Source organism: Petaurus breviceps, unplaced genomic scaffold (genome assembly GCF_028583685.1).
Source record: "Petaurus breviceps papuanus isolate PSGF00001 unplaced genomic scaffold, PetGlider_PUasm1.0 90702, whole genome shotgun sequence".
Taxonomy (NCBI): domain Eukaryota; kingdom Metazoa; phylum Chordata; class Mammalia; order Diprotodontia; family Petauridae; genus Petaurus; species Petaurus breviceps.
Window position 1 is genome coordinate 3227734 of NW_027187317.1, and position 72089 is coordinate 3299822.

Consider the following 72089-nt stretch of genomic DNA (forward strand, 5'->3'; position numbering starts at 1 on the left):
ATGTGTATTATTTAAGCAATATGTAGTTATAACATCAAGAAAAATAAGGCAGAGATGGACCCAAGGTACTAAAAGGAATACTAAATAATATTGAATCTTTGTCTGAAATACTGGAGAAACATGTTAAGTGAATCTGGGGGAATATAACTTTCCTTTTTTCTTTCTTTCCTACTTTAAACATTTTTATTGACATCTTTTGACTTTATATCATCCATATATCTCAATATTTCCTTCTGGACCTGGAGAATGATTCCTAATGACAAAAAAATTAATCAGGTGAACAGAACTAACCAATGTATATGCATAGGAACCTGGTTCTTAGAGAGGATTGTAAGAATAAAAAACAAACAAAAATAACAACAAAAAAAGTTGCCTAATTCAATAGAACTATGTTACAATAGTGTGTTTGAGTAGCAAGTATTAATTCCCACTAGGAACTGTCTAGGTTACAGTGGGAGACACTGAGCCTGATTGAACAATGTAAATAAATCTGTGGCATAACAGAGTACTTCATAATGGGGTTTTGTTTTACCATCTTTCATTTTAGCAAGTTATTTTGTTGTCTGCATTATTCAAACTTATATGATCCCTCACAAACACACAGCTCACATTATTATAGACTTGGTCAAGCCTTCTACTAAAATATTTATTGAATCTCTTTCTTCCTGTATATTCACAAAGCTATCCCAAAATCTGCAAGTATAGGTCATCATCATGACTTTCCAGGAAAATTGCAACAGCCTCTTAATAAGCCTTTCTACTTTTATTCTCTTTGTTCTTGAAACCATACTTCATATAGTAGTCTGAATAATCTTTTTCATGCATTTATTTGGTCAAGGGATCATTGTATATTGTAGCTAGAAGGGACATGACAGGCAGGAGGGTGCTGGAGCCCACTAAACATTGTTCGTGAGTGCCAATTGTTAAATTGTCAGCATGAGCATTTGCATCTCAGAATTTGGGGAAAATGTTAATAATGCAGATTAAACCTAAAAGTGTGTCATGCATACAATTTTTTTTGGTTCTCAATTACTAAACATTTACCAATACATCTCTGCCTCGATAAGGGAAAATTAGAAGGGAATAAGCATTTATATGGCACCTACTATGTGCTAGGTACTATGCTAAACACTTTACAAATATTTTCTCATTTGATCCTTACAACAATTCTTTGAAGTATGATGCTATTATTATCCCCATTTTACCCTTGATGAAACTAAAGCAAACAGATATTCAGTGGTCACATAGGGTCATATAGCTGATAAGTGTCTGAGGCTCATAGAGTGACAGATGAGGAGTAAGAAGAGAATTTAAAATCCAACTTAGTTCAACTTCATTTTTATAGATGAAGAAACTAAGACACAGGAAAGTCAAATGAACTCCTCAGGGGTCACATAGCTAACAAGTGTCTGAGGCAGGATTTCAACACAGTTCTTCCCCCAGTATGGTATTTTACACACTATATTGTGCTGCCTCAGTATACCTTAGGCTTCCTCTCCAGCATTCTATAAAATTTTGTTCAGAGTCAAGGCTCTGCTAGTAGGTATTTATACATCAATTGTTCAACAGTCAGTGATTATACTGGTAGGATTGGGGATGGGGTAATTCCACCACCAATATAGACTATAACCCCTTTCTGAATTAATATTGGAGAACTACTATGGTAAAAAAAAATTCATCTATGTGTGACTGACTCAGTGAGTCTCTCCAAATTCAATTATACTTGGATAATAGTTGTTGCTGTTGTTCAGTTGTTTTGTTGTGTCCAACTCTTTGTGACCCCTGCCAGACTTTTCTATCCTCTACTATCTCCTAAAGTCTGTATAAAATTGTGTTCATTGTTTCCATGACATTATTTGTCTATCTCATCCTCGGCCATTCCCTTTTCTTTTTGCCTTCAATCTTTCCCAGCATCAGGGTCTTTTCCGATGAATCCTATCTTCTCATTATGTGACCAAACTATTTAAACTTCAGCTTTAGTCTTTGACCTTCCAGTGAATAGCCTTATTTAGTTCCTTTAAGTATTGACTGATTTGATCTCTCTGCTATCCAAGGGACTCTCAAAAATCTTCTCTAGCACCACAATTTGAAAATGTTGATCTGTGGTGCTCAGCTTTCCTTATAATCCAACTCTCACAGTTATACATTGCTATTAGAAATAACATGGCTTTCACTATATGGTCCTTTGTCAACAAGGCATTATCTCTGCTTTTTAGTATGCTGTCCAGATTACTGTAGCTTTCATTCAGATGTCCTTGAGAGTGACTTGCACAGGTTTTTATTACATTAGACAAATTTATTCCTTAAGCAATTTTCTTATATTAGTGTCACTAGATATTTTTCTTGTTGTTGTTCAGTTGATTTTGTAATGCCCAACTCTTCATGACCCCATGGACCATACTGTCCATGAGGTTTTCTTGGCAAAGACCTGGAGTGGTTTGCCACCTCCTTCTCCAGTGGATTAAGGCAAACAAAAGTTAAGTGATTTACCCAGGATCAATCAGCTCTTAAATGTTTGAGGCTGAATTTAAACTCAGGTCTTCCTGACTCCAAACCCAGAACTCTAATCACTGAGCCACCAAATTTTCTCTCTATCTCTCAGACTAGAATTTCTATTCATACTCTTGATTTCTTACCCATTCATCTAAAACCCTGTAATTATTTGGTTCCCCAAAGTTATAAATTTTCAGATTTCCATATATTAAGTCCTCAGAGCTCAATCAAAGCAACACGATGTCTTCTCAGGATTTTACCAGTAAATGTTGCCTATTGACAACAAGTGAAGTGATTAGTGTCATACAGTTGAGAAGGTATTAGGTTTGGAGTCTGAGGACCTGGATTCAAACATTAGCTCTGCTGCTTCATACCAAATATGACCTAGGACAAATCATTTAAACTCTGTATTTGTTTCTTTCACCTATGAAATAAGGATACACCTCTTCCAAATCTAGTGAAAGGATCCATAAGCGAACTTTAAAATGACATTATTTTTCTCTAATTGCCAAGGAGATCAAAGAACTCAAAATTAAAAAAAAAAACAAGAAATAATGAAGAGGTGATATTTGGTAAACAAGAATAAGATGTCACTCTTTTCTATAAGTTTATTATCACAAAATATTTATAGAAGTTTTGAAACAGTATAACAAATGCTTCTATCTCACAATCCCCTCCTCACTCCTCCCCCCCCCCCCCCCCCCCCCAGGCTCTACTTCTCTGGACTTTTCCATCATACCAGAGAAACCTCATCCTGAAAAGTCACTTCAACCCTGTATCTCATATCTTGGACATATTCTCTGTCCTTTGGGCCCCTCCCTCTGATTGGAGGGCTTCTGCAAGAACCTTCATTTAAAGAGAGCACCCAGACTGGCCATCTCTTTATTTTTCACTAGGCTGCATTCTGTACTCCTTCATCATGCCCCTGTGTCTTCTCTCCTCCCACCTCCCCACCTCTTTGAAATGTGTATATATACATATACACACAATAATATGTACACATACAAATTTTTTGTAATCATCTTATACATATGAATATGTATATTATATACATGCATAAAATTTCTCTATTAAAGAACTACTTGTTAAGGATGTTTTTTCTAGCTGGAATGGGTGTCTTTTTATATCCAGAGTCATAACTAACAATTTTTGTGCCTAGAGTGTGACAAGCATACATACATGTAATGGGAATGTAAAGGGAATATAAATTTAAGATCTTCCCTGCCCCTAGGTCCTTTGATAGGCTTAAGTGTACCTGGAGCCTGTGGGAGGAGGCTTGTTTTTCAGGAGATACTTTTTGATTGGGCAGTGGGTCAAGAGGGTTGTGACATTCTCTGAGCCAGGAGAAGGCTACACAAACCCTCTTGTAAGGCTTTGTTTTGGGGGCTCACTTTGAGAAGTGTTGTGTGACCAGACAAGACTCTAGGCAGCTGCTGAGCGCCCCCCGGCTTTGAAAAACCCAGATTTTGATACTTCCCTCTCTGGTAACTAACTAGGTATAGATGTAATGGTTGGACAGTTGGAGGCCTGTCTGCTTGATCTGTTTGTTTCTCTGTCTTCTTGTAATTTCTGCTTGTAACCTGTCTGTATATTCTAAAGTTCAGGGTGCTGACTTTTCCTCCTGAACTAGGTAAATGTTATGTTTGATTGAGTAAATCAAGATTGTTAACCCATTTTGAGTTGCTTTCCTTTAGAAAAGCAGATCTAAGAACCTGTGTTGGCAGCCACCCTGGGTATGCTGGGGTGCTTGCTGCTATAATACAACATCCTCAGGGTGTATGGTTGGACACTCTAGGACACTATGAGTATACTTCTGAGAAGCTGGGAGGTGATATGAGAAAGACCCCACTTAAGAAAGAAGTAAGCCATCCCAAATTTTATTAATTAGTTTTCATGGTTAGGTGCTAATTTTAGTTGTTTCAAATAAGGATGACGTCAGTATTTTGGGACAATTTCAGCACTCTGATACAATTCCCTAGTTACCTCACTCTAACTATGTATATTCATGTGTACTAATATAAACATATAAACTGGACAGGCTCCACCCATAGGTGAGACAGCTGATTAATTGTGTGATTTTAGGGTCACTGGAAGGCCTGCCTATGCAAATATGTCTCCCTTATTTGCCCTGCCTCACTGTTGGAAATTCCTCTCCATAGAATTATTCTTTGGTGGTTAAATGATTACCTTAAGTAAATACCAAGTATAGAGCAAATATGGAAAGGAGAGGAAAGTGCCCCATTGTGGTTGCAGGGATTTGTTCATTAGATCAGCTAACTAGCCTGCTGTAGCATTTTAAGCAAGAAGTTTAGTGCTCTGAAAAGAACTTTAGCTGTGATGTCAGAAGACCTAGGTCCTAACTTAGATGCTTACTACCTTCTTGACCTGGGGCAAATCATGAAGCCTCTCTAGGTTTCAGTTTTTCCATTTATGAAATGAAAGGGAAGGACTAAATTAGCCTCTGATATATTTTTCAGCTCTAGATTTATGTCCCTGTATATGAGGGACATAATTTTCAATAGTGGAGTGAAGATAGGAAGGGAATTCTGGGCCATAAGTATAGGCCACTGCCATATATTACAGAAATATTCAAAGCTCACTGTATGTAAGCATAGGGGGGTTTCAAAAGGAAGAGGAAGGTTATGACAAAAACCAGAAGTATTGGGCTCATGGAGGGGGGGAAATGGGGGTAGGCTACTCAACAGAGAGATGGAGTGTACTGAAGCTGTTTTTTTTATTCGTTAGTCTAAGAGTAGCTCTCTCTCTCCTCTCTCTCTCTCTCTCTCTCTCTCTCTCTCTCTCTCTCTCTCTCTCTTTCTCTCTCTCTCTCTGTAAATCCATTCATTTGGAGTGGAAAAAAGTTGTCAGGAAGAAATCATCCAGTCTACCTTTTCATAGCTTCATTTATAAGTAAAGAAAAACATGCCAATGAATACTGTGTTTGTTTATTTGGATAGGTGATATCAGTGATAATATTTCAATGGTCAAAAGTTATTGCCTGGTCTAGAAATCTCAATGTAATTATTTAGAAGTCATATTTACCTATATTTTTTTTTAAAAAAGAAATGACTATATCTGTTTTATCCACAGTCTATTTTGAAAATGTAAATTAGTCTATTGATTCATGAATTGTTTCCCATGATATTACTTTTGATGGATGTGAGAACTGTAAACCAACTCTTAGCATTGGGTAAGAAATAATTTCTCATTCTTAAAATTATTCCTCTCAATTTTGAACACCAAAGCGACATTTTTGAAACATCTAAATCCTTAAAATGAAATAAACTTCAGAAGTGTTTTAATGTGAGTAATATAAACTAAAAAAAACCCTTTGAGTCTTTAAAATAATATTAGTTTTGCATGTCAGTTTTTTTTAAAGATCAACTTTTTTTCCCACTATTTTATTGAAACTTCAACAGACAGTAGCTTACTTTTCCATGGTCTTAAGCACCTGAGACTTTTGGCTGATGGATATAAGACCAATAAAATTGCCTATAAAGTGTAACTTTATACTATAACTTGCACAATGTTTATAGAATAAAGTCCAACATTTACTTTTTCAAAAGCAAACTCTTGCATATTTGCATGTAGAAATTCAGATGTGTTATAGTGGAAAACTAAAGATGGTCCACTGATTTGGACCAAGGCTAACACTTTTCTGTATCCACCTTGCTGGAAAAGGCTTCTGAGTAGAGTAGCCCGAAGAAAATACAGTAGCACTCTGTTACAATATAGTTTACTGCTTTCTGGATCTATAAATACCATGGGCATAAATAGGAATATATAGTAAAAGAAATTTATAATTCGAGCTAGAAGGGAATCTTAAAGGCAATTCAGTTCCACACTTTCATTTTACAAATGAGAAAACTGAGGCCTTGTGAAGTTAAATAATTTGCCTAGGGTCACACAGGGAATAAACAGTTGAGGCAGGATTTGAATCCTGGTCTTCTGACTCTAGGTTCAGCAGATTTTTCATTGCACCATGTTGCTTTAAAAAGGGGCGGGAGATAAACATGGATCTTAAATCCTAGAACCATACAGCAAAGATCTCATATGGCCATCCAAGGACACCAGATCACGTTTTTCCAGTCCCTTAAAAACAGGGTTAATAAATTGTTTCCATTGTAACTACAAACATGAAATTGTCATCAGCCTTCATCTTGCAATAGTTTAGAGAAACACCTGTGGAGATGGGAGCCATGAATGTTGCAGCCCTGGTTTGCTGAAGACTAGAGTGTGCTTCTTGACTTAAATACAATGAATAAGGTCAGTGTTATGCTGCCAAGTATGACTGAATCAAAGATTTGTAGGTATGCAACTTATCCACCATAAGGAAATAGAAATGGATAATAAAAATACCATGCTCTGACAGATATGTGATCTATTAATTAGCCACCAATATCACTTGGATGAGGTGTCTGCTCCCCAAATGTTCTACAGTTATATGTAGGAAAGTGCTTTGGTTCCTGGCAGGCTTCCACAACATAAGAATTGAAACAGAAAATGTTCACAGCTGAGCACAACATTCTGTCTCCCAGCTTGGTGCAAGGCACAGACATATTTATAATGCATATCTTCCTCAGTTCTACCTTGTAGAATCCCTAACTACTGCCATAGCTCAGCACAAAAAAAAAACACCTCTTTTAAGAAGTCTGTTTTGCTATTCTGCCTTCCCCCTCAGTTATTGTCCTCTCCCTAAATTATTTTCCAATTACTTTCTACATACTTTATATTTACTTGTCTATCTACATATTATTTCCTAACAATAGAATGTAAACTTTTTGAAGGCAGAGACTAATTGTTTTTATCTTTATATTTCCAATGCTTGCCGCATTGGGTGACATATAGTAGTAAATGGTTAATGGATGAATGAGCACAATGGTGATGTAGCCAAATCACATAGTTGACTTTTGGAGTAATTCTGAGTTACTTTCCTACAAGAATAAAGTCATATGATAGATAGTAAGCTGTGAATTCTCTGGGCAGCTTATACCAAAATGTTCACACTCCAAGGTATTAAAGATATGAGAAGTTTACAAATTAGCTTTCATCAAATACTGCAATACCTGCCATTCCAAAAGGCATAAGAACAAAAGGTTTTCTTGGAAAGTCAAAGAGCTAGAGAAAATTCTGGTTTGGCACCAAGGAAATGAGAGGCACAAGACTTTGGAATGCTACCAATGATCTGCTCTCTTCCTAAGACTTTATGTGTTTTCTTTTACCAGCCCTTTTTTTTCTGAGAAAATGGAGCTAGTGAGATGTTCTTACATTTATTTTAGACTCTGAGAGACTAGAAAAATTTTTCAGAGATATTTGTTCTTGGAGAAAGGGCAGTTTTTGCATACTACACCAGAGTGTAGTTGGAGTCATTCTAACCACAAATGGCTTTCCAAGTTGGAAGCACAAAAAGTGGGTCCCTTAGAAATGTAGTTATTATATAGTTATGTAGGCATTGTATTATCTCCATCAGGGATAGAGTTGAAGTTGATTAAAGTATCTCTTCAAATATCCGACATACTGTTTTACACATACTAAGTGCTTAAAAATAGTTTTTGGATGAGTAAATGATTGAAGGAATGAATACTAACCTTTATATATCACCTTACATGAATATTACCATGTAATTACCAACCCATTAGCCAGATTTCTTATGACTACAATTTCTCATCAAGAAGGATCCATGCATGCATTGTGGGCATCCTTGAGGAAAACATAAAAACATGCAGGCTTTCACAGATAATTTTCTATAGCAGACCACATCATTATAGTTACACAATTGACATGTATAAAGAATACATGATTACACTGAGTGTTCTGCTGATTTTTTTTAAAAAAGCATTTGACTGAGCAGAGCCTGAATGATATTCCTCAAACAAGGAATCACTGATGCATAGATTCTGATACCTGCAGCCACAGTGGTTAACTTGTGAAGCATAACACAGATATTCTAATGAGGTGGGCTAGAAATACAGCAAGAGCAAAAGATCACAGCAAGAAAGGGCATTGCACAGGTTGTTGTTCAGTTGTTTCATTTTGCCCAACTTTTCATGACAGCTTTTGGGATTTTCTTGGCAAAGATATGGAGTGCTTTGCCATTACCTTCTCCAATTCATTTTACAGTCAAGGAAACCAAAGCAAAATTAAGTGACTTGCTCAGGGTCACACAGCTAGTAAGTGTCTGAGATCAGATTTGAACTTAGGTTTTTTTAATTTCAGGCCTGGCACTTTATCCATTGTGCCATCTAGCCACTCTATTTTTTTAAATCAAATGCTTTATTAACTTCTAGTTTACATCATTCATTTCCTCAAGATTTTGAGTTACAAATTTTCTCCCTGTTTTTTACCTACCTAACACCCCAAAATAGTGATCACACTGGATATCCCCTCCTACAATCTGCTTTCTCCCATATCTTCTCCCAAACCCCCTCAGACTTTCCAGTAGGGCACAGTAGATCTCTATGCCCCAGTGCCCGTATATCTTATTTCCCAGTTACATGTCAAATAATATTGATAGTAGTATGTGTGTGTGTGTGTGTGTATATTAAAATTTGATTTTAAAACCTTGAATTCCAGATTCATTCCCTTCCTCCCTTGTCACCCACGCTTATGGGAAGATAAGCAATTCAATATATGTTGAACATGTGTAGCTATGCAAAATGTTTCCATAGTGGATATATTATAAAAGGCTGACTATATTGCCACCTTCTTATCCCACCTCCCACTTGTTCTACTTTGATCCTGTCCCTTTTAAAAAATGGGTGCTTCCAACTTCTCTTCCCGCCAGCCTGCCCTCCCTTCCATCATCCCCCCTCTCATCCCCTTCCCCTCTACTCTCCTATAGGGTGAGATACACTATTTAGTGTGTATGTCATTTCCTCCCTAAGCCAAATTCAATGAGAATAAGGTTGACCCATTCCCTTTTGACTTCTTGTTCTTCCCCTCCATTGTAACCATTTTCCCTTGCCTCTTCTATATGAGATAGTTTACGCCATTCTGTCTCTCCCCATCTCCTCTCATTATATTCCTCTCTCACTTCTTAATTTCATTTCTCAGTATCATTCCTTCCAATTAAATTGGTCCTTTGCCCTCTATGTATACCTGTACACATACATACAGGCATTCATATATATATTCATATGCCCATGTACCCTACTATAGACATATATATGTATACATTTCTATTCCCTTCAATTATTCTCATACTGAGAAAAGTTTCATAAGTTACAATTATTTTCCATGTAGGAATGTAAATAGTTTAACTTTGAGAAGTTCCTTATGATTTCTTTTCCCTGTTTACCTTCTCATGCTTCTCTTGCTTCTTGTATCTGAATGTCAAATTTTCAATTCAACTATGTTTTTTTTTCATCAAAAATGCTTGAAAGTCCTCTGTTCCACTGAATGACCATATTTTCCCCTGAAACATGATACTCACTTTTGCTGGGTAGGTGATTCTTGGTTTTAATCCCAGCTCCTTTGCCCTCCAGAATATCATATTCCAAGCCCTTTGATCCCTGAGTGTAGAAGCTGCCAGATCCTGTGTTATCCTGATTGTGTTTCCACAATATTCAAATTGTTTCTTCCTGGCTGCTTGTGATATTTTCTCCTTGATCTGGGAATTCTGGAACCTGGCTACAACATTCCTAGGAGTTTTCTTTTTGGGATCTTTTTCAGGAGTTAATGGGTGGATTCTTTAAACCTCTATTTTACCCTGTGGTTCTAAAACATCAGGGCAATTTTCCTTGAGAATTTCTTGAAGGATGATTTCTAGGTTCTTTTTTTAATTATGGCTTTCAGGTAGTCCAATAATTTTTGAGTTATCTCTCCTGGATCTGTTTTCCAGGTCAGTGGTTTTCCCAGTGATATATTTCACATTGCCTTCTATTTTTTCTTTTGTTTGGATCTGTTCAATAGTATCTTGATTTCTCAAAAAGTCACTAGCTTCCATTTGCTCCAATCTAATTCTAAAGGAATGATTCTCTTCAGTGAGCTTTTGAGATTCTTTTACCATTTGGAAAATTTGGCTTTTTAAGGCATTCTTCTTCTCATTGCCTTTTTGAGCCTCTTTTGCCATTTGAGTTAGTCTATTTTTTAAGGTGTTATTTTCTTCAGTCAGGTTGTTGACTCTCATTTCACAATTTTCTTGCATCGTTCTCATTTCTCTTCCCAATTTTTCCTCCACTTCTCTTATTTGGTTTACAAAATCCTTCTTGAGGTCCTCTATGGCCTGTAACCAGCTCATATATTTCTTGGAAGCTTTTGGTTCAGTTATGACTTTGCTGTATTCCTCCTGATCCATGCTTTGATCCTTTTTTTGTCCCCAAAACAGGAGTGTAAAGTTGGATTGTTCTGCTGGGTTTGCGTCCTTTGCCTGCTCATGTTGCCATACAATTACTTGACTTTTGAGCTTTTTGCCACAGTAGGACTCTGCTACCAGACAGGGGAGCTTCATCCCAATCACAGGGGTTTTCTCAGCTGCTGAAAGTATTAGTTGAGTGCCCTCTCTGAGCCTCCACATGCTCTGACAAGCTGGTCACACACCCAGGACCCCCACCCTAGAACACAATCCAGATCCAAGCAGGTTAAAGCAAGAGCAATTACCCCTCAGACTGGTTGCTTGGTCCCCCTACACTCTGCAGGCCAGGAGCTGAAGCTGCCATGTGGTGGTGGCTGCCTGGCCTCTGCACCTCAGCAGCTACTCCCTCCAGGGGATAAAGTTTGAACCACACTCCCGAACTCCCAATTCACAAAGTCCACACTGCATTGACCCTCCCTGAAGCTAAAACCTTGGCTCCCAGAGGGCTGTGCTGGCTGCTTGCTGCCGGCCTGCTGGGCTGTCTGCAGTGGGAGGTTAGATTCTCTGTGTCATTTTGTGGGTTCTGTAACTCCCAAGTTTGTTCAGAGTCACCTTTTACATGAATTGGAGTTGGTGGGAGCTGGAGCCTAGTGGCAGTCCTGTTTCTACTCTGCCATCTTGCCTCCAGACCATAGCCACTCTATTACACTGCTATTTGAATAATATTAAAAGATGTAGAGAACTATAGTGCATTGAGTAGATCTTTTAAGGCTAAATTATGGAAAATCAGAGATAAGAACAGCATAAGATATGACAGCATGGAGAGACTTTCTTTACTCACCAGTAGATAAAGTATTTAAGTGACTGAACTCACAGATCCATTAAGATATGTAAGTTCCTAGTTTACAAAATGATTTTTTCCACAATGATCCTCTTAGGTAGTACAAATATTATTATTTCTATTTTCAGAGGAGACTGAAGTTAAGAGAGATAAAACGATTCAGCCAAAGTCATATAATTCAATTTATCAAGCATTTATTAAGCATATACAAGATGTTATGCTTTGAAGACAAAGACAAAGACAAACTGGAAAGAAAAAATTGTCCCTGGCCTTAAAAAAAAAACTGGCAAGTGTTGAAACTGATTGAATTCCAAGTTCCATTATGGAATCTCTATCAAGTATCTTGCACAGATGGATGAATGAAAGAAATTCTTAACATTTCCAGAGTTTAGTTAAGTCAATGGTTTAGAAAATATAAGATACATGGTAATTTACTTCCTAAAAAGGAGCTAAGCTAAGAGTAAGCAGGATCCCATTCAAGCCCCAAGGAATATTAGGCAAACAACCTACAATAACATAGTGGGCTATGTCCTCTGATTTTACTTCCAACTCTGAGACCCCATCAATCTAGTGGCCTGCCTCCTGTTTTCTGTGCTGGAGGCATTCAATGATCATTTCTCCCTCCTCAGATACATGTGAACTTGAATCTATGCATCTTCTGCTCAACTTTAATATGCTCCTTTGAGGAATAGTAAAAAAAAGTGTCTTAGGTCCTATAAACATCTATAGTAGCAAGAGAGATGGAAGAGGCCATTTTCCTGGCATCTCAGGACTTTCCATTTGTAACCAAACATAGAAAGCTGTCATGTGAATATTTCAGAACCTCAAAAACAATTTTGGTCTCAGCCTGTGTGGGGGGTGGCGGCTCCTATTTCATCCATACCAATCCACCCATCTCTTATTAGAACATGTAATTCCCACAGTGCTGAGTCTCCAAAAATTTTGTGAACAGACTGTCCTTTGAACATCCTTCATTTGAAAGCATAGGCTTCATATCCTGAAGCAATCCACTTATTTTTAAATAAAAAGGGCCAGCAGCTCCTGTCAAAAAGATTGATAGGTATGAAAGACAGATAGATGATAGATATAGATAGATCATAGATAGATATAGCTAATAGATGATAGAGAGATAGAGAGGTTAGGTAGATAGATAGATAGATAGATAGATAGATAGATAGATAGATAGATAGATAGATAGATAGATAGATAGATAGATGATAGATAGATAGAGCAATCTGTAAATCATGTTTTCAAATTCCCAGGAAACAGTTGTGTTATAATCACTTTTGTAAGGAGCCTTAAATACTTCCTGTGGAGTTGTTTACCTTATTTTTGAATCACTCCCATGACTTTTATACCTCCATCCTGCTGATGCTTGAGAGGCTTCAACCTCTATAGTACCCTCCTCAGATTAGGGAGATCCTGCCCAGAATTTCCATCTGAGGAAGTGTCCAGGATAGCCATGCTTATATCTTCATCTGACTTCGCTCCTCACTCCTGAAACTCTAACTTTTTTGCCTTGGCTTTTTTGACTTTTCATGTCCCTTTTATGTATTATCTTCCTCCATTAGATTTTAAGCTCCTTGCGCATAGGGACTAGCTTTCCTTTTGCTTATATTTGTATTCCAAGGGCTTTACATAGTGCCTGGCACATAGTAAGTGCTTAATAAATGCTTCATCTAATCTAATTTAATCACTGTTTTTACCTCCAGTCATTCATGCACTTCTTTTGTTCTTGCAAAGTGTGGAAGAGTATCATCCCTTTAAATAGATGAATGCAACACAAGAAAAATAGATCTTTGAGATGAAAAGTTTTAACTCTGGATTGGCAAGCAGAGTTTTGAAGTATAATCAAATTATTGGGCTGCTCCCACTGGCTTAGTTTACTACAGAAAGTAATGGAATTTAAACCCCAGAAGACAAGGATACTGTTTTCCATCTTGTTACTTTCCCTAGTACAGAACATCCCATATATTAGGTACTCTGTTATTACTATTAACATACTTACTGACACACTGAGTTCAATTTATAATCCAGAACATCTCTCTCTTTTTTAAAAAAAACATACATCTTGATCAATAACCTAGTACCTACACAGCTCAATTAATGATTAGTAGAGTTGATATACTACTCAACCCCCAAAAGGGGTGTGCAGTATTCAAAGATTTTAGAAACTTGGGGTGATTACTGATGTTAAATACTTTACATATATGTTCTCATTTGAACCTTATATAACTCTGAGCTGGCATTTATTAAGAACCTACTGACATTTATTAGTCAATTGGTATTTATTAAATAACTACTTTTTGCCAGGTACTACCATAAGGGCAGGTATTACCAGTATTATTATTTATTTCTTCTAGATGATGGAACTGAGGATCCAAGGTTAGTGACTTGCCCAGGGTCATATGACTTTTGAGTATCAAAGAGGGGCATTTGAATTGAGATCTTCCTGATTTCACATCTAATGCTCTACTACTTCATGATGCCCTTGAAAATTACCCAGTAGATATAATGTATTAAGTAATGGCTGCCCTATAATATGATTAAAGAAATCCAATAAATCAGGTTATGTCCAATTAATTTGAATCACATAGACATAGAAAAGGTGGAGAATTGTGGCATCAGTCTAATAATTCAAACAAATTTCCAGTACAAGTTGATATTCAATTTTTGTAGCTTCCTAATGGTTCATCTAGGTTCATGAAGGCTAAAAATCATGAAACCAAAAAGATAACAGGAAAATAAAACTTGATGCCTGAGAACCAAGAAATTCATTCCCTTGAGTGACACTGTGCTCTGTATGATCTAACTGTTCTTTTGATACTTTTCCTGGGAGGTAATAGTTTCAGAGGGGGTAGAATCACAGGAGTCTGACTACAGAGCAGAAGTTCAAATTGCACCAAATGAAGTCCCAGCCAAGTTTGGGCTATTTGATTGCTTAACACATTAGTGGACTCCCTCCAGTTCCCAGTGGTCAGGGATCCACATTACAAAGTCCCTATCCCATCTGGTACTAATTGGAACCCTTGTTGGTAGTTTCCAAAGGCAGAACAGGGAAAACAGGAATTGTCTCTTCTTAGGAACAAAGACCCTGACACTAAAATGACAAGCATTAGACTGTCCTTTCCTTGTCATATCCTTATTTTGGTAGTAATAATAATAGTAATTATAACAATCCCTAATAATAATAATACCTGGCATTAAGGTAACACTTTAAGATTTCAAAGTGCCTTACTAATATTATCTCATTTCATTCTCACAACAACTCAGGAAGGTAGGTGTTATTATTATTCACATTTTATAGATGAGGAAACTGAGGGACATTGTCATTTGCCCAGGGTCTCACAGCTAGTGTCTAAGGCAGGATTTGAACTGAGGTTTTCCTGAATCCATATCTAACACTTTTATCCACTATACCATATAGCTGTTTCAATGTGATATGGTAGAAAGGCTGCTAGTGTTTAATTGAGGGTATACCTGGATTCAAAGGGCACCTAGGTGGTGCAGTGGATAGAGGGCGCTGGAATCAGGAAGACTCACCCTCATGAGTGCAGACTCAGATATTTCCTAGGTGTGTAACCCTGGACAAATCATCTGACCCCATTTGCCTCAGTTCTCCATCTGTAAAATGAGTTGGAGAAGAAAATGGCAAGCATCTCCAGTATCTTTTCCAAGAAAACCCCAAATGGGGTTGAAACAACTGAAAAACAACAACAAGAACTGGATTAAAATCCTAGTTGTGACACTTGACTGTGTGACCTAGTTATTTTAACTCTCTGAGGCTCATTCTTCTCCTATCTAAAGTGGGGGTGGTTATGATCGTGCCATTGTCCTCTTAGATGACCTCAAAGATCCCTTGGGTCAGACCACATCCAGAATATTGTGCCATTTTTTTTGGGGAAGGACCCAGATAAGTTGGAGAGCATCTAGAAGAAAGCAGTAAGTGTCATAACTAACCATCTTTAAGCTGAATAGACTGCCTCAGGAAGTAATGGGTTCCCCCTCAGGGGAGATTCTCAAGCAAAAGTTAGAAAATCACCTGCTACACATGTTGAAGTGGAGATTATTTTTAGATATAGGTTGCATTAAATAGCCATCAATTTCCTCTAAAAAAAAACTGTGATTGAACAAATTAAAAGGCATTTATAATACACTTGTTATATGCAAAACACTGAACTAAGTACTGGGGACATAAACTGAAGAGCAGAGACATTCCCGTTTCCATCGAACCCACATCTAATGGGACAAAAATGTTTTAAACTTCAGAGTGCTACATAAATTTGAATTGTCAATATTACCTCAACATTTTTCTGTATCAGTCTCCTATTATAATGTGTTCTTCACCATAGCATTCCAGTAATCCACCACCCCAACCATATCTTATCCCAATCTTATCAAACACTTACTAACTCCCACTCCCCCCTCCAACTATAAGTCTTTCCTTCTGGCTTCTCCATTGACCATATGCCATTTGAAAAGATAATAATATAAATAATCATTACTACAAAATGATGTATCTGTGATCTCTAATATCCTTCCCAGCTCTAAATATGATGACCCTACATAATTAATCTCCTGCTAGTCCTTGAACCATAGATTTCAAGCTGAAAGAGATCTTTGAGGCAATTCAATTCAATATTATCCACTTTTACAGGTGAAAAAATTTGAGGCACAGAGAAGTAATTGGCCTAGGGTCACCTAAGTAGAAGGTGAGAGGCAGGATTTGAATCCAGGTCTTTCGATTCTAAATCCAGTACCTTTTCATGGGAACATAGTATGTCTCAACTTCCCGAACCCTGCACATTAACCACACTGGTCTAATCATTGTCTTCCAATTATGTCATTCATTCCAATACTAGTACCTCTGTTATTTCCATTTCCCTAATTTTCTCTCTTTTGTCTCTCTGAATTATAAGCTTCCCTTCAGATGTGGGTTTAAATCCTACCTCTTCTATGAAACTTTCTGTGTTAAAATTGTTTCTTGTTTTGTTCTCTGACCTCCTCCCCCTTTGTAGTTAGTATAATAAATATAGTATTAAAAAAAAAGCTTCTAAGTAGCTAGTGTAAGGTAACAATAGATTGCAAAGGGAAACCTAGAAGTCATTTACAGGCTGTTCCATAAATTAAGGCAATATGTTTCCTTACTTGCAACTTCCTTATTTGCAATTACTTGAAAATTATCTTATAAATGAGGATAGCATTGGAGCCACTGGAAACTGTTTCATAAATTAGCTAAGGTCACATCTTGAGACCACATGCTAAATTAGGGGGAGCCTTATGTAAGGTTCCCTCAGTCCTGCTAACTGCCCTGATCTGTATATCTTAGACAAGTCCAGGAATGGACAGTAAGACTGGCAGAACACCAGTAAGTGATATGCTAATGAGTTAACCCTAAGGCATTACTGATAACTTTTTGATAATGTGGATATGTTAATGAATTAACTCCAGGTGTTAGGGATAAGAATTAGTCTGTGTGTCCCCAATACAGAAACCCTATGAAAATAAGACCCCAAACTTCTTTCCCCACCTCCACCCTAATACTCATCTATCTGCTGTGGGTCCATGCTGCCCAAGTGCTCCCAACTCTAATGAACAGTTACATAAGTGACTATCCTCCTCCCCATTTTTCCCCATGCTGCCTACTTCCCTTTACTACCCCAGACCCATGCCATCTGCCTCCATAGTCTGACCATTTATTTTTATACTCTCTGTGCCATACTAAAGTGTGACTGATACACACATTACTCCCTACTTGCTGCCATCATGGTCTTTCTTGGGGAATATGAAAAAACAGGTGTCACTGCCCCCTACTCAAACCAGAGGGATCCCCTTGCAGTCCCATTCCCTTAGTCATAAACTGGGAGCATTGTAAGCTATTTGTAGCTGCCCCTATTCCAGAAGAAGCTAGATATAGTCAATTCATGAGTGGAAAGCAAGTGTGGAGAGCTGAACTTTGTGTCCCCTCCCAGGTTTTTCCTTTTTTCTGGGTAGTAGTAAATTAACTAATAATTTCATAAATTAATTGGCAATTCACCTTCCATGACCATCATGTCCTTCCTCCTTTGAACTCTTATAGTAGTAATTGTCTGCAGCTCTCTGAAGTACTGCCTTCATTTCTAAATTTATGCACACATGAACATATGCTATACTGAGCATTGAGGAAATCTATATTCAGATGCATGTGTGAATGTGATATGGATACATAGCAGAATGTATTGTACATAATAGTCTTATTAAGCATGGATTTCTGATGATGGAATCTTTAAGGGCAATTAGCCTATTGAAGTCATCTGGGGCAGTGGAAAGTATACTGACTTCAGTATCGGAAGATTCAGAAGTTCTGAGTGGCAACCTGTGTAATTATGAAAAAGTCACTTAACCCTTAGGTCTCAGTTTCCTCATCTATAAAATGGGAATAATAATGTGTACATTTAACTCATTCTATTTGGTTACAAATCGTAGAATACCATATTCTCTGAAGAATAAAAATTGCATACTACCCAAGGGGCAATGGAAGGACTACTAAGGGAAATAATCAGACTTCAGCATATTCCCATTGATGATTTGTTCCCACAAAGAATTTTAAGAATAGTGGATTCCCTAAGGGATCTTACTAGGGAAATTAGCTGGCACAGTGGAAACAGTCCTAGACTCACAGAGTCAGAAAGACCTGAGTTTATATCCATTTTCAGGCATTTACTATGTGATCCTGGGCAAGTCACTTAACTTGTTTGCCTCAGTTTCCTCACTTGTAAAATAGGGATAGTAATAGCACCCACTTACCAGTCAAGATCAAATGAGACAATTATAAAGTGCTTAGTACAGTGCCTGGTACATAGTAGGTGCTATATAAATATTAGCTTTTCTTAAGGGAGGTTTGGAAGACTTGAAAAAGAAATGCAGAGGATGAAATTTTGAGATGGGTTGCCATCTATATTAGGTCACAGATCTACTGAGATGTAATACAGGTATGAATTACCTGTCTTAATCTGCTTGGAAGAAACAGTTTGTACTCATCAAAAGCATTTAATGAACATTCATTATATGCAGAGTTCTATCAGGTATATTAGACAGAGAGGGGAAGATTCAATAGAAATAGAAATCATAGTTCCTCTCCTTGATGAGATTTCTTTTGAGTATAGATGACTACTCAAAAAGAAACAATTTAAGAACACATACAAAGGCAAATTCTCAAATATTCAAATAGATCTGGAATCTTTTGGATATGAGTATTCCCTTAAAAGATATTGATTGCAACCTCCCCATGCCTCGTCCTTATATGTGACTCTTGTCTATGTATCCTCATAAATTCATCATGGGTGGGAGGAGAGGGGAGTTCATCAATTGTGCTGGGAGTGTTATTTGCTTTAAAACAAACAAACAAACAATTTCTGATGATACCAGTAGAGTACATGGCAAGTCCCTACCCTTGCTTACATGACCAACCCGTCTTTTGGAATATAAATTTCTTCAATGGCATTCTTTGATATATTCCTTTATACTCTTCCACAATTCTTTGACACAAACAATACAAAACCAATACTGAGTGCAGGAAGGAGAGACTAGAGCAGATTTAATTAAGGAAGCCTTCCTGGAGGAGGTAAAATTTGAGCTAGGTTTTAAAGAAACAAACCAGCACTCAAAAATATACTAGTGCATTTATATTTATATTTAACATATTTAATGGCCTGAGTCTATTTTGAGAGTGAAACTTCACTACTATGATAATAGAACATGGTATTTGCATGATTTTCCTCCCCTGATTTGTGGAAGAATCCTATAAATTCTACTATAAATAACCAAGAAAAGGGATAAACTTTTCCTGTAACTTAGCAGTCTAAAACCAGTAACCTCTAATAACAGACTGAGCGTCTGTTGAATCAGCAGGATGGCGCAGTTCCTCACAGTAAGCAGGCAGCTCAGCTCTGCCATTGAGAATGGACATAAGCTTCTTCATTTTCATTCTTTTCTTAAACCCTTTCTGGTAGTACATTTAGAGATCGAATAAACATATGAAATTCTTCCTATGGCAATTTTAAAGCTTTTTGGTAAATGTATCTAGCAGAGACCCCAAGCCTAGGGAAAATAGTATCTAGTTCTTCTAGAAGAATATTTAAAATATGATAATTGAGACCTATATGGGATATAATATCCAAATGTCCAGCTGTTCATACACATAAGCAGTGGAAGAGATGACCACAAAACCATTGCTTTCATCTTTGAAAAGTGCAAGCTTTTGGCTCCTGAAATTCATGGGAGCTTTAGGGTAAATGGATATGAAGCTATTTTATCCCAAGATGGGCTGTAGGTGGGCTTTGGAGGGAGCTGAACAGGAAACTGGATCACCCAGAAAAGAGGACACTTCTTCAGTTTTGTCTTTCCTTTATTTTAGAAATAAGGTACAGCAGTCAACTTTCCATGACCTATTGGTGAGTAACTAACTATCTTAATTTCCTCACTTTCTCTATCTACTACCTAGGTGGATCCCAGGAAGCAAGTGAAAAAGAACAGGGTGTTAGGATTGAGAGCTGGTCACAGAAGGAATGTCCACGTATGATTTTGAATACTTTCTAATTTTTAGATTATTCGTGTTTTTTGTTTGTTTTAATTATTCGAGCTTCTCTCCTTTAGAATCATGAGTTGAATGCTCATGATAAGAGAAGATTTAAAAGAAGAGTCCAGCATAGCCTAAATTATTTATTCTACAGTAAATGTAGATCACCAGAGAGAAAGTCTAAGTATAAAATGTGAATCCTTCACCTCTTCCTGAAGTCCCCTCATTTTGGCCATTTGAATAACTGTAAACTGGGGTTTGGGGGAAGGGAATAGGAGGAGAGCAGTGCCACATTTCCCTCATTCAGACTAGGAAAGCTTGAGCCTGCAGGCTGAGTATTTCCATGGTCTGTCACACCCATTGATCCAGGAATAGTCCATCCCCACCCCTTCCCCCCCCACCCCAAAAGTGGTCCAGTCTTCACCATTCTGTGGAAAGACTGACTAATAGTTTCAAATGGAAACTTGTCAATAAAACTCGCATGTTCAGGGAATAGTCTTCCCAAGGATCAAAAATAATGCAGCCAGTGAGTCAGGAATATAGTCATTTTAAATCCAGCTCTAAAAATAAAGTGAAAACCCTTGTTTCACTCTTAATCCACAGGAGCAGTATCACAGGTTAGAGTCTAAAAAAAGCACATTCAGACTGGAGCAAGCAGTATTTTCCCATTTGGTCTCTATAAAAGTTCTTGGTCTGGGTGCCAAACCAGGAAATTTTATTTGATCCATAATGAAAACCAGTTAAAAGCAATATCAGGGAGAGTTGATAATGTGGCGTAAGTTTTTCTATCACTTATGACTCCATTTAAAGAACAAGGAAATCTTGGAGAGATGCTTCACTTGGAAGTGAGGGAGAGGGTCAGTGGTGGTGGTGGGGAGAATTGTTTTCAGAGGCCTATGTTAGCAGAACCTTGTTCTGCTGGCATGGGACAATCTCTGTTTTATTAAAGAGAGGAAAATTTATCACCCAGGATTTGGGGGAGATGTTTATAGCATCCTTAGGCACAATGCTGTTGGCTTTCTGAAATGTCAATTAACCTCTCCTGCAGATGAAAGGCTGCAGCTGCTTAGACTAGGGGGCTGGATGAAAATTTCAAAACAGGATTGATGTGTTTAAAATGTGTTATAGAGCAACATTTTCTCTCTTTTGTTCTTTTTTCTTTCTTTCTTTCTTTCTCTCTCTCTCTTTTTACATTATGAACAGGTGTAGGAGTAGAGTCAGAAAGTCTCTGCAGTAAAGGGTTGACGATAAACCTTTTTGAAGTAGACACTTACAAACTCCCTGTCAGGGGAAAATGTTGCCTATCAATTTATCTGACTTATTAAAATAATAATAATAGCCATTAAAATATTTATTTTATTTCTAATTTATGGGATAAAACAAGCATTTCCATATCATAGTATAATTTGAAAAACACACACAACTGCAAATCTGTCATGTACAACTTGCTATTCTTTTACAACTATCATGTAAAATTTTTTCCTGTTTTTTACTTTTTTTCTGCCCCTCCCATGATACCTTTGAGTGAATAAGTCATTTTGATTTTTTTTTGCTTTTTAATAATTTTGATTATTATAATAGCCACTTTATTGTTTTAAGTTTTAAAATATTTACAAAAAATATTGAACTAAAGGAGGAAAATTAGAAGAACTTTGTTTTATGAAAATCATCAGCATTTGTCTTTTATATCTGTTATGATTGTAGCAATAAAATCAGAGAATTGAGAAGGGAAAGGTACCTTAAAGAACACCAAGTTCAATCCCTTCCTTTTAGAGAGAAGCAGTCAACTAGAGAAACTAAGGTCGTAGGTTAAAGGTTGTAGAGGAGGTAAATGACAGAGCTAAGACTAGCATCCAGATCTCCTGACTCCCAGGCCAGTACTTCATGAATGCCAACTCACTAAAACCACACAGTGTCATTTTCAATGACTCTTCTTGGCAGCCTGTTGAGTTGGCTCTCCAGCTGTCAAGCCAGATGTTTTTGACAGCTGGTGGGCATTTAGCTCTTTAAATCCCTAACTCAAGCAAAGAGATGGTGAGACATGGAGCATCTGACCTGCAGATTGCTCATTCTTTAGTTGTGTCAGAACTTTGAAGTTCAAAGATAAAAATCTGAGTCAATCATAACACTTTTCTTTGGCCATGAGGCAAGACACCTACTCCTCACCCCATCCCTGCAACCATGAGACCAAGAGACAGTGAAAGAGACTGACCCTGTCTGTGGTTATAGTCATGACACATGAATTCTTTCATATCATTGGTTCTTGTGCTGTGTACTTGGGATAGGGGGAGAGAGGGAGAAGGAAAGTCAAATGATAGTCCCTTCATTTAACCAGATAATTAGTTTTGAATAAGTCTCATCTCTCCCATGTCCCACCTCCTCCTCATCTTTCTTTGGTTCTATGCATGCAAGGAGAGGTGATTTTTTCTTGTTATGATATTTTCCCTCTTTAGGAGGGAGCAAAGTCTAAAATTTTGAGAGAGAGGGGTTCTAGAAGCTTTATCCAGTGGAGTGAATGCCTATCATGATGATCAAAGGCTGGAGATCTTGGTACATGTGGGAATGCTTGTATACCTCCTCGTGTCTGTGGCAGATGTGCATTTCCAGAGGGTAATTTCTTCTCCAGCTTAACCAGGTGCACAAGGAGAGCCAAGGGGGTATGGAAACATTTTGGCTATAAAACTTGCAAACTCTATGCCAGTTTCTAGGTACCTTCAGAAAAATGGGTGTCTTTATGAGAACTGGCCCAGTTCCATAAAGCAGGCTAAGCAAATCCCCATAGTATGGGGTGGCTATCACTGAAGTTTTCCTTTGCTTGGAAAATTTGTAGAATAATCCATTTAGAGGTAGAAGAGATCTTAAAGACCTTTGAATCTAACCTTGTTTTACTGATGAGAAAACCAAGGCACAGGACTGACTTAAGACAGAGGAAAATATTGAAAGCAGGTTTTAAACCTGCATCTTCCTCCATTCAAGTCTAGTCCCCTAAACATCAGGCCATGCTGCTTCTCTTTTCAATTCACTCTACTTAGCTCAATTCCTTTTAATTTAATCCAATAATAATTTAGGCCTTTGTGTCACACTGATTAAAGGCTCCAATTTGGTGCCTCATCTCTCAATTTTGGCATTTTTTACTGTCTGTACCCTATGCCTAGAATGTTCCCCCTCCTTATCTCTACCTTTCTGGCTTCAAGACTCAGCTGAAATGCTTTCTGCAAGAAACCTTTCTGATCTCCCTCCACCCTCCAGCACAGCCCCCTCCACTTCCCAGTACTGGTTCTTTCCCTCTGAGATTATCTTCCATGTATATGATATCCCTCTATCTCTATTTAGACAGAGATAGAGAGATGTGTCCTATATGTGTTGTTCCCCTAATAAATATTAATAATAAAAATAATTTAAAATTGTAATACATAATACATCATATATTTATATGATATAATAGCAAAAAAATTAAATTTATAAAACTATGAATAATAAATATGAATTCCTTGTCAGGGACTACATTTTTGCCTTTATTTCTGTCTCAGTTATTTGTCCTTCATTCTAGAAGAGGACCAGTGGAGATTAGGAGAGTGATGTCTTGCATTGTAAGTGAATTGGATTTAAGTGAGGCAGAGTTGTACAAAGTTATCAGCCTCTCTTCTCCATAGGCATTGGATTCCAGTGGCAAGACATAGTTCAGGATGACTGGTGATTGACCTGGAAGCAGTGGGAGACTTTGACCTGTTTAAGCTAAGGTTTTCCCCAGACTTCAATTTGTCTGAGATGATACCTATTCAACCTTTAAAGGCTAGGTAAGAATTGAGGCAAAATGGCCTAGTTTGCCTTCATAAAAGAATGAGTCTGGGAGGAGAAGACCCTCAGAGTTTCTGGTCAGAATAGAAACAATTGATTTATACTATGAGCCATCAAAACCCAAACTGGGGTTGGGACCTCTTATTGGCCAATCAATGAAAGCCTGAGTGATTTGGGTTTAATAGCATTGTCAAGCAGTTCTATTTGAATTACAATGGACTTTAACAGAGCCTGGTTTTTCAGAGCTATATATGTAGTAATGATAAATGAAAACTACAAGAGACAAAAGAGTTAATTGTCCCAGTTTATAAATTTTTTTTTGGAATAGTGCCTGGCACTTAATAATTACCTAAGCTAGTCACGGCATTAGATATGAAAAAAAAATGGCATAAGGCAGTACTCCTGTCTTCAACAAGCTAATAATTTTGTTGAGGAAACAAGATTAAAACTCAGAAAGTGATCATAGAACTATGTAATGGTTGTATAAGGTTATGTGTTGCTGCTGTAGGTTATGTCCTCCTGGGTTTGTCAAAATGAAGCTCTCAGGGATATAAGAACACATGTCTCCAGAATCCTCCTCATCCCTCTCTAAGGGAGACTTTGATTCCTGCCTGGAAGGGAGAAAGAGATTGGGGACATTAAGTTGACCCACTTTCCTCTTCTTAGAGAGAGGGTACCAGGCTAAAATTATATTTATCTGCCTCCCCTTAAATAAAGTTAGTGTAAGGGAAATGATTTAAGGTTCAGATCACTGTCCTTGTCACTATCCCTGAATGAGAAAGGAATGTCCCAAGCTATATCTGAAGACTTAGACCCTTTCTCACCAAATGCTAGTTGTGCAAAGACCATTACAAATGTTGAATAGTGAATAAAACCACTTAGCCAAGCTGATAGAAAACAGAGCTCAGAGAATTTATGTAGATAAGAACATTCCAGACAATGACTGTTGTTCAGTTGTTTCAGCCCTGTCCCACACTCTGTGGCCCCATTTGGGGTTTTCTTGGCAAGATATTGGAGTGGTTTGCCATTTCCTTCTCCAACTCATTTTAAAGATGAGGAAACTGAGTCAAAGAGTTAAGTGACTTGCCCAGGGATGCAAATCTAGTAAAAGTGTCTGAGGGCAGATTTGAACTCAGGAAGATGAGTCATCCTGACTCCAAGCTAGACACTAGCAACTGTACCACCTAGCTGCCCTATTCCAGACCAAACACAGAGTGAATGAGCTTCTTCCGCTGAGAGTGATATTTCTCAGCTTGAGTGAGAGACAGATTTATAGATCTTGCCAAGGGGAAATTCTCCCAAAGGCTCTAGGATAGCAGGCTGGAAATCAGAGACATATACAGGAACCAGGAGTATATGTTAACTTCCCCTACAGAGAACCTAGAACCACATGTGTCCTCTTTCACCAAAATCCAGAAAAAGGATCTCTTCTCTCCCAATCTCTCCCTAGCTCTGTCCTTTACACATGAAATAATGGGTCTGATTTTTCTCTGTTGTCATCCAGGGGGTACTGGGAACCTCAAAATTCAAGGACTAAAGAGGTACATCCTGCCTCACATGCACTCAACCCAAGACTTCTTTCAGTCAGAGACAAGGATTATTAAAATACACAATGGGGTGGGTGAGATTTTAAGAGTCCGTACTTTTGCCCAGATTTTAAGAATCTGAGGGTTTGTATTGCTAATGCAAGCAGGCCAGATTCTTAAGGAATCTGAACCCTTCAATGAAGGCAAGATGGATCTTTTATACAGTAAGACTGTGGGAAGATCTGGATGTGATATAGGAGTGGCCAAGTAGTCTGGGGTGATTGGGAGGTAACAGACTTGGAGGTAACAGAGAAGGGGTCTAGATGGAATCAAGGAGTAGCACTCAGGATGGGGCTAGGTACAAACAATGAGGGCTACAGTGAAAAGGCAATTGAAAGGATTAACAGGGAAGGGCTAAGTACCTGAGAAGAATGCTAGGGATCTGGATCATATGGGAAAGTCCAGGGCCTTGTATGGGTCCATCATTAGTGCCCCATCATCTCCATCAGAGAGGAGAATCATATGTAGATGTCCAGTTTTGAACCACAAGTTATAGTAGACTATAATTGTAAGGGTTTGATCAGGAATGTTTCTTGATAAACTTGATGAGTTTATAGGGCAATGATTCTTTGAGACTTTTGAGAGCTTCTCTCTGCAGATGATATAGATGTGTTCTTAGGTGACTCCCATAAGCTAGGTTTTAATTATGGGGGATTGTGTATTGGTTATACATTATTATACCCCTTTCTGCCAGCCTATAAAAGGGAGCCAGTGAATGCCTTTGCCCTTTCTGGGTTATTTCATCTTGTCTGTGTGATTTTGAGAGAAGAGGAGAATTAAGAACAGAGCTGCATCCTAAATATCACAGACACTAAAGGAGTCATGGACAGTTGTTTTGGACATGGACTCCAGGAGACATGGGACAGTATAGGACTCTCCTACATGCATGCATTTCCCCAGATAATATAGTTGATAGATGATAGACTGATAGACACCCAGATCTTGCAATCCTAGAGAATGTAGTTGAAGTTCTGCCTCTCACTAGTTATGTGATGTGACCACAAGGAGGAATTCTGCACATTTAGGAAAAAAAAATAACTCTTACATTGCTCAGGATTGCATATTGCTCATAGTTCTTTACACCTTTTTGAATAGCAAAGACTGCCACCGAACTCAAGGCAATTTAAAGAATGCACATTAAGTGTGAATTCTTTGTAGACAAAAAAAAATTCACAGAAGGTTTTGGAGGTGACTTAGGGGACCATATAATTCAGGTGTGTAATATTTCAAGATGCAATTACAATATGAATGTGTGTTATATAAAGTTACAATATAAATCTGTGGTAATTGTAGAACCAGTCACATTTTGATAATAACTTTTGAGTTTATATGTGTTTCTGGAATGTTTCAAAATAAAGTCCCCTAAATAAAAATAATCCACCCAAAATTAAAACTTGGATTCTTATTATGTCCAATTCATATGGTATCAAATATTCTCACTTGCTATGAGAGGGACATGAGAAAGATGAAAGTGCTTTAAAAGCAATGTTACATATAATACTTAGAAAGCAAGTAAATGGAATTGCACAAAATAAAGACTGTAAAATACAAACAGCTTTAGGGGTTCCCTAATGCCCATTGAACAAAAATTTGAATGTCTGTCTCTGACTGGCATTCAAATTTCTCTACAATCTGGCACCAATAAATCAATCAACAAATCAACAAGTAACATTAGCATTAGCAATAAGGCAAGAGAAAGGAATAAAGATCAGTAAAGAGGAGATAAAACTATCCCTGTTTGTTGCTGATGTGATAGTTATTTGAAACAAAACAAGGAATCAGGAAAGATCTTAATTGAAACAATTGATAGATGCAACAAAGTTGTAACTGCAAAACAAATCCTCAAAAAATCAACAGTATTTTATGTAATAATACCAAAACACAGGAAGCAATAATAGAAAGGGAAATCTATTCCAAATGACTACAAAATACATAAAATATATGGGGAATCAACCTCCTAAACTATATAAAAAACTGTATAGATTTAATTACATAATACTCCTTAAAGAAATAAAGAACCTAAATAGCTCAGGATCTATCAAGTGCTCATAGGTAGGCCATGCTAATAAAGTAAAAATGGTAAGACTACACATATTAATGAACACTTTTGATGCTAAACCAAACAAATCACCAAGGAGATACTTTACAGAAATTGATAAAAAATAATAACAAGATTTATTTAAAAAAAAATCAAAAGGTCTAAAATAACAATGGAAATGATGAAAAGAAGAATGAAGCTGGAATAGCACTTCCTGATCTCAAATTGTATTATAAAGCAAACACATTAAAACCATCAGTTATTGGTTAAATGATAGATAAGTGGAACAGAATAGACAAGAGAGTTTCAGAAACAACAGAACTCAATAACCCAGTGTTTGATAAAGTGGAGAATATAAATTACCAAAGGGGTTTCCTGGGGAAACTCAAAAGAAGTTTGGCAGAAGTTTGGTTCATGCCAATGTTTTATACCACATTCTATAATATATTCTAAGTGGATACCTGACCTTAGTATTAAAGATCATACTATAAAAAATTGAAAGAATAATAGATCACTTACCTCTCACAGTTATAGGTAAAAGATGCATTTTTAACCAAATAAGAGAGATAAAGATAAAATAGATAATTATTTGAAACTAAATTTAATTTAAAAACTTCTGTATAGACAAAATTCATCTACTATAAGAAGGAAAGTTGTTGAGTTGGAAAATATTTTTAATCAAATTTCTCTGATAAAGTTTTGGTGTCCTAGATATATGAATAATATATGTATATATAAATATTATTAAAACACATATGCATACAATTGTATATTAACATGCACACATGTATGTATGTGTGTATATATGTCTGTGTGTTTCTGTGTATATATGTATGTATATAGATGTAAACATACATATATGACTAATAGCTATTCTCCAGAAGATAGTAAAAATATATAAACAAATTGTTCTTGAAAAAAGAGCTACAAAGGATTCACAAACACATGAAAAAAAATGCTCCCTATCACTAATAATAAAAGAAATGTAGATCAAAACAATCCTGAGGTTTCAGTTTACACTTTGAAAACTGGCAAAAATAGCAACAGTCAATTTAGGAAGGGTCGTGTAAAGATAGACATGTTGGTAGAGCTGTGAAAGGGGAAAACTATTTTGGAAAGCAATTTAGAATTATGCAAATGATTAAAATGTCTGTACATTTGAACCAGAAACTCCAATATTGGGTTTATGACCAAGGAAGCCATCAACAATACAAAGTTCCTTATATACTCCAAAATATTTATAGGAGCACCTTTTGTGATTGCTAAGAATTGGAAACAGAATAGATGTCTACCAACAAGGAATGGTTAAACAAATTGTGGTACATGAATGTAATGGAATATTACTGTTCTATATGAAATGATGTGTGTGATGCACACAGTTACATGGAACAATCTATAGGAATTGAAGAGTGAAGTAAACAACGTCAAGAAAATAATATGCACAGTAAACACAACAATGTCAATGGAAAGAACAACATGCCAAAAAAATTTAAAAAATGTTACAAAATTAGAAAGATCAAGTGTGATCTGAATGAAGAGATATGAGAAGTTAAACCCTCCTTATCCCTGGAAGGTCCATAGGTCTTACTCACAGCACATTTTGTTTTTTTTTTTTACTTTTTCAATGTATTGATCAGTTTTGCTGGCTTTAAAAATAATGAATTTTTTTTAGCTTTTAAAGAATTAATGTTATTTTATTGGTAGAAGTATCAAAAGGCCCCAGAATTCTCTGAACCATATAACTCAGAAATCTGTTCATGAATCAATAACTTACAATTTGCCCTGTTTTAGAGAAGGAAGAAACTTTTACAAGAATGCTAGATAATAAGATACATTCATTCCACAAACATTTTCGAGCACCGACTCTGTGCCAGGAAGTGTCCTAAGCTCTGGGTATACTGAGATAAACATGGAAATAATCCATGCATATAAGTAAATGCAAATTTTATTCAAAACAATAGTGAGGTGGTCCAGGACCCTAAGAATGATCACATCAGCAGAGTTCTCATGTGGAAACTGACCTTTGATCTGTGCCTTGAAGGAAGCAAGGGATTCAGGTCAGGATGGAGGATATTCCTAGGAAGGAGGACCAGTGTTTGCAAAGGCAGGCAGAGAACAGGATGTATAATGCCATTTTGGGGGGGGGGGACTTCAAGTAGACCAGTTTGGATGGAACAAATAGAATGACCTTTTTAAAGTCAAGCTACTAAAAAGTGTCTAATTTCAGACTTGAACCCACATTTTCTGATCTGGTTTATTCTTTCCAATGAAATACACTGCCTCTTTTGCCTTTTGTCTGTAGCTGCTTTATTCAAAAAGGCTTTGAGCATCTTTGTGGTTTTGGTGTTGCAGAACTCTTCGTCCACCTCCATATTTTTGTTGCTGTTGTTGTAGAGTTGTTTTTCAGTCATCTTTGATCCTTTGTGATCCCATTCGGGGTTTTCTTGACAAAGATACTGGAGTGATTCTCCATTTCTATCTCCAGCTCATTTTACAAATGAGGAAACTGAGGCAAACAGGATGAAGTGACTTGCCCAGGGTCACACAACTAGTAAATGACTGAGGCCAGATTTAAACTTGGGAAGATGAGTCTCCCTGAATCTAGGCCTGGCAGTGTTTCTGTGATAATAACACTGGGGGCAGTATCCACAGCAGTGAATGCAGCAGGTCTTATCTTAGAGCATACCAAGGTGGGATCCAGGCAAAGGGAATCTGGTTCTTTCTTTATTTTACCCAATCCCCAGCAAAACATTTTATTAGATTATAGCAGGCTTTAAACCATAGATGAGACACCTTTATTCTTTTCCTCATGTAGAAAATGGTAAGTATTTCCCCCCTACCCCTTCCCCAGCTCTCCTCCAATAACTTTCCTGACTCTTACACTTTTCATCAGTCACCACAGCTATCCATCATGCCCAGAAACATCTGGGCAAAACAGTTAATCTGCTGCTAAGCTTGAACAGTGTTGATAAGTAGGATCTAAGAATTGTAAGGCAGCTGATTGTTGAGGGATTTCACATACCTCAGGTGCAGGGATAGACTTAAGTCTAAGGCCAAGAGACTTCAGTTACCCAAGGAGAACAATAATCTCTCAGAAAGACATTAGTTGGGAGAGTCCAGCAACTGTTTTTTGTTTTATGGGAATTCTGAAGAGAGTTCACTGGCCCCTGTTCTCTTACATAAGCAGAAAGCAGAAATAAGACCCATCTCACTGTGATCATGGGGAAGCCTGCCGAGTCTAAAGTTCTCTTGTTTGTACAGGGAATCCCCAAAGTTCTGAGTGTGTTTTATGGGATTTAAAGGATGAAAATTATTTTAAAAAACAAGTTTTGAAGATTGAGACCCTCAGCATGAATCTTGGAATTGAATAAATAGTGTACCCAGGTAGTACTGCTTGTTTGCAAATTCACCATCCATCCCAATTATTTCAGAATATAAGCATTGAACAAGTCATTTTCCAACCACTTAGTCTCCCTTTATGTTTTCTGGACATGGCATAGTCTGGCATGGTAGGAAAAGGATTGGGCTTGAACCCTGAAGACCTGAATTTGAGTACCCATGTTGGTATTATGTGATTTGAGGGGTATTGATTAACTTCCCAGATAATCAGTTTCATCTTTGCAAGATGAGAATGATAATGAAGAATACTGATGTTACCTATATAGCTGGGCACAGTGGATAAAGTGTTAGACTGGGAATCAGGCAGACAGTTCAAATCCAACCTTGGATACTTATTAACTGTGTAACCCTGGGAAAGTAATTTATCTGTTTGATTTAGTTTCCTTATTGGTAAAATGGAGATAGTAGGGGCAGCTAGGTGGCACAGTGAATAGAGCACTAGCCCTGCAGTAAGGAAGACCTGAGTTCAAATTCTCCCTCGGACATTTGACACTTACTAGCTGTGTGACCCAGGGCAAGTCACTTAACCCCAATTGCCTTGCCTTCTCCCCTCAAAAAAAATGGAGATAGTAAAGCACCTATCTCCCAGGGTTGTAGGTGAGGATCATATAAGATAATAATTGTAAAGAACTTAACACAGTGTCTACTGCATAGTAAGGGCTATGTAAGTGTTATCATTATTCATTCAAGGGCTATTATGAAGATGACATGATATAATCCATGAAATGTCAGTATTTTTTATTATTTATCAAAGTGCAGTAACTCTAAGGTATTATTTGTATTCTAAATTTTGTGTATCATCATTTTCTTCATTTGTAAAAATGATTAAAGTAGAGCCCCTTATTAATTATTTTACAGAGATACAATGGCAAAATCCACCTTTCTCCCAGACAGTGAGAAAGATATACTATATATCATTAGGTGAATGAATGGAAAAAGTACTCATTTAGTCACTAGTTTACTATGTGCCAAGTGTAATGTTAAGTTCTGGGAATACTGTACTAATATAAAATGGGGACAGTCTCTCAAGGAACTTACATTTGAATAGGGGGATGTAATATATAACATGGTGGTAGGTGTTTAAATAACTGGGATAAAAAGCATAGTGAATGAAAATGTCTGGAGTGGCAAGGAGGAAGATGATAAAGATAAAGAAGCACATAACACTTTATAATGATATTTTTACTTCATTTGGCAATGATAACTAATTAGCAGATTCATTTAAAATAAGCAAATTAAGTACTGTTGCATTAACTCACGTCTATAAGGTAGAGTTATGGCCCAAGACCTGAATTCATGGTAATTCTATACTTAGTAGGGTAATTATGTCCCTTTAACTGTCCCCAATTAGAGGACAACATTCTTTAACAATGCACTGAGGTGTGAGACCTTAGCCCTATTCCTAGGAAAGTTCCCTCTCTCCTGTGTGATTCTCAGTGGGTCTCTTGCCACAAACAAAGGGACATCCAGCAACATAAGGACAGGGTTGACCACCATAGATGTTTCTGTAAAATAATATAAAATCCAGCACAGATGTTCTTTGAAACCATAAGTCTAAGAAAAACAAACTGAAGTAAGGCCAAGGTAGGGTAGGTTCTATGCTTTTTCCCTCTTTCCTTGGACTTGTTTCTTCCTCTGCCCTGCTCTGAGGCAAGTGAGAGCCAGAGCTATCTCAGGCAGCTCACAGTGTGCTCGTTCAGATGGAGGTCATCTTTCATAATCTTACAGAAGGGAATTGCAATTTGATGGGTACCTCATGTCTCAGAATCTTACAGAAGGGTTTCTGCTTTTTCTGCTGTTTCTGTCTGCTAGGAGACAATCCCCATCTCTCGATTTTCTCAAGAGTCCCTCCAAACTACTGTCATCTCTGAAAAGAACAATACCAGCCACACTCTTCTCAGTGCTCTCTCTCCATAGTCATGCCTGAGAGCTGATCTTACACTTTTATTGTTGTTGAGTCATTTTCAACGGTGTCCAACTCTTCATGACCCCATTTGGGGTTTTCTTGGCAAAGATACTGGAGTGGTTTGCCATTTCCTTCTCCAGCTCATTTTACAGATGAGGAAACTGAGGTAGACAGGATTAAGTGACTTGGCCAGGGTCACAGAGCTAGTGAGTTTCTGAAGCTTGATTTGAATTCATTTCTTTTTATATATATATAAGCAATCGGGGTTAAGTAACTTGCTCAAGGCTACATGGCCAGGTGTTTCTGGGTGGGTGCCAAGCGCCTGAGCCTGGGATTCGATCTCCAGGTCCTCTCAACACTGGAGCCGGTGCTCCTACTCGCTGTGCTACCTGGCTGCCCCAATTTGAATTCATTTCTTCCTGACTCTAGGCTTTCCTTATAGAGGCAATAGGGAGTAACTAAAGAATTCTGAGCATTATCATATCTGTCCTTTAGGAATATCAACTTTGCAGCCATATGTAAAATGGATTAGGAATGGCAGAGAGCAGAGGCAGGAACCAATGTGAAGGGAAAGAAACAAGTGCAGAAATATTTGAAATAGGCTTTAGAAGTAAAAAAAAAAAGTTCTCTCAGAAACTTGAGAAAAAATCCAAATTTGTTTAAAAATGGAGAGGACTTTTGAGATATGGAGCCTAGGGTAAAAACAAAAGGGAAGGCAAGATCACAAAAATTTATTAAGTGCCTGTTATATGCAACCAGGTGGCACAGTGGTTAAAGGGCCAGGCCTGGGTTCAGGAAATCTCTTTTTGAGTTCAAATATGGCCTCAGACACTTACTAGCTATGTGAGGCTGGGCAAAACACTTAATCCTGTTTGTTTCAGTTTCCTCACGTATAAAATGAGCTGGAGAAGGAAGTAGCAAATCACTTTAGTATCTTTACCAAGAAAACAACAGACGGGGTCATGAAGAGTTGGACATGACTGAGACAACTGAAAAGCAAATATACTGTGTTAAGCTCTTTACAAAATATTATCTCATATGACCGTCACAACAACCCCAGGAGGTAGTGTATGAGGTTGGATTTATATTCAGGGCTTCTTGAGTCTAATGGTAGATGGGAGGATTGTCAAGTAAAAGAGGCCTCTGGTCCTGGGCAAAGGTTGTCATGTCACTCCATTGTCCCTTTCTATTACAGTCTCAGTGAGGAGTCACAGACATGGCTGAGACCAGGCAGCAGTAACAGTCATAACTTGTTTCCAAGCCCTTGATACCCCTGAAGGGCTGAGGCAGTCTTGATCTAACACATATTAATTTTTCCTCAGACCTCAACACGCAACTGATTTAGTCTAAGTCCCAGTCATTGGACAGACAAAATATCTTTTCTTCTTCATCTCTTCTCATGGTAAAAATTATTGGTTTGGGGTTTGTGATTTAAAAATTGAGAATGTTTTCCTAGAAAAAGTCCTTTGACTTTTCACTTGGACCATGAAAACTTGCAAAAAATGGAAAAAAATGTTTTGTACAACTTCTACATTCCCAAGGAGAGCTTTCATTCTTTTGGGGCCAATTAATCCTACTCCCCAATCCCCCAAACCCTACCATCTTCCAGCTGTAATTGGGTGGCATCATCCTGATCTTTATAGACAAAGGAATCAGTTAAGTTCTTGACTGGAGTTAGTCATCTAGCCACCAACTGAGAGGGCTTGGCACCCTGAAACCCTAGGGTTTCAAAGTTACTATTTAGCCCTTTGAGTCATGATGCCTCCCTAGTTTGAGCACAAAATCCCACTCTAAAGAAGTTATTCCTCTTCTCCCTGACTTACCTTTTGATTTCATTTCAGAGGAATGTACAAAGATCCTCTAAAGCCTAAAGGAATGCTGGACCCAGTGAAGCTTAGTGTGGTTAAGAAAGTAAATGATCTGTTGGAAGATTTCCATTAGAATCAGTGATGGACATCAAAGAGATTGATGAATCCACATTTCATAAAACAAACTGGGGGGAATATTTTAGTGTACCACACATTTTTCCTCCTAGTTTCCAAACTAGCCATTCACTGCCACTAATGTGTCTTCTTACATGTGTGTAGAATGCTGATGAAGTTGATTCTGGGAAAGAAGGAGGTCTGTGAAAATTGTCTCTAAGTCACAAGAGTCCTATTATACTAAGTAGTCAATTAAAAGCTGAATACATTATCTTCCCCCTGAAACCCTACACTCTTCCTAGCTTGTCTATTACTGTAGAGGGCACCACCATCTTCTCAGTCATCCAGGTTCACAACCAAGGTATCAATCTTTACTCTTCACTCTTTCTCACATCCCTCTGCCCCAAGTCCAATCTGCTCCCCAGGCTTGCTGATTTCAGCTTTGCAACATCTCTTGAATACTCTTCTGCTCTGACACTGCCATCATCCTGGTCTAAGCCCTCATCACCTCATGCCTGGACTATTGTGACAGCCTGCTGGTGAATTTGCCTGACTTAAGCTTCTTTCCATTCCAGTCCATTTTCCATATAACTATCTAATTGAGCTTCCTAAAAGGCAAATTTGACCATGTGACTTCCCAATTTGATCACTCCAAGAATCCCCTATTGCCTCCAGAATCAAACATAAACTACTCCTTTTGACTTTTAGATCCCAACATAAACTGGTCCCTTCTTACCCTCGTGGTCTTCTTCTTACACCCTCCATCCCCATGCTCCTTGATCCAGTTACTCCTTGTACAACTTGTACAACTGCCTCATACTAGAGGTCTCATTTCTTGGAAAATCTGACATTTTCGTTGACTGTCACTCATTCTTGGAACTCTTTCCCTCTTCATTTATGCCCTCTAGCTTCCGTGGCTTTCTGCAAGCCCCAGCTAATGTCCGCCTTCTGCAAGAAGACTCTTCCGATGCCCCTTAACGTTGCTATCTTGTCTTTGCTGATTATCTCGATATTATCTTGTCCGTAGTTCGTGCATGGTTATTTGCATGTTTTCTCCTCCGTTCGACTGTGAACTTCTTGGAACTAATTTTTGCCTATCTTTGTAGAGTGGCTGACACAGTAATAAATGCATGTTTACTGATTCAATAATAAGTATTTCTTGAGTTGAATTTTGTTGCTGTTCAGTCATTCAGTTATGTCCAAATCTTTGTGACCTCATGGAGCACAGCGTGTTAGACCCTCCTATCTTTCACTATCTCTCAAAGTCTATCCAAGTTCATGTTCATTGTGTTCATGATGATATTTATGCATTTCATCCTCTTCCATCCCCTTTTCCCTTTGCCTTCAATCATTTCCAACATCAAGATCTTTCTCAATAAGTCCTGTCTTATTATAGGGTCAAAATATTTAAATTCAATTTTAATATTTGACTTTCCAGTGAATAAACTGAATTAAATTCTTTAAGCATTGACTGACTTGGTGTCTAGGGGACTCTAAGCATTTTCTCCAGAACCACAGTTTGATTCTGAGGGTACTCAACTTTCCTTATAGTCCAACTCTCACAGCCATACATTGCTACTGGAAAAACCATAGGTTTGATTACATGAACCTTTGTTGGCAAGGTGATATTCTGCTCTTTAGTATGCTATCTAGATTTGCCATAGCTTCCCTTACAAAGAGCAAGTGGGTAGAAGTTACTTGAATTTAAATCAAGGAAGCTCTAGGAAACATGTCCTTTCAACTAATTAGCTACAGCCTCCAAGTGTTTGCCATCTCCTACATTCTGCTTTTTTTCACCTTCCTTTTACCTTTGTGTAGTTTTCGCCACATTCATGGGATGATCTCCCTTCACACCCTGGCCTTTGAGAATCCTGAGCTTTCTTTAAGGCTCAACTCAGGTGTCACCTTCTATGGGAAGCCTTTTCTGATCTTCCTGGGTATTAGTGCTCTCTGCCTCCTAAATAATATTGCAGAGGACCCGTGGAACCTGAGGAGAGTATGAAATCACAACAAGCTATTTCTGAGTGGATTAAAAAAGAAGTAAGAATTATGAGAACAGAATTTATGGCTTGCACAGAAGAAATAATTGATAGAATAGAAAAACTTGAAACTGTGACAACAAGTCTCATGAAAGAAATGACAATGATTGAGGATGCAAATACACAAAAATAAAGGGTAATCCAGAAGAAAAGAAGAAAAAAGTAATAACTTAAAAAAAATACACTCTCACGAGGACCTGAGTTCAACTCCAGTCCCAGGCACTAAACCCTTACTAGCCATGTGACCCTAGGCAAGTCACTTAACCCCAACTGCCCTCCAAAAAGCAAAAAAAAAAAATGCACTCTAAATTAAAGCAAAACATATTGATCTTGAAGACAGGATGCATAGAGACAACTTAAGAATTTTAAGACTCTCTAGCATTTATCATTTTCCTGTTTTGTCATGTTAGCCAATCTGACTGGTAACATGGGTACCTGAGTTGTTTTGATTTACATTTCTCTTTGGCCCAGCAATATCACTTGTAGGGTTGTATCCCAAAGAGATCATACAAGTGGGAGGAGGACCCATATGTACAAAAATATTTATAGCAGCTCTTTTTGTGGTGGCAAAGAATTGGAAATCAAAGGGATGTCTTCAATTGGGAAATGGCTAAACAAGTTGTGGTATATGCATGTAATGGAATACTACTGTGCTATAAAAAATGAGGAACAGATGGACTTCATAATAACCTGGAGAGACTTATATAAACTGATGATGAGGGGAGCAGAACCAGGAAAACATACACAATTACAGAAATATTGTATCTATGATGACTAAATTTGATAGAGCATTTCTTCTCAGTGATGCAAAGTTACAAAACAACTCCAAAAGACTCATGATGGAAAAGGCCATCCACATCCAGAGAAAGAATTATGGAGTTTGAATGCAGATTGGAGCAAACTACTTATTCTCTCTCTTTTTCATTTATTTTTGTTTCTTCTTTCTCATTGTTCATTCCATCAATTATAATTCTTCTTAACAACTTAACTAATGTTTAATGTGAAGGTATATGTAGAACCAGTATTGGATTGTATGCTGCCATTGGGAAGGAGGGAGGAGTTGGAGGGGGAGAAAATTTGGAACTCAAAAGCTAGTGGAACTGAATGTTGTAAACTAAACTAAATAAATAAAAAAAAGAATTTTAAAGTTCTCAGAAGAAAATGTCAAGTCAAAAAACCTGAACAACATAATGCAAGAAATTAAAGAAAAAAACTGGGAAAACTTCTGAAGATAGAAAAGGAAATACCAATTAAGAAAATTACATAGATTACCTCCAGAATAAATGTAACTCAAGGCTACAAACTTCAAGAAACATAGTCATTAAATCTAGAAACAACAATTTCTCTAAGTGGTCCCAAGAAAGGAAATTTGAATAACTGCAGACTATTCTGTATACACCAGAAAATGCATGGGGAAATAGCATAATGTGTTCCAAAGAGCAATGGGACTAAGGATACAATCCAAGTTGACCTACCCTACAAATGTGAGATTAATCTTAAATGGAGAAAGATGAATGTTCAATAATAAAGAGCATTCAAAATATTCTTAGAAAGAACACCAGAATGGGAAGAGATTATTTGCTTCTTCAACTCCCTAGATGACAGAAATGTAGGAAGGATGGAAGAATGCAGTAACCAAGGACAGGATCACCAACAGTGGCACCAAAGATCAGCAAGGAAACTTCTTTCTAAATGCATACAAAAAGGGAGGTAAAGGTGGAAGTCAGGTGCAGATAATCATCCTCAAAATTTGAGAAATAAAGCACTCTATTAGAATAATTTTTATTGGACAAATATAATAATAACGCCTAAACCAAGAAATGATAAAACAGCAAAGAAAAACTATAGGCCAATATCATTAATGAATATTGGCTCAAAAATTTAAACAAAATCCTGTAAGATTATATAATTTATCCAAGAAATCATTTTTTATTACCAGTAGGAAATATACCAGGGATGTAAGGATGGTTCAACATTAGGAAAACAATAAATTCAATCATATTAAAAGGCAAAATATTACAAACCATATGATTATCACAACAGCTGAAGAAAAATCCTTTGACAAAGTATGGCAATCATTTATGCTAAAAATCCTAAGCATAGATTGACATTTTTAATATCATAAAGACCATCTCTCTAAAACAAACAAACAAAAAACAACCAGATATATGTAATGGGGATACACTAGTACTTTATGAACAAATATTGGAGGAAAGCAAGGATGTCTGTTCTCTCTACTATTACTTCTTACAGTTCTGGAAATGCTCACAAAATAACAAGGAAAAGAAATAAAGATAGGTTAAAAAAAAACAAACAAATGAGATACAAGTTACCTTATTTGCTGATACCTGGAAAATCCTGTGCAATCATCATAGATTCCAACTGAGACAATTAAGAGCTTCATCAAAATTGTAGACTACAAAATAAGCTCCCCAAATTAATTGCATTTCTCTGTAAAAATAAAAAAAAATCCAGGAAACAAATATAGAAATGGAAACCCCATTCCAAATAACTACAAAGTGCACACAATATCTGGAGATCAACCTACAAAACCACATAAAAGACTTGTATAGATTCAGTTACAAAATGCTCCTTAAAATAAGAAAGAACAGCTTAAATAGCTGAAGGAATATTCAGTGCTTGTGGTTAGGCAATGCCAATATAAAAAATGACAATACTACCAAAGTTAATTTGCGTTGTCATATCAGTCAAATTTCCAAAAAACTTTTTTTTACAAGCTGATAAAACAATAACAAAATTCACTTAAAAAAATATCTAGAATAGAGGTGTCAGATATGAGGCCTAAAGACTATTTGCAGCCTACAACACTACTCAATGTGGCCTGAGCCAGATTGGACTGTAATTGGGAAATACTAAACAAAATATAAAGAAATATTAATAAAAATAGGTAACATCGCATTTAAAAATTGTCACTATGTCATCTACAGTGATCCTTATGGATGAATTAGTGGTCTTGTTTCTATTTGAATTTAATCTTTAGGTTTAGAGAGACAGAGCTTCTGATCTACCTCTTTCCCATAATTCCTGGGCTGTTCACTTGTCTGACTAAATGAATTACGTTGGGCTGGCTATACTTGACCCACTGTGATTTCTTTTTAGATTTGCTGATCACTATTGCATCTTATGCTCTTTTGAGAACTTTGTTGGAGCAGCTGTAAAGGATGTGGAGCTATACTACTTCCTCCTACTTCAATATCTTTTCTGATTCTCAGTATCCCAATTTTCACTGTCATCTGAACAGCGGAATTCTGTAGCATAACCAATTTAATTCAAACATAACTTGCATGGCATGTGAAAGTATGAGCAGTTTTTCAATGTATAGATTGGTTTTGCTATTTGTTTTTTTCCCCTCCTCTTCCTTTTTTCTTTTTTATTCTTCAAAAGTTTTTGTTATATGGGATAGCTCCCTGGGAGGGGCAGGGTGTAGCAGCAAGCACCCCAGTGTCCCCAAGGTGCCTGCTCACACAGGTTCTTGGATCTGCTTTGTTAAAGGAAAGCAACTCAAAATGGGTTAACAAGCTTACTTTAATCAGTCAGACATATATCATTTACCTTGTTCAGGGGAAAAAGGTCAGCACCCCAAACTTCAAAATATACAGACAGAATTATCAAGACATTAACAGATCAAGTAGACAGCTTTCCAAACTGTCCAACCATTACATCCATGGGTTTCCACATCTGGGTTTTTCAAAGCCAGGGGACTCTCAACAACGGCTTCCCAGAATTCAGATCAAATCACAGAACACTTCTCAAAGTGAGTCCCAAAACAAAGCTACACATCAGGGCTTATATAGCCTTCTCCTGGCTCAGAGAATGTAACAACCTTATTGACTCACTGGCCAATCAAGAAGTATCAACTGAAAAACAAGCCTCCCACCCCAGGCTCCAGGTGCACTTCAGCCTAGGGGCAGGGAAGATCTTTAAGTTTGCATTTCCATTACACAGGGGGAAGGACAAAAGGGAGAAATTTAGTTGATATAAAAATAGAAGATGTCAATAATAATTTATCAAATAATTAGAAAAAAAAAGTCTGGCAGTGATTGAGCAGCAGTATGGTAGCCCAAGTTGACAGATAGCCCAGTGTCAAATGACTTGCTCATCCCAGTTGTAGCCAATATCACTGAAGAGTCAGTCAAGTGACCTTTCTGACCCAGCCAAAGAGGGGATTGATTCATTCAACTAAAACTCTGCACGCTGCAAGAAGTCAGCACAGCCTAGTTATCAATTAGCAAGTTATCTGTCATTGAAACCATGCTTGGCAGCAGATTTCAAGAGGACTCATTAAAGAAAGAAAAGGCATCAAAGTCTTGTTTCATATGTGTGAATTGCCACATATGTTCCCTATAAATATATTTCTGTACCATTGTACTTGGTTACTGGTATCCTACACCTGTACCTCAATTCATGGTTGACTTAGAAGTTGTACTTTTATATGCACATTCTTCCCCTTACAGATGCTATATGTATTTGAGGGACAGTGCACACAAAGTTTGAGGGAAAATACTCCATAATTCTTGCTATGCCATTTGAATAAATATTTTTGCTAAAAACAAATTGCAAAAAAAGAATAACTTGCATGGGCAAAACAAAGGCAGGCAAATGGAACAGATCACCAGTGTGAGGATTTGCATTCTGCTGGGCTTAATGGCTTGATTGCAGTGGTAAGGGAGAAATGTCTTTGTAGCTTCCTTTTTCTTGGTCAATCCTTGTAAGTTTATTTTCTTCCTAGTTCTGTTTCATCAGCTGGCTTCATTGTATGTCTTGCCTGAGGGGTGGGGACATTCCCTAAGCTCATGTAGTCTTTTTTTGTCATTTCCTCTCTGCTACTACATGGAGGCCATGATTCTTCCTGAGAAGCAAGATGTTGCTGTCCTCTGTCAAATACTCATGTGGTGGCCCTGGAGGGTGTGATAATATATAAAAGCTATGGAGCAATTATTTGTCTAAACAGCATCATACAATTGGGAGCTGATATGCTTAGTGCAAAGTTGACATCTATAATAATAGATGGTATAATACTAGTGCTGATTATGCTAATGCTATGGGTGGTGATGGTGATGATGATGATGAAGATGATCTTCCATGATGAAGTTCTACTTTTCTGCCTTATTATGGTATGGAGGTGACCCTGATTTCCAAAAAGAAAGTGGAATTTTGTGACATTGTATCAAACTAGAAAGACTTCACGTGTATCAGCAGACCACATTATTTAAAGAATTAGCCACGTTGGCCACAATAACCTAGAAAACCATGTATTAGGGTATAGAAGGGTCTTGATTTGTGTTAGCGGGGGAAGAATCCTCCCAAAGGAATCAAGGGCCCTTGAAGCAAGTAATGAAGTAAGTCTGATAATATATCAGTAGGATAGGTAAAATGGGTATATCTAAAAAGATATAATTTAGTAGGTATAAATGCAAAGTCATGCATATGGGTTTTTTTTAAATCTGTACAAATATGAGATGGAGAAATCCTAATAGTAAAGTATGTTAAAAAAAGAACTAGGGTGTTTAATGACATTATTAGCATTGGGATGCCACATTATTTTGATTCAATAATATGATGAGGCATGAAAATAGAATATATGGTACCTTGTACATAGTAGGCACTCAACAAATATTTGTTATATAAATGACATCATGATGTATGAATATTATAGACTTGATTACATTCTCCCTAAATGCATGTGAAGTAAAGAATAATTAGAATAAATTGGTCAGGTTAGGATAGACCTTTGTAGGTTTCTTGTATAGACCCAAAGGTGTCCAAAAAGTCATAGTGTAGTTTTCAACTACTAAAGTTTTAGTTAAAACTTTAAAAATTACTTCAATACTTGATATTATAAGCTTAAAATGACCCAAAGAATTTTGAGACACCCTGTCCATGTATATTTTGTTTTCTTTATTAAGATGTCATCTCCTTGAAGGAAGGGACTATTTTTGGTAACCCCCAAGCACTGAAAAAAAATGAGGAAAATGGAATCATGAAAAGAGAGGGGGAATAACAAATGTAAAGAATGATGTGAACAAAGTTATGTTGAAGGAAAAGACAATAATAGCATTCCAGGATCTCAGAACTGGAACTGATCTCAGAGGCTATCTGTTCCAACTTGTATATAAAAAAGAATGTCTACTATAACATACCCAACAAGTGTTCATCTTGCCTCTTCTTCAAGAACTTCAATGAGAAGAATACGCCATCTCCTGAGGCAATTCATTCTACTTTTGAAGAACCATAATTTCCAAGAAGTCTTTTCATACATCAAGCCTAAATTTCCCAGTGTCAAAGTCCATCTATGCTCTCCTATCCCTGTTTTGTGTTACCTTTGATAAATATTTTATATATGCCTTTATCTAATTAATAAAAATGTTAAGTAGCACAAACCAATATTAGATACCTGTGACATTCCATTGCATTGACCTGCTTAATACTTAAATGGATTTATGATCTTATCATTATGGACTCCTCAACAATGCAGAGTGGAATCCATCCTGAAAAATTTTTGTTTGCTTGATCCCATATATCCTCCATTGGGGGGAGAGTATCAACTCAGCCTACTAAGGATTCTCTTAATGTCCTTTGAATGCCAAAGGAGGATAAGGGCAATCTATTGGTTATCTCTCACTGGAGGAATCCCTCACTATGTGACTGGATCATGTTTTTCCCCCTTGACATTAATTTCTTTGATAAAATCCCTTTTATAGCATAATTCTTTGAGATAAATTGTGATTTGTTCTCATCTGTATATCTCCATTGCCCTTTGGAAGTCTCTCAATTATAATCCTTGAGAGGCAGTGGTTGATATTCTGACTTGACATCAAGCCATTAATGATTATTCTTTCAGCAAAGTTACTCAATTAATTGTCAACCTGTTGAATTGTACCACCATCTAGTCCACTTCTCCCTATCTTTTTCACTAGAAGTTCATGAGGAAATTTGTCAAGTGCTTTGGTAAAATCTAAGTAAACAGTACTCAAAGCATTCTCATGAAAAAAGAAATGAGGTTAGTTTAGTATGGTCAATTGTCATCAATACTTTTTTCCTAGTTCATTTTATAATATAATAGTTAAGGATTGAAATCAAATTCATTGGCTTATAATTTGGATGTTCCATTCACTTTTCTTTTTTGAAAATCTGGACACTGGTTCTTCTCCAGTCCTGTGATACCCTTCCCATTCTCCATAATCCTCTGAAGATTATGAGCTGCTCTCTTTCCACTCTACAATATTATATCCCAATAGACACTTACATTGACCATTGTTTATGGTGCTTTTCGCCATAAACAACACGTTTTGAACTGTAAGAACTGCAGATTTGTATCTTACACATGGATTACTGTGCTGCATTTATGCTGGTCTTTCTAAATTCATCATTTTCCTACTATAGCCTATGCTGAGGTACAGCTTTGGGGGCTATCTTTCTTAAAAACTGTTCTTGTTGTGTTATATTATTGCTCAAGAACTTGTAGTTATTCTCTGTTGCATCAAATTAAAACTCTTAAGCTTGGCCTTTAACTATCACTGACCTTCCTTCTCTTCTACATATACATTTTCCCAGCTTCTTCTCATTATTCTCCCAATAAGGCCCCTATAAGGCAGGGAAATACCTATTATGAATTTGGGAGTTTTCCTTGGATCAGCTGTTTGTGCATAATAGAACCATTAATGTGTCTGAAGCTAAGAGCAGAATTATTATTCTAGCAAAATTATAAAGGAGGAAGAGGAGGAGAAAAGGAAGAAACAATAGTAATGAGGAAATATATGGAATACAATTAAGCTTTAACTCCAACTTCTTTAAATAAGGCACTGAAAAATATTTAAATGAGAAATGAAGAACAGAGTATTTTTATTTAGAAGTTAAACCAATGTAAATTAATTAGTATGGCAAGGAGACAAAAAAAGCCCAGAAAACACCTTGGAAAATATTTAACTTACCAAATTGAAAGAGATGGCTGCTTACTAGGTTAGAATATAAATGATGGACAATTTGTTCAATATAAATCAGGGAGAAATATGGAGGATAAAACTAGTGTAAGGAAATCTTGGCAAGTTATAGAACTAAGCAAAGTCATCCTAAAGACATCCAGAGATAAAAACAGAAAGAGGACTAGAGATGGAAGAAAAGTAGAAATGGTTTGTAAAAAAAGTATTATAGCAAACTTTTCTCCATCAAAGATAGGGGAATCACCACACTTGGATCCTAACATTACAGTCCATCACCTGTTTATAGGAGAAATAGAGAAGGGCAAAGTCAATAAGGGGTTGTAGAAACAGGACCTCCATGTGGCTCCAGCTCCCACCAACTCCAATCCATGTAAAAGGGGACTCTGAACAAACATTGGAGCTACAGAACCCACAAAATGACACAGAGAAGCTAAACTCCCACTGAGGACAGACTGGCAGGCCAGCAGGAATCGGCAAGAGCAGTGCTCTGGGAGTGTAGCCCAGCTCAATGACCCAAGGTTTTAGCCCCAGGGCAGGCCTGACCAGCCGACAGCTGGAGGGACTCCAGATCACCAGCAGCTGTGGCGGTTTCCAGAATTATGAACACATAAGGACAAAGTGAGAGGTCAGTGAAGTGTGGACTTTGGGACCCAGTAGTTGGGAGTGTGTTGGCTTTTGCCCCCGGGGTGCGAAGCCACTGAGGGCTGCAGTGCATCTGCCTCCTCATGGCAGCTTCAGGTCCTGTCCTGTAGAGTGTAGGAAGACTAAGCGACCAGTCTGAGGGGTTATGGCTCTTGTTTAACCTTCTTGGAGCTGGATTGCAGTCTAGGGTGGAGGTTGTTGTGTGTGTGAACAGCTTGCCAGAACATGTGGAGGCTTCAGAGAGGGCAACCAACTAATGCCTCTGGCAGCTGAGAAAACCCCAACATTTGGTATGAAGCTCTTCTGTCTGGTAGCAGAGTCCTACTGTGGCAAAAAACCCAAAAGTCAATTAATTGAGTGGCAACATGACCTGGCAAAGGAAGCAAAGCAAACAGAAGAATCCAACACTAGACTCCTATTTGGGGGACAAAAAGCAGCAAAGCATGGAACAGGAGGAAGACAGTGAAGTCAGAACTCCTGCACCAAAAGCTTCAAAGGAAAGTTTGAGCTGGTTACAGGCCATAGAGGACCTTAAGAAGCAGATAAGAGAAGTGGAGGAAAAATGGGGAAGAGAAATGAGAATGATGCAAGAAAATCATGAAATGAGAGTCAACCCCCTGACTGAGGAAAATAACACCTTAAAAAACAGACTAACTCAAATGGCAAAAGAGGCTCAAAAGGGCAATGAAGAGAAGAATGCCTTAAAAAGTCCAATTTGCCAGATGGAAAAAGAATCTCTAAAGCTCACTGAGGAGAATCATTGCTTCAGAATTAGATTGGAGCAAATGGAAGCTAATGATTTTATGAAAAATCAAGATGCTGTTAAACAGATCCAAACAAATGAAAGAATAGAACGCAATGTGAAATATCTCATTGAAAAAAAACACTGACCTGGAAAATAGATCCAGGAGAGATAATTTAAAAATTATTAGACTTCCTGAAATCCATGATCAAAGTAAGAACCTAGGAATCATCCTCCAAGAAATTCTCAAAGAAAACTGCCCTGATATTTTAGAACCACAGGGCAAAACAGAGGTTGAAAGAATCCACTGATCACCTCCTGAAAAAGATCCCAAAAAGAAAACTCCTAGGAATATTATAGCCAGGTTCCAGAATTCCCAGATCAAGGAGAGAATATTACAAGCAGCCAGGAAGAAACAATTTGAATATTGTGGAAACACAATCAAGATAACACAGGATCTGGCAGCTTCTACATTGAGGGATCGAAGGGCTTGGAATATGATATTCTGGAGGGCAAAGGAGCTGGGATTAAAACCAAGAATCACCTACCCAGCAAAAGTGAGTATCATGTTTCAGGGGAAAATATGGTCATTCAGTGGAATAGAGGACTTTCAAGCATTCTTGATGAAAAAACCAGAGTTGAATAGAAAATTTGACACTCATATACAATAAGCAAGAGAAGCATGAGAAGGTAAACAGGGAAAAGAAATCATAAGGAACTTATCAAAGTTGAACTATTAACATTCCTACAGGGAAAAACGATCATTGTAACTGATGAAACTTTTCTCAGTATGAAAATAGTTGAAGGGAATAGAAATATTTACATATCTCAGAGGGGAGGGTATACAGGCATATAAATACACATGTGAATGTGTGTATATACAGGTATACATAGATAGAGGGCACAGGACCAATTTAATAGGAAGGGATGATACTTAAAAGGTGGAATTAGGAGGTGAGAGAGGAATATAATGAGAGGAGATGGAGAGAGAGAGAATGGGGTAAACTATCTCATATAGAAGAGGCAAGGGAAAATGGTTACAATGGCAGGGAAGAATAGGAAGGCAAAAGGGAATGGGTCAACCTTCTTCTCATTGAATTTGGCTCGGTGAGGGAATGAAATACACATTAAGTAGGGTATCTCACCCTACAGGAGAGTAGTGGAAAGGGGTTGAGAGGGGGGATGATGGAAGGGAGGGCAGGCTGGGGAGGGGAGGGAAGTTGGAAGCACCTACTTTTGAAAAGGGACAGGATCAAAGTAGAGAATAGAACAAGTGGGAGGTGGTACAGGAGGGAGGGAAATATAATGAGTCTTTTACAATATATCTACTATGTTAATGTTTTGCATTAGCTACACATGTACAACCTGTGCTGAACTGCTAATCTTCCCAGTAAGGGTGGGTGACAAGGGAGGAAGGGAATGAATCTGGAATTCAAAGTTTTAAAATCAAATGTTTTAAATATATATATTATTAATACTATTTTACATGTAATTGGGAAATAAGATATACAGGCACTGGGGCATAGAGACCCACCATGCCCCACTGGAAAAGTCGAAGGGGGTATGGGAGAAGATATGGGATAGAGCAGATTGGAGGAGGTGATATCCTGTGGGACTGCTATTTTGGGGCGGTGGTTAGGGGAAAAATGGGAAGAAAAATTGCAACTCCAAATCTGGCAAAAATGAATGATGTAAATCAGAAGTTAATAAAGCATTTGAAAAATGAAAAAAATAAAACATAGGAGAAATAGAAATGGTTCTTTATAGAGCAAAAATGAGAAAAGAAGCTGAATCAGATCAAATATATTGAGAGGCGATGCATGTTAGAGGTGACACAATCATTAAATTACAGATTTACAAGGTGTCTAAAGGAGAAGGTAAAAAAGAAGGAAAAAATCTCAGGTCTTACTGAATGCCAAAAAAAAGTTTGCCAGTAAAACATTAATAACCATTCTCCCATGACTCTGTAAAGTTCAAGAGAGTAAGGAAAACTACAATATATAAGGTGGACCCCTTGTATTGAACTCCTGGGAAGGCATGGATGAGAACTGCACAGTATGGGTAGGCAATGGGATGGTTGCAATCTATATTATTGGAAAGAATTTCCAAATTGATGAGATGACTGACACATTTGAGTACTTGTGTAAGATCTCTGTCTTCTAACCAGAATGAGTTCTACTTGTGAAGAATGTAAAACCTTAAAGAACTTTGAACAATGTAATAGGAGAAAGAAAACTCCCTAAATACATTTGCTCAGATGATATCAGAGGAAATAGTTGCAATGACAGAAAATCTGCTCACTTCACTTTGCATCAGTTCATATCTTCCCAGGTTTTTCAAAGACCATCCTGCTTGTCATCTCTCATAGCACAAGAGTATTCCATCAGAATCATATACCACAACTTGTTCAACCATTCCTCAATTGATGGGCATTCTCTCAATTTCCAAATATTTGCCACTACAAAAAAGAGCTGCCATAAACATTTCTGTATCAATAGGTCCTTTTCTTTTTTCTTTGATCTTTTTGGGATATAGACATAGTAGTGGTATGGCTACGTCACATGTTATGTATAGTTTTATAACCCTTTGGGCATGGTTCCAAATTATTCTCCAAATTGTTCACAACTCCACCAGTAGTGCATTAATATCCCTATTTTTTTCACATCTCCTCCACCATTTGTCATTTTCTTTTTTATCATGTTGGCCAATCTCATTGGTGTGAGATGGTAACTCAGAGGTATTTCAATTTGCATTTCTCTAAGTAATAGTGATCTAAAACATTTTTTTTTTCTTTTTGGAGGGGGGAGGGCAGTGCAATAGGGGTTAAGTGACTTGCCCAAGGTCACATGGCTAGTAAGTGTTAAGTGTCTGCGGCTGGATTTGAACTCAGGTCCTCCTGACTCCAGGGCCAATGCTTTATTCATTGTGCCACCTAGCTGCCCAGATCTAAAACTTTTTAATGCATCGATTGACAACTTTGATTTCTTCTTCTGAAAACTCCCTCTTCATATCCTTTGACCATTTATCAGCTGGAGAATGGTTCTAATTTTTGTAAATTTGGCTCAGTTCCCCATATATCCAAGAAATGAAGTCTATCAGAGAAATCCACTACATTTTTTTCAAGTTTCCTGCTTTCCTTCCAATTTTAACTACTTTAGTTTTGTTGGTATATATATTTTTAAATTTCATGTAATCAAAATTATCCATTATACTTTCCATGATTCTCTCTGTCTCTTCCCATAGGAATCTAGTGTTTTTCTTAGAAAACTTATCAACATAATTGACCATAACAATAACAAAAAACAACAAATATCATATGATTACCCCAATAAATGCAGAAAAGATTTTTTTGGAAAAAAATAGAACATCCATTTCTATTAAAAATGCTAGAAAGTATAGGAACAAATGGAGCCTTTCTTAAAATGACAAATAGTATCTATTGAATATCAAGAGCAAGTATTATCTGTAATGGGACTAAACTAGAAGCCTTCCCAATTAAATTGGAGTGAAGCAAGGACGTCCATTATAATGTCAATATTGTATTAGAAATGTTAGTAGGGTAATACGACAAGAAAATTAAAATAAAAGAATAAAATAGGCACTGAAGAACCAATCTTCTCACTTTTTGCTGATGATAGGATAATATGGTTAGAGAACATCCATACTGCACTCCAATTTAATTGAGAAGGTTTCCAGTTTAGCCACATTATAGATAATACTTGTCAAAAATCTTTTCTGCATCTATTGAGTAATCATATGATTTTTGTTGCTTTTTGTTATTGATATGGTTAATTATGTTAATAGGTTTCCTAATATTGAACCAGTCCTGCATTCCTGGTATAAATCCCAACTGCTCATTGTGTTTGATCTTTGTGATATATTGTTGTGATATCACTCTGCTAGCATTTTATTTAAAATTTTTGCATCAATATTCATTAGGGAAATTGGGCTACAGTTTTCCTTTGCTTTTCTTTCTCTTACTGTTTTAGGTATCAGTTTCATATTTGTCTCATAAAAGGGATTTGGTAGGATTCCCTCTTTACGTGTTTTTTTCAAATAATTTGTATGGTATTGGAATGAACTGTTCCTTAGACATTTGGTAGACTTCACTTGTAAACCCATCTGATCCTGTGATTTTTTTTTAAGTTTTGCAAACTTATTTATGCCTTGTTCAATTTATTTTTCTAAAATAGGGTTACTTAAGTATCATTTTTCTTCTGTTAATCTGGGGAATTTATATTTTCTTAAATATTCATCCATTTCACTTAGATTGTCAGTTTTACTGACATATAATTGAGCAAAATAACGGCTAATTGCTTTCATTCCATTTTCATTGATGGTGAATTCACTTGTTTCATTTTTTGTTACTGGTAACTTGGTTTCTTTCTTTTTAAAATCAAACTAATCAATGGATTATCTATTTTATTGCATACTTCATAAAATCAGCTCCTAGGTTTAATTATTAGTTAAATGGTTTTCTTACTTTAATTTTATTTATAATCTCTCCTTTGATTTTTAGGATTCCCAATCTGGCATTCTACTGGGGATTTAAAATTTTTTTTCCTAGTATTTTTTAAAATTTGTATGCCCAAATCATTGATCTGAACTTTCTCTATTTTATTGACATACATATTTTGAGATATGTTTTTCCTTTAAGTACTACTTTCACTTCATCCTGCAAATTTTGGTATGTTTCATTCTTGTCATTCTCTTTAATGAAATTATTCATTGGTTTTATTATTTATTCTTTGATCCATTCATTATTTAGGATTATATAATTTAGTTTTTAATTAATAAATATATGCTTCCACAGCACTTAATTGAATATAAGATTTTATTGTGTTATGTTCTGGAAAGGGCTATATTTAATATTTCTACTTTTCTGCATTTTTGAAGTTTTTATGTGCTAATACATGATCAATTTTTATGTAGGTACCAAAGAGAGCAGAGAAAAATGTATACTCACTTTATTACTATTTAATTTTCTTCAGAAGCCTATCATATCTAACTTTTCTAAAGTTCTATTCATCTCCTTAATTTCTTTCTTATTTATTTTATGGGTAGAATTATATGACTCTGAGAGGGGAAAGTTATGTTTCCTCACTAATATAGTATTATTACTATTTTTTACTGTGTATTTCTTCCTGTACTTCATTTAACCTTTCTTTAAGAATTTGGATACTATGCAATTTGTTGCATTTATGTTTGTGTAGCATATACATTATTTCATTTTCCATGGCACCTTTTTAAGCAAAATTTAGTTCCACTGCATATCTCTTTTAATTAGGTCTAATTTTGTTTTTGTTTTGTCTGAGATCATCATTGCTACCCCTGCCTTTTTACTTCATCTGAAGCATAATAATCTCTGAACTAACCCCATGTTGTCACTCTGTGTGTTTGTTATTTCATGTATATTTCAACATATCATTGGATTCTGATTTCTTTTTTTTTTAAAGTAATCAGGGTTAAGTAACTTTCTCAAGGTTACACAGCCAGTTATTTCTGGGTGTTGTGCTGAGTATCTGAGCCCGGATTTGATCCAGGTCATCCCGACACTGGAGCCGGTGCTCTTACTCGCTGATCCACCTGGCTGCCCCTAAGCAATTGGGGTTAAGTAACTTGCTCAAGGTTACAGGTCAGGTGTTTCTGGGTTTGTGCTAAGTGTCTGAGCCCAGGATTCGATCTCCAGGTCATCCCAACACTGGAGCCGGTGCTCTTACTCGCTGTGTGCTACCTGGCTGCCCCTGGATTCTGATTTCTAATCCCTTCTGCTATCTGTATTGTTTTAGGAGTTTCTCCCATTCACATTCACAGTTATGATTACTAACTTTGTATTTCCTTTCATCCAATTTCCTTTTATTTATCCTTCTCTCTCCCATTATCCTGTCCTCAAAAATCTGTTTTGCTTTTGACCATTGCCTTCTTTAATATACTCTTCCTTTCATGACCCTCCCTCCTTTTTCATATCCCTTTCCCCTTCATTTCTCTATATTTGCCTGTTGGGTAAGATCTTTTACCCAGTTGAGTGTATGTGTGTGTATATACACATGTACATGCATGCACATATATTTTTTTCTTCACTCTCTGAATCAATTCTGATAAAAGTGAGGTTCAAGCATTACCCATTCCTCTCATTTTCTCCTCCACCACAAAAATTCTTCCTTGTGCACTTCTTTTATGTTAGATTATTTTTTCATTCTTCCTCTCCCTTCCCCCTTCTCCCAGTGCATGCCTCTTTCTCACCCAACTATTTTTCAGATCATTCCAACAAAATCTTGCCCTAATATTGATAAAGTTCTTAGCAGTTACATATGTCATCTTCCAATTTAGGAATATAAACAACTTAAATTTATTGAGTTTCTTATAATTTCTTTTTTCATGTTTACTCTTTTACGTTTCTCTTGAGTTTTTCTGTTTGAATGTCAAATTTTCTATTCAGCTCTGGTCTTTTCATTAGATATGCTTAAAAGTCCTCTATTTAATTAAATATCAATTGTTTTTCCCAGAAGGATTTTGCTCAGTGTTGCTGGGTAGTTTGTTCTTGGTTGTAATCCTAGCACATTTGCTTTTTAGAGCATTGCATTCTAAGCCTTATGTGCTTTTAGCACAGCTGCTAAATCTTATGAGACCTGCCTATAACTCCACAATATTTGATGCCTTTGTTCTGGCTGCTTGAAGCATTTTCTCTTTGACCTGGGGAATCTGGCTGTAATATTCCTGGGGGGATTTATTTTGTGATCTCTTTTAGGAGGTGATTCGTGGATTCTTCCAATTACATTTTACCTTCTGCTTCTATGATATCAGGGCACTTTTGCTTAATATTTTCTTGAAATATGTTTAAGCTCTTTCTTTGATTATGGCTTTCAGGTAGTTCAAAAATTCTTAAATTATCTCTCCTTAATCTATTATTTAGGTCAGTTATTTTTCCAATGAGATATTTCACTTGTTCTTTTATTCTTTCATTCTTTTGACCTTGTTTAATTGTTATTTGATGTATAATGGAGTCATTAGCTTTTACTTGCCCAATTCTAATTTTTAAGGAAATATTTTCTTTAATGAGATTTTGTACTTCCTTTTTCATTTGGCCAAATCTGTCTTTTAAAGATTTATTTTCATCAGTGAGATTTTGTGCTTCTTTTGCCATTTTGTCAATTTTATTTTTTAAAATGTTCTTTTCATCAGTATTTTGTACAACTTTTACAAAACTGTTAGTCTTTTCTTAATTTTCTTTCATCACTTTCCTTTCTTTTCCCAATTTTTTTCTACCACTCTAATTTTGAAAACCAGTTTTCTAGCTCTTCCAGAAATTCTTGTTGGGCTTGTGTCCAATTAATGTTTTTAGAAGTCTTGCTTGTGTTTTTTGACATTTTTGTCTTTTGCTGAGTTTGTGTCCTGACCTTCCCTGTCAACATAGTACCTTTTTATTGTCAGGTTCTTTTTTTACTTCCTAATATTTCCATCATATTTCTTGACTTTAAAATTTATATTTAAGTTAGGATGTGTTGCCAGGGTGGAGTGGACTTGGGGGCAGGGGGAATTATTCCAAGCTTCAGGGATTTTTGTGCTACTATTTTCAGAGCTAGTTCTGGGCATTTGACAGTTTTTGGTGCTTCCAAGTTGATATGATCCAGGGAGAGATGTGGCCATTGCTCTTCTGGTCTGTACTATGTTCCTCACCAAGTAAGGGCCCCAGATCCCTTGCAGCAACAAATGATACTGCTCCCCAGGGCCCCTGTTCCCTTTAAATCACAAGCACTTTTCTCCACTTTGGAACTGCAACCTGGAGGTGGGTGTGGGAAATGGAGTTTTCAAACACAATCTGATGTTGTGCCCACTGCTACCACAGGAGACTCCTGGAATTTCTTTTTAACCATTTGCCAGATCCCTTTACCATCGCTGGGCTGAGAGCTCCTGAATCTCTTGCTGCTGCTCTTGCAGTTGCCTTCAAGGTCTGCAGCTGGTATTGCCACCATATTGACTATGAGCCAGCCCCTATTCCAGTGTCACAGACTTCTCTTTCAGACCTCCTAAGTTGTCTTGGACTAGAACATTGTCTCAATTCAACATTTTCTTGGCTCTGCTACTCTCGAATTCAATTCAAGACATTATTTTAAATTTACATGAAGGGGAATGTTGGAAGAGCTCAATTGTTGTTCTTCCTCTACTATGCCATCTTGGCCCCAGAGAAATTTCTAGGGGGGGAAATCCAAGGAAGCACCCAGCAATAAAAATCATGGCTTCAGGTATCTCTGTGTAAATGTGCCAAGAATGTAGCAAATGAGGGGAACTAGAGATTCTAATGCAAAGAGGAACATTTGACTTTATAGTTTTCAATGATATTGAGTGAGATGAGAGTTATAACTGAGATATGGCTCCAGAAGGTAATACCTTATTCAAAAGGAAAAGGATATGTAAAAGGGATTGGGAGAAGGCCAAATAAAATCCCTGAATATTAAAACAGATATACTCATGTGAGAAAGTTCAAGAGAGTAGTGGTAGCGGTGAACATTTGAATAGAGATCAACAAAGATAGAACCAAAGTAATATTGTTATCAGATAATTCCAAAGACCACTTGGACAGAAAGAGGGCATAGATGAGGAATTTAGGGTACAAATTGCAAACTTGATTTTTTTTGCAGGTTTTGGTTCTGAACATAACTTTAGCTTTTGGAACTTTTTAGAAACACCCTTCTTATTTAAACAGCATTTTGATGAGTTAATTGTAAATGGATTAGAAACACATGTATTAAATCTTCTACAGAATTTCCACTAGTTCCCAAGTGAAAGGTCCAGATTTTCTGACAGGGTGGCATGAGTGGGTTGGCTTTTGCTATGAACCCTAACTTTGGAGATTTAGTTCAAGCCCATCTACAGATGCACATAGCAGTTGAGTTTCCCCAACCCAATTTTAATAGTATCAGATAGATGCCAAGTGCCTTCCAATAATGATGGCAAGATTAAAGTCTGAAAACGTCATGAAAGCACACCCCTAGGCAAGCTGGTTCTTGGATCATGCCTTTTATTGCTGGTACCTGCTTAAGGGGACAAGCTTGCAATGATAGGAACCATCCTTCTAGGCTCCAAATTTTGCTTGGGTTGTTCTAATGGAGAATTGGGTGCATTTGTGGTTTTTCTGCAACTCCAAATAATGATTTAAAGGGAAAATAAAAACCTTGTAAATGTTAGTGTTCATGGATATAAGTAGTGAGAAGAGTGAGTTTCTTAACTTACGGGTAAGGCCCCGTGAAAGACAAAGATTGAGGTAGAACTGATGTCTTGTAATAAGAGAAGGCCCTACATGTCAGCCAGAAGGCTTTTAGTATTTCACCAATGTTATAAACCACCTCAATTCTGAAGAGACCCCCAATTCTTTTAAATGACCATGTAACTCCATAAAAATATGTTAATTTATTTTCAAAATGTCCTATTCAGTTTTTTTGTCATAAAAGACTAGTATATAATCAACTTTCCCCCTCACTCCCCTGACCATTCCCCAATTTGGATAACATAACAAGTTCAAAAGCTCGTACCTTGATTGAGAATCAGAAATGCTGAATCAGCAAGCTTGGCCCCAGAAGAAGACATAAATAAATATACCCCTCTCCTTTTTCTCCCCAAGTGGTAGGTGTCTATGGATATGGAATATTGTATATACCATCAGGTTTAGTTGATGTGTTGTTTGTTTTGCTGAATTGACCTTTTTTCCTCTCTCTTTTATTCATTCTTACAAGGAATGGTTCTCTGGGCCAGGAATAAGGTGAGATACATTTGGAAATAAAAGTGCTGTAAAAAAAGATATAAATGTGTGTTTTTTTCTACAGAAATATTGAGTTAGGAAACTTATTTTGGTACTTAAATTATTGATCTGACCTGAAAGTGATTTTAAATACAACCTAGCCCAGTCCCTTAATTTTATAGGTAATGTCACATGAGGAGTGAGTGAATAGAAGAAGGATTTGAATCCACATCTGGTATCTCCAAGTCCAGTGCTCTTTCTACTATATTACAGATGATCACTAAAATCATCTTGTTTCCTCTCTTAAGGGCCACCATCTTGGTCCAATCTATTGTTTCTTTCTTTCAACCTCATGCTGCAACTAACTTTTATGAACTTTGAAACCATTTTCTAGTTGGGTTCAACATTTCTGCATCACCAAAGTTACACAATACCACTTGAGTCTCTTTTGGCAAGAATTATAACTGATTTTTTCTTCATTGGCCAAATAATTTTAAGATAAATTCTTATGAATAATGGGGAAGCCTCAAGGGATTTGAAGATGTAGCAAAAACATCATTTGGATACTGCCTTCCAAGATAATAATGATTTAAAAATATATCCACAGAGCTGAAACAAGGTATGATGGTAATTGGTTAAGTACAAAACAAGTCCTAGGATTTATTCATGGATGGCAGTCTTCCAAAGGAGAATAAAGAGTTTTCTCAGAGAGAGGTCAGGGTTGAACTGGGGTGGGGAAGATGAGTTCTTCTAAAAAGAATACTGATGATGGAAAGTGACATTTTTAAAGAGGTCCTATTCAGAATATTCTATTTTGTTCTAGGTTCCCATAATTAGCCAGGTACTTCAGGCAGAAATACAGATGAAGGTGAATGCATCAAAACTCATTGCCTCTTGTCTTGTGCTCCCTTTCATCAAACTGAAACCATCTGTAGCTAAACAACAAAGCATACTTTGAAAATTTCTAGATAAAACCTTGCTTGTGAACAAGTCTTGTTTATGGTCAGCTGAAGTCAGATTATTTTTCTCTCACCAAAACCTGGAAAAACCTTCTCTGATCAGAAGCCTATAAAATGTAATTTCCTCCCATCATTTTGTGCCATAACTAAAAAATAAGGAGCATGTTGGTCAGAAAAGATACTTCTTTGTTTTCAGAACTAGTAGAGGGATAAAAAGCATTCCAACATGAGAAAATATTACATAAACAATCCAGAGATCTCTCTTGAAATCATGATAGAATTTTCTTTGAACATTCTAAAGAAAAAGTCCTTATGTTATCTGGCCTTAGGCTACCTGAATACATAAAAATGAAGTGCCTGAATCATAGCAAACAAGTAATATTTGATTGATTCGTGGGTTTGGATAAATTATCCTTTTGGGGGGGATAGCAAAACTTATTTATATTTAACCCATGGCATGGTAACAGCCTAAAATGCACTAATACACAGTGGATAGAGAAATGACCTTGAAACCGGGAAGATATGACTTAAATTTTTGCTTTCATTACATAACAGAATGCATAACTTCTCAATACTCTAGGCAACCTTTTAAGACCACAAGTTGTAGAGAAAGTGATAACCTGCACTGTCAGAGAGAGTTTCTTTAGGAATAAACTTTCTCTACCATAAAATCAGAGGTGTAGTTCCAATCCTTATTCCTATAGTGAGCATTGTTTCCTCCCCTGTTAGGTGGAGGATTTTCTTGTGTGTGTGTGTGTGTGTGTGTGTGTGTGTGTGTGTGTGTGTGTGTGGCGGGGGGTGGGGAGTGGGGTTAGGTGATTAACTGATAAAGCACTATGTGAAAATACCCACGGGCTAACAACTCTTATAGGCTAAAGTTTGGCATGCTTTCTTTTTAAATGAGTCAATTAATTGAACACGCAATTCAGGTAAGTACAGAAAATATTCACTGCAGTGTGGTAACCTGGAGAAGGTAAGTAATACTGCAAGCTTAGAATAAGAAAGGAGCAGCAGGACTTCAAGAAGCTAGATGCAAGGACCAGGACATTATGATGGAAACCAAAGAACAGGACTAGCAAGAGGGTATGAAATGTAGAGAGCCAAGTAATTTGTAATCATTTTAGAAGCCCAGATTATTTTGGTTAAATTTCTTGTAAACATTTCTTATTATTTTTATCTTGATAGGTTATTTCCTAATCTAACTTCTTCCCTTATACATGCATGAGTTTTCCTTGATTGGTGATCTTAAAGCAGAAGGTCACTTGTTGGAAATGTTTCAGAGAATATAAATGCTCAGATGCATGTGAGATTTGGATGGCCTCCAAGATCTCTGAATCTCTATCAAACTTGGATTTGAGAGTGTGTGGCAGAGAGAATGAAAAGGGTGAATAGATACCTGTATTGGTAAACATCACGTAGAGGCAATGGTTTGGAATTCAGATGGACATAGTCTTTAGAATGTAGCAAAAAACAGCTTCAGTAAATCATAAATGGAGATATAGAACTTAGGCATAGAAGATCTCAACAAATGTCCTACTCCATGATGGTTTGGAAATTACTATGGGTTCTTGAAGGCTATGCCAATGCTGTGTGAAATCTGGAAAGATCTACCAAGCTTTGGGTAAGAGGCTTTGAGTAAGAGCCTGGTAACATTATTGTTTTTTTTTTTTTTTTTTAAGCAATAGGGGTTAAGTAACTTGCTCAAGGTTACACGGCCAGTTATTTCTGGGTGTGGTGCTGAGTATCTGAGCCCGGATTTGATCCAGGTCATCCCGACACTGGAGCCGGTGCTCTTACTCACTGAGCCACCCAGCCACCCCTAAGCAATTGGGGTTAAGTAACTTGCTCAAGGTTACACGGCCAGGTGTTTCTGGGTGGGTGCCAAGTGTCTGAGCCTGGGATTCAATCTCCAGGTCTTCTTAACACTGGAGCCGGTGCTCTTACTCACTGTGCTACCTGGCCGCCCCCTGGTAACATTATTGTTGTTGTTCCATTGCATTGTGTTGTGTCTGATTCTTTGTGATCCCATTTTGGATTTTCTTGTCAAAGATGCTCCAGTGATTTGTCGTTTCCTGCTCCAACTCATTTTACAGATGAGGAAATTGAGGCAAACAGGGTTAAGTGACATGCCATGGATCATACAGCTAGTAAGTGTCTGAGACTAGATTTGAACTCAGAAGGTGAGTTTTCCAGTGCTGTTATCCACTGTGCCATCTAGCTTTGCATATCTCTTTAATACCAATATTCTCTCAGTGATTTGTTATAGCTGAAAATAATTGAATACAACAATCTTGGAAAAAATAATAAGTAACCCAAAAGGCAATGGAAAGATACATAATGCAGACTGTGACATAATTCCAGGAATTTATGCAAGAAGTGACATAAAACATGCAACTGATGATATAGTTGATTACTTATAAAGTGTGATAAGAAACAGATGGACAGCTTAAATGGTATATTGATGCCCCTTAGATAATAAAAGAACCAAAGGAAGTCCCCCAATATATTAATGGGTATTAAATATGTGAGTGATAGAAATATAGAATGCTAAAACTGGAAGGAACAAGGTTTTATTAGAGGCAAAATTCACAGACTAGTAACATTTTCTGAAGAATAACTATAGTGTTGCTTGCAATAGTGTAGACACAGTCTCAAGGAACCCACCTCACAGTCTGTTCTGCCTTGCTTGAGTAAGAAGAAAGCTAGTAGCGAAAAACATTGGCCCTGATTCTCCACACCTGAGTCATTAAAGTCATTTCATAAATGGGAATGGTTTGGCTCATCATGAAATGAAGTAGTATTTTAGAGTGTGGCAGCTGTGACCCAGTGAGTGACTCCTTTCAAAACCTAGAGAACCGATTATTTATAGAAATAGTCAAGTAAACAATCATTTATTTTATTTTTAAATTGCAAATTTTATCTAAATTGAACATATAAATTATAAATTTACAAATAAAAATTATAGATTTTATTTTTAAAATTTCATTTATGGAATAAAACAAACATTTCCATAACATAGTATAATAAAAAGAGATGATTACACATAAAAGTGCAATTCTATTATGTACAATTTGCTATTATTTTAAATATATAATAAAGTTATCGTGTTAGTTTCTTCTCCCTCCCACCATAGAGATAGCTATCATAAGACACAAGTATGTATATATGTGTATACGTATGTATGTATGTATTTATATACATGCACGTAAATATATATATATGTAATCATTCTATTTATGTTCTTTTTATACTTCTATTTATCAGTTCTTTCTCTGGATTTAGATATTGTCTTCCTTCATATTCCCTTTGTAGTTAATTTGGGTATTTATTATAGTCAAAATGGTTTATTTGCTCAAAGTTGCTCTTAAAACAATATTGCTGTTACTGTATACAGCATTTTATTGGCTCCTCTCATTTCACTTTTTATTTATTCCATGCCAGTCTATCCATGTTTTCCTAAGATCATTGAGCTCATCATTTCTTATAGCATGGTAGTATTCCATCACAATCATGTACCACAACTTGTTCAACCACTCCCCAATTGATAGGTATCCCCATAATTTCCAGTTCTTCATCACCACAAAGAGAGCTACTCTAAATATTTTAAAATATATAGGTTTTTTCCCTTTTTTCTTACTCATCTTTGAAAATAGGCCTAGTAGTGGTATTGCCAGGTCAAAGGGTATATATAGGTGGCTTGATAACCCTTTGGGTATAATTCCAGATTGTTCTCCAAAATAGTGGAATGAGTTCAAAATTCCATCAACAATGAATTAGTATCCCAATTTTCCCCCATCCCCTCCAACATCTGTAGCATTCCCCTTCAATCATTTTAGCTAGTCTGATAGATGAAAAATTATATCTTAAGGTTGTTTTAATTTGCATTTCTCTAGTCAACAATGATTTAGAGCATCTTAAAATATGACTAGAAATTGTTTTGATTTCTTAATCTAAAATTGCTTGTTTATATCCTTTGATCATTTATCAATTGGGGAATGAATTATATTCTTATATATTTTACAAAGTTCCTTATATATTTGAAATATGAGACCTTTAACTGAGAAACTATAAAATTTCCCCCCAATTTTTTGTTTTCCTTCTGATCTTGGCTACATTTGTTTCATTTGTACAAACACTTTTTTAATTTAATGTCATTGTAATCATCCATTTTACAACTCGCTCTGTTCTCGTCTCTTGTTTATTAATAAATTGTACACCTATACATGAGTCTGATAAGTAATATGTTCCATGTTTTTCAAATTATCTTGTAATATCTCTATATCTAGGCCACATACCCATTTTGAGCTTATCTGAGTAAACGTTGTGCAATATTAAACGCCTATGATATTTATTAAACAGTCATTTATTAAACACCTACTATATGCCAGGCTCTTTGCTAAGTCTTAGAGATACAAAGAAAGGCAAAATTGTTCTCGTTCTATGGGAACTCACAGTCTAATGGAGAATTTGCTATGCCAACAACTATGTATGGTCAAGATACAAGGATACAGGCATGTATATCTACATCTATGACTATCTATCTATATAGAGAGAGATACACACATAAAATCTAACATACTATCTACACATATATTTGTAGGTAGTAGATTAGATATAATCTTAGAAGGAAGGCACTAGCATTCAAGGGATATAAAGTCTTTTTTTCAGAAGGTGGGATTTTTTTAGTTAGAACCTGAAGGAATCCAGTAGACAGAAATGAGAAGGAAAATACTTCTAAGAATTTTCAGTGAAAATACATAGAGTTAAGAGAGAGAATGTCTTATACAAGGAATAACAAGGAGGTCATTTTCACTATATCTCGTAGTATTAGGGCCAATTTTCTCACCTTGAAGAACAATCATGCTTTTTCTGCTTTATAATCAATACAAGCAGAGTACAAGTAACCCCCTTCCCCCCAAAAAAATTTGTCATTAAGTCAAAAAGCAACTCTCATAAAACCTACAGCAGTATTAATAACCTTGTAACCTCTCGGGGCCATTCTATTCTTTTGGGGTCCCTGCCTTACATCTGTTTTGAGTCATCCCTTTAATCCTACATTCTTTCTTAGAAATTAGCTCAATGCAATGCCCCCCCCCACCTTTCCACTCTCTGCCACCCTCTCCCTCATCTCCTCCCCACCAAACACACTACACATGACAAATAACATTTGTATATCTTCTGAGAACAATAAAACATCCTTGGATATATTCCCAGAGCCTTTAGGATGAATGAAAGTTTTAGTTAGAAGTGGGGCTGGGGGAAGAAGGAAACGGATTTAGATTTTATTTTGAAAATGTCCCACAACAAATTTAACACACACTGTATATTCCTGGAACACATCATGACTTTGCAAAAAAAAAAAAAAACCAACACAAAAAAGAGTGTAGTAGATACTGGGGTATATCACAAAGAAACAAATACACCCATTTTCAGTCTAATTTCTGTGAATTTCTTAATCTCTGGCAGGAAAGCATGGTTTACTTTGCTTATTTCAGGACCTCCTTTTTGCTTTATCTGGGTATCATTCAAGCCTCACTTGGGCTGAGGAAAGAGGGATAATGATGTGCTGTGAATGCCATTGGGTTGGCAATGCCATAGAGAGAAAAAGAATGGTGTCTATGATCAAAAGGCTGACTGAAGACATAAATTTCTGATTAAAAGTAGAAAACTAGGAAAGAGCAGGAAGGAATGTGATATCAAAGTTGCTGTAGAAACTTACCTACTCCCGATTCTTCAAATACTTGACAATTACATGTCCCTACATTGCCAACCCTACCCAAAGTTATCAAAATAACCTTTAAATATTATCAAAGAATTTCAGAGTGAGAAGGGACTTTAGTGGCTATGTAGCGTAACCAGTACTTGGAGAATTGTAGACTTAGAGCCAAAAGAGATCTCTAGAGGTCATTTAATTCAACATTCTCATTTTATGGATGAGGAAACTGAGGCTTGAAACAGAATACTTTCTGTGATATGAGAGAAACGGTCATTAATATCTACTTGAAGAGCTTCAGTGAGGGAGAACATGCTACCAAACCAGGGTCAATACATTTTTGTGTAAATTAATAACCCTTCCAAATTTGTACATTGATTGAAAGGACTTGAGGACAAAGAAGATTACATGAAAAAACATTGAAAAAGCAGTTCTATATAGAAAAGACAGTCAGAGTAAATATGACCTAAGGGTCCTGTTTCCTAATCTCTATGAAGTTTACATATGACTGGTGTGGAGTTTATGATTAAAAATAGGGAAATTATGATTTTACTATGTTTTTTGACTATGTCACAATTGTATGTTGCCTACTTATGACTCAGCTGAAAAAATATATTTTGGTTTACTACTTTAAGATAGAGGTGAATAATTTCAAATAAGAGGTCTTGAATTGAAGCTATAGAATTGGTTAAGACTAGCTCTTTGAGAAGCAAGGTGGGACATATGAGAAGAGTCCTCAGAGCTGGGTCACAGGGAAACTTCAGAGCTTTCACTCCCACATGATACATGGAAAAGCAAAATGGATGAAAAGCTTTGCTTCATAGAAGAGCTTATTAGAAGCAGGAGGTCCTATTTTTATATTTCCATGTACTTCCATCTATTACCTAAGAAGTAGAAACCCCTCAGAACCCTATCAGTGGAGCAGATCTGGAGAATCTCCATAGTTCCTAGGCTTGGGATTTCTGTTTTGTCCAAAAGGTAATTATACTGAGCCTATCAGGATGTGACCCTACTCATCTTGTGGTAACTTGTAGTGCGGACTCTCCCTGAAGGAGGCCAAGAATATCAAAGTCCACAGTCCAGAGTTGTGAGTTGTCCTAGGCATATACACCCAATACTCATGTGGTACTATACTATGGTTATGTAACTTTGTTCCCACTTTTTAAAAATTTTGGACTTAAATAATAAAACTTAAATGCACAATAAAGAAAATAAAAAGAAACATTATAAACTTAAATATTGAAACAAATACAAAACAAGAAAAGGAAAATATCATGTCTTATGCACAACAGAATGGGAGAGTTTTCAAAATATATAGTAATAAGTTTTCATTTCAAGAAAGCCTATATAATAAATACTATGTGTTGTGTTGGAAACTGTCCATCTTTTCTTTGCTTTCTTGTAAGTTTTCTTTTGCTCTCTGCTCTACACTTTTTGCTTTGTTCTTTTTCCCCTTCCTCATCCTCCTCCCCAAGACCCTGCCCCAAAGGCTATAATTAAGCATAATTCTATACTTATATATAGAAATATACATACACATACATATATACATGCATACACATACATATACATACATATAGACATAGACTTTCCCTAACAAATTCTACTCCTGATCTTTGTTTTTGTGTTTGTGCATATCTTTTACTTTCTATCTCTCTTGTCTTTTCTACTTTACTTCTACCTGCAACCTTGCCCTCCTGTTACTTAACCTTAGTTACTTAACTCCCCACCCCAAGGATCTCTCCTTTATCCTCCCATTCACATTAATCTAAACACCCTTCCATACCCTCCTTTAAACTATTCCCTCACCCTCTCCTCTAGAGATCCCTCCCTTGTTCTCTCCCTCCTTCCTATCCTCTTAACATTTCGTTTTTTTTCCTGAATTTAGAAGCTTTTTTAATCATATATATATATATATTTTTTTTTGTTATGTCTTGAACCCATTCCTGATGAAAGTAGGTTTCCAGAGATAATAGCTCTGCTCCCCCATATAATTCCTATGTTTCAGTTCTTCCTCTTACACCTCATTTTTATAAGATAATTATTCTTTTTAGCTATTCCCAAATGGTTTTACTTTTAAAGTCATATCATATTCAGGTCTACTATCTTTCTTATGAACTACCCAATTACTAATAACAATCTTAAACTTACATTTTACATACATAAAAGGTAAATAGTCTGTCTTTATTGAGTTCCTTGTAATTAATCTTTGGTATGTATATTATATTTCTCTTGACTCTTGTATGTCAAATCTTCTATTAAATTCAGTTTTTTTTTAACAAAGTCCTGAAAGTCTGACAATTCATTAAACGTCCATTTTCTTTTTTATTCAAATATGCTTAGCTTTTCTGGGTATAGTATTTTTGGCCAGAACATCAGCTCTTTTACTCTTTGAAATAGTGTTCCAAGACCTGTGATTTTTTTAGTGTCACTTCTGCTAGGCCTTATGTGATTCTAAATTGTGACATCACCACATTTAAATTGTTTTTTTTTCTTGTTGCTCATAACATTTTATCCTTGAGCTGGAGTTTCTGAAATTTGACTATGATATTCTTGTGGGTTTTCCTTGTAGGATCTCTTTCAGGTGGTAATCAGTGGATTTTTTCTATTTCTACTTTCCATTCTTGTTTTAATGCTTCAAAACAATTTTCTTTAATTATTTCTTGTATTATTGTATCAAGATTCTTTTTTGATGACAGATTTTAGGTCATTCAATTATTATTCTGTTTTCTCTTATTGAACTGTTCTCTAGATTAGTTTTTTATGAGATGTTTTACATTCTCTTCTACTTTTTAGTTCTTTATACTTTGTTTTATTATTTCTTGATCTTATAACTTCACTGGCTTCCACTGGCCCAATTCTGAATTTCAAAGAGTCATTTTCTTCTTTAAGATTCTGGATCTCCTTTTCTAATTTGTTAACTTTCTTTTCATAATCTTTTGTGTTTTCTTGGATTGTTCTTGTTGTTTGTCTTTTTTGTTTTTCTTCAATCTCTCTCATTTGGTTTTTAAAGTCTTTTTGATATTCTATGAATTCTTTTTTGATCAGGTGACCATTTGATATCTTTGGTGTAGAAGAGGATTTCTTTGCTTCAGTATCCTACTCTGAAAATGAACCCCAGTCTTCTCTGTCCCCATTGTGGATCTCTAAAGTGGGATTCTTTCTCCTTTATCTATGCATTTTTTTAAATTTGTAGTAGTTTAATTTTTGTAATCACCTCTAGTCCTGGGGTATGGAGGATGGTGCTTCTGGCCTCAGATCTTCCTTCAGTTCTCCTCTTTGATTTGGAACATAAACCAAGACCGCCAGTGTCCTATAACTGCCCAGAGCCAGCAGCATCCATTTCGCACTGCTTCTGTACTCAACAGGTATGTGCTGGTTCCTTCTAACTCCAGTCTTGTCTCCATAGCACAGCTGGATCTGGCATTCCTTGTCAGCAAAAGTTCCTGCAATTTTTCCTGTCTCAGACACCCAACTTGGCTCACTGTCTTGGGGGTAAAAGTTCCTGTGGCTGGGGCAAGGCAGCCTCCGAGCCATCTAATTCCAGGACTTGTCTCTTGTTGTTTAAGAGGAGTCTAACCCCAATGTGTTTACTCTTCACAGGGACTAAACCTCATCCTGGTATTTTTTTCAGATCTTGTCCCTATTGTCCCAGAAGGACCACTGTTCTGCTCCCACTTTTATTTATCTTACCACTTTATATTCACCCTGAGGTGCTGTTTTATCTCTTTTGTGGGGTAAAATCTTGAGATTTTGGAATTTTCTAACCTACTCTACCACCTTCCCAGAATCCTCTCTGTCTCTGGACACTTGCGTACATTGGTGAAAGAATGTGTCCTAGGTTTATGAATGGAAACTTATGTCTTAGTTATTGTTGTTTTGCCTTATGTTTAGCAAATATTTTGTCATTAATAGTTCATGGTGTTATATTGATTGCTTTGTTAAGTGAAAAATTCATAGTTTGGGGATTAGGGGCTAAAATTCTGAGTAGCAAGAGTATATTTCCCCTACCAGTTTACCCTTAGGACCTTGAGAGGGAGATATAGCAGAATTTACATTCTCTCTAGGAACCTTCCAACCTGCAGCATAAGTTCAGCTTGGATGAATGACCTCACTCAAAGAGAGAAGAGGAGTATAGCTCTAATTCTTCTGATTTCCTCATATTAAGATTAATTTGCCTTTTCCACCTTTTATCATTTGCTCCTAATTCTGTCTTGTGTGGCCACGTAGAGCAAGTCTGATCCCTGTTCCACAGGACAGATCTTCACATTCTTGAAGACAGCTGTCAAAAACCTCCTAAGTATTCTCTTGTTCAGGATTAATATCCTTAATTCTTTCAATCCAAAATATGTGTTATTCTTAATTTAAAAATTTTGGTGGTAGCAAACCTATGATAATCAAGCAATATACTTTGGTTTAAATTTCTCAAATAATTCAGTTGTTTTCCTACTTTTTGATCAATATGCTCCCTACTCTTGTAAGGTTTGATTTTGACCTACCAGAACCTTTTTTTTTCTAAAACAATTGGTTGGGACACTGACAATAATCATAATAACTTGCATTTCTATAATGCTTAGCAGAATATCTTGCATAAAGTAGACACTTGGTGTTAGTTGGCTGCTTAAGGTTTGCAAAATGTTGCACAAATATTATCTCATTTTATACTCACAACAACACTTGGAGAGAGGTGCTATTATTTATTATCCCCATTTTACAGATCAGGAAGCTGAGACAAACAGAGGTTTAAGTGACTTTCTTAGGGTCACTAAGTTTGTGATTGTTTGAGACCGTATTTAAATTCAGATCTTCCTGTATCCTTTATCTAATGCTACTTAATTAAGAGAGTTAAGAAATCTATTTAGCTCATTTCACAAAACTGATTGACTATACTTTGAGTGACTCTACTGCATTTCCCCATTAAGTGGGAACAAAGCCTCTCCATAAAAATTATAAACAAGATATTCCACTTTACCTCTGTACCTCAAACTAGAATTTGTATATGATGTGGAGGGGAGAGGGTAGAATGGTGCCAAAGTTCAGAGGTTTTAAATAAGTTTCATCAGGAAATATTTTGGATCCTTTGAAGTACAGCTTATTTAATTCCTTACAGAGAAATTTAATCCTTATCAATGATTCACTTATATTTTTTGCTTGTCCCTCTTTAAAAAACTTGTTAAATATTTCAAGTCAGAGTGTAAGGTACTATTATTTCAAAGACAGAGTTATCAAAATACCAAATAATTGATTTATTGCCAATCATCCCATATGGGAATTGATCTAAAAGCTCTGAATTTCACCTCCCAGAATGGATTTCCCAATCAAGTTTCCACAGCATGGCTTGTTTAAAATGGACTTCTTTAATGCCTATTGTATGCTGTAGGTTAAATGCACTCAGATGGAAGAATTGAGACTTCTGAGTGATTTTTCTATTGCTCTGGCTTTTTTTTATTATGCTACATATCTATTTTTATGAAGCCCACCACTCTACTACTCCCTGCCTCCCTCCTAGCCTAAAAACACAGATTGAACTGTAAAAAAGGACTTGTGTAGTCAGGAAATAGATGCCAGACTAAGAAAAATATATGATCCTAATTATTCTGCTTTTTTTTTTCCTTTACTGAGGTGTAAGTGTTTTTCCCTGACAGTTCAATATTTCTTTTACTGATAGTCAGCAATTTTATTGACAATTGGCAACCCCACTCATATACAAAAAGGAGGCAGCCTTACCAAATACTGCAGAAAGGGCACTGGAGAATAAAATATCAAGCCATGGATATGATACTCATGGGATTTGCAAAACCACCAAAAGTTTCAAGTCTTTTGAAAATAAATTGTGGATTACAATTTTCAGGGTAGTGGGTGATTTCTCTTTCCAATAACTGCTTCCAGTCTGGTTAAGGAACATATGGAAATTGAGACTCTCCTTGGATTTGCAACACAACATTCATCTTTGCTCTAGATTGTGATAAACCTTTGTATGTGACTGAAGGGCAGGGGGAATCTCTTGAACGAATCTTAGTTTGGAAAATTTTATTCCCAGAGTTGCCTCCCCCAAACTGAAATTTTAAATCTAATTCTGAATCATGTGATTTTTAGAATATATCAACTTGGTTGAATTTTCTCCTTTGTCAAAAAGGAGTAAATAACTCATCAGTTTATTTTTTTCTTTTTTGGCACAGACCAATAATTTCATTGGAGTACCAGAACTCCTGATAGGGAAACTTCCTCTACCAATGCCAATTTATACTTTTTCTGTCATATATAATCTTAGAGAGCTGTTTGTGGTACCAGAAGGTTAAATGACTTGTCACTGTCTCAAAGTTAGTCTGAGTCACAGTTAGGTCTTTGATACAGGTCTTTCTAGGCCCTTAAAATTTCAGGACTTAAGGTCCAATTCTTATCAAACAACTTTTTTCTTCTTCTTTTTTCATTTTTCAAATGCTTTATTAACTTCTGATTTACATCATTAATTGCCAGATTTTTGAGTTACACATTTTCTCCCCGTTTTTCCCCTACCCATCACCCCAGAATAGCAGTCCCACAGGATATCCCCTCCTCCAATCTGCTCTCTCCCATAACTTCTCCCATACCCCCTTTGACTTTTCCAGTAGGGCACAGTGGATCTTTATGCCCCAGCATCTGTATATCTTATTTCCCAATTACATGTAAAATAGTATTAATAATAGTATATATATATATATGTATATATATCTATATATTTTTAATAAACATTTGATTTTAAAACTTTGAATTCCAGATTCATTTCCTTCCTCCCTTATCACCCACCCTTATGGGAAGATAAGCAGTCCAGTATAGGTTATACATGTGTAGCTAATACAAAACATTAACATAGTAGCTATATTGTAAAAGACTGACTATATTTCCCTCCCTCCTATCCCACCACCCACTTGTACTATTCTCTACTTTGATCCCGTCCCTTTTCAAAAGTGAGTACTTCCAACTTCCCCACCCCCAGCCTGCCCTCCCTTCCATCATCCCACCTCTCATCCTCTTCCCCCCTACTCTCCTGCAAGGTGAGTTACCCTGATATCTCACCCTAAGGTGAGACACCCTGAGTCAAATACAATGAAAATAAGGTTGACCCATTCCCTTTTGTTTTCCTATTCTTCCCCTCCATTGTAACCATTTTCCCTTGCCTCTTCTATATGAGATAGTTTACCCCATTCTGTCTCTCTCCATCTCTTCTCATTATATTCCTCTCTCACCTCTTAATTTCACCTTTTAAGTATCATCCCTAGCTAATAAATTGGTCCTGTGCCCTCTATCTATGTATACCTGTAAACGTATATATACACATTCACATATGTATTCATATGCCCGTATACCCTCCGATATACACACACACATATGTATGTGTACATATATATTTCTATTCCCTTCAACTATTTTCATACTGAGAAAAATTTCATCAGTTACAATTATAATTTTTCCTGTAGGAATGTTAATAGTTCAACTTTGAAAAGTGGCTTATGATTTCTTTTCCCTGTTTACCTTCTCAGGCTTCTCTTGCTTCTTGTATCAGAATGTCAAATTTTCTATTCTACTCTGTTTTTTTCATCAAGAATGCTTGAAAGTCCTCTATTCCACTGAATGACCATATTTTCCCCTGAAACATGATACTCAGTTTTGCTGGGTAGGTGATTCTTGGTTTTAATCCCAGCTCCTCTTCCCTCTGGAATATCCTATTCCAGGCCCTTCGATCCCTCAGTGTAGAAGCTGCCAGATCCTGTGTTATCTTGATTGTGTTTCCACAATATTCAAATTGTTTCTTCCTGGCTGCTTGTAATATTCTCTCCTTGATCTGGGAATTTTGGAACCTGGCTATAATATACCTATATAACTATAATATAACTATGAACCTGGGAATTTTCTTTTTGGGATCTTTTTCAGGAGGTGATTGGTGGATTCTTTCAACCTCTATTTTGCCTTCTGGTTCTAAAACATCGGGGCAATTTTCCTTGAGAATTTCTTGGAGGATGATTTCTAGGTTTTTTCTTAATCATGGCTTTCAGGTAGTCCAATAATTTTTAAATTCTCTCTCCTGGATATATTTTCCAGGTCAATGGTTTTTCCCATGAGATTTTTCACATTGCCTACTATTCTTTCATTTGTTTGGATCTGTTTAACAGCATCTTGATTTCTCATAAAGTCACTAGCTTCCCTTTGCTCCATTCTAAATCTGAGGGAATGATTCTCCTCATTGAGCTTTTGAGCTTCTTTTTCCATCTGGCAAATTCAGCTTTTTAAGGCTTTCCTCTCTTCGTTGCCTTTTTGATCCTCTTTTGCCAATTGAGTTAGTCTGTTTTTTAAGGTGTTATTTTCCTCAGTCAGGCTGTTGACTCTCATTTCATGATTTTCTTGCATCATTCTCATTTCTCTTCCCCATTTTTCCTCCACTTCTCTTATCTGCTTCTTAAGGTCCTCTATGGCCTGTAACCAGCTTGTATTTCCCTTTGAAGCTTTTGGTGCAGGAGTTCTGACTTCACTGTCTTCCTCCTGTTCCATTCTTTGCTCCTTTTTGTCCCCCAAATAGCAGTCTAATGTTGGATTCTTCTGTTTTGCTTTGCTTCCTTTGCCTAGTCATATCACCCCTCAATCACTTGACCCCTGGGCTTTTTGCCACAGTAGGACTCTGTCACCAGACAAGGGAGCATTCATCCCAAATGATGGGGTTTTCTCAGCTGCCTGAGGTATTAGTTGGGTGCCCTCTCTGAAGCCTCCACAAGCTCTGGCAAGCTGGTCACATACCCCAGGACCTCCACCCTAGACCACAATCCAGATCCAAGCAAGCTAAAGCAAGAGCGATTACCCCTCAGACTGGTCACTTGGTCTCACCCTGGGGGCAAAAGCCAACACACTCCCAATTACTGGTCTCAAAGTCCACACTGAACTGACCTCTCACTTTGTCCTTCGCATCTATGTCTTGATAATTCTGGAAACTGCCCCAGCTACTGGTGATCTGGAGTCCCTTCAGCCATTGGCTGATCAGGCTTGCCCTGGGGCTAAAACCTCAGAGTGGAGCTGTGCTTGGCTCCCAGAGTGCTGTGCTGGCCAATTCCTGCCAGGCTCAGTGGGACTTTAGCTTCTCTGTGTCATTTTGTGGGTTCTGTAGCTCCAACGTTTGTTCAGAGTCCCCTTTTACATGGATTGGGGAAGGTGGAACCTGGAGCCACGTGGAGGTCCTGTTTCTACTCCACCATCTTGACTCTGTCCCTCAAACAACTTTTTAACTGAACAAAGTGTCCTTTCATCTTTAACATGGATAGAGTCTAAAAACTGGAAAGTTTTGTTTCACAAAATTTTGTTCTAATCAGAGGCATCTTTGAGTTTGAATTCCTTCATCTGTAAAATGGGAATAATACCTTCACTTCCTACCTCAAAGAAAACAATATGTGAAAACTAGGATACTCACCAGTCACTTCTCCTCTTCCTTTTCCTTCTTA